This window comes from Phoca vitulina, unplaced genomic scaffold (assembly GCF_004348235.1).
Source record: "Phoca vitulina isolate PV1807 unplaced genomic scaffold, GSC_HSeal_1.0 scaffold7, whole genome shotgun sequence".
NCBI classification, from domain to species: Eukaryota; Metazoa; Chordata; class Mammalia; order Carnivora; family Phocidae; genus Phoca; species Phoca vitulina.
In genome coordinates this window covers 45,790,433-45,857,666 of record NW_022589710.1, presented here as the reverse complement: position 1 = coordinate 45,857,666, position 67,234 = coordinate 45,790,433, and the positions used below count along the sequence as shown (strand labels likewise).

Genomic DNA, 67,234 nt, shown 5'->3' with positions numbered 1-67,234 from the left:
AAATACTGAGTTAGAGGAACGGGTATAAACTCAGATGGAAAACAGCTACCAGACTCACGCAATGACAACGGCTGTGTGTCACCTAATTTTATCTGTTGGCCTGGCCTTGCTCTGTCTGCAGATCAGGTAACCACAATACAAAACTACTGATACAACCTGTTTCCATCCCCCACAGCCACTGTGGCACACGAGCCAGGACTCAGTCTCCCCTCTGTGCGTGGACCCAAGTACCTTCAAGGAGCTTGTTACCCTCTGAATCCCGGACACTCAATCATTTTGGAAGCCGACATATCCTTCCCATGTCCAAGGCTATCCAAAGAAGGTTTCTGGCCAGTGTGTCAAGAGTTCGGGACATCAGAAGGAATCAGTGGGGTCTTGACATCAGGCATTCCCTTTTTTCTCTTTGCTAAAGTTAGTGAGAGGTTGGGAGGAAGCAGGGATGAAAGGTGGCTTGGGGGTGGGGATATCCATTTGCTCATTTATTCATTCAACAAACCATGGTTGAGCCCTGATTACAGGTCCGGCACTGGAGCAAGCACAGGAGATACAACGGTGAACACACTGCAAGTTCCTGAACGTTTGCAAGTTTACAGTCCCAGGGAGAAGATAGCAATGGATAGACAGCTGACAATATCATGAAAGATAGCAAGATGGAGAGTGAGGTGGTGGTCAGGGGAAGCCTCTCCAAGGTGACATTTGAGCTTAAGTGAGGAAACAAGCCACAAGGATATCTAGAGCCAAGGGTGCCCCAGACACAGAAATAGCAAGGAACACACTTGCTATGTTCAAGGTACAGCAGTTGCAGTAAGGAGAGTATGGGGAGAAGAGAAGAGGTCAGACAGGTAGATGGGGCCCAGACCTAGCTGGGTCTTATGGGCTCCGGTGAGGGCTTGAGCTTAGATTGAGATAAGAAGCTCCAAGGTTTTAAGCAGAGGGGTGATGTAGTTGATTTGCATTGTAAAGGGATCACTCTGACTGCAGGGTGGGGAGCAGACAGGGGAGTGAGGCTAGAATCAGGGGACAGTTAGGAGACTTCGGTGGAGGATGAAGGAGAGAAACAGAAGTGTCTGCCCCGGGGTGAGAAGCATGGATGTGCTGACAGGTGGACTGGGCAGGCCATGTTCCCAACTGTGAAAAATGGGGGATCCCTCTGTGGAAATGTTACTCAGCACCAGGACTTCTAGAGGCAGGAAAGTTAGGAAGAGGTAGAGTTATCTCTCCAGTATTTGGACACCTCAAACCAAGAGATGGCTGCTCAGTATCACACTGAGCATGTGCTGTTCCCCCTACCTAAGAACACACTTCTTCACCTCTTCATCTTCTTGACATTATTCACTGCTCAGCGTTCAGTTGAAATCTCACTTCCTTAGGCAGACTTCCCAGACCTCCTCTCCTCCAAGGAATACGTCATGTCCTTGGTGTATGCTTTCCTAGTTCTCTGTGCTTCTCTTCCATAGTACTTATCACCATTGTCGTTCATGAATTAGTATAATTGGTTCTTTGGTCTCTATTTCCGCCACCAGACTATAGGCTCTGTGGAGGTAGGGACGGGTCTGCTTTCTTCACCTCTCCATCCTTAGTCCCTAGCTGTCTGCCTGACATGGGTCCTCAATATATTTTTGTTGAATGAATGGATCATAAGTGAATGAACAGTAGAGCAAGAACCAGAAATACAGCAGGGAGGAGAGCTGGTTCTCAAAGAAGAGATGCAAATAGGAACAGGGCTTGTGTCAAATTAGAAATCAAAGGACTCACAAGCACTTAGTGTGGAAGCATTAAGACTCTGTCTTGGACTTGCAGACAGATCCAGCCTTGTAGACATGCCCACATGTGTGGATAGACACACACACACACACACACACACACACACACACACACACACCAGCAGTAACAACAGTAGCTCCTGTTATAAAGGATAAAGATAGGTTGATAACATAAAATCTCTTCCTGAAGTTGGAGCAGAAACCAGGACTAATATTTTGATGGCCAGATTTGTTTTTGAGGCAAATGATGCAATCGACTCAATTGATTGAGTCTCAATTGAAACCAGATCAATACTGATAGAACTCATGACATGATCAATTTGGTTTCAATGCTTCTAGCTCCACACCTCCTTCCATACCCCTTCTCCCAATCTCTAGCATTCTTATGCCCCCTCTACCCTTCTATGAACCAAAGAAGACCTTCAGAGAAAAGAGTGGGCAAAAATTCTGTCTACTGGGTAAATGGCTGATTTGACAAAGTATTCCTCTTACTAAGAGCATTTGCACTTGGGCTGTAAGAAAAAGTTTGGGGCTCTTATGCTCTTGTGATTTTGTTCCATGGACAGCCATCTGTCACACATGTTCTAATCTTTCTTTCACTGCCCTTGGAAGGCACTGTATGTGGTGGTTTTAGCACAAGAGCATTTTGTCAAAGGGATGTTTTTATATATCATTTTCAAAAAGGTTCCAACCATTGAAAAATCACCAAGTAACGTGTCTAACACACATCCTCATTCCATCCTAATCCCCATCCTTCCTTCTTACCACTAACACCACACTGCGTCAGAGTTGCCCAATTAAAATGGCCTTCGAGTCAAACATTCTGCTTCATGTCAAGTAGGTTTACTTCTTGCAAATATGAAAACCTCCTGGCTCACTAAATTGTGACAACTGATGAGGACTTCTGACTTCCAATTCAATGCCACGGACCACACTCTCTCCTGGCAGCTGTGTTTCTTGAGTTTTGAGTGCATGGTGTGTTGACTGATGAAAGGTTTTAACTTGGGGTTTATGAATGGCTTTCAGGAGCCTATGAATCCCTGAAATCATATCATCCAAATTTGATGAGTCCGTATATATTTCATAAAGGAAACGGGGGATCCATGGTTTTCATCAGATCTTCGGAGTGGTCCGATGACCACCAAATGTAACAAATCACAGGCTTAGATGGGTAATCTAGATATTTCAGGTAAAAACATCTACTTTGGTGTATGTCACTTACTTAGTTTCTGCCCTCATTCGATACATGGTGTTAGGGGCAGAGCTGACTGCTCTGTTATGTTTATTTCATCACTGGGCAACTGGTTTATGTAGCACGTAATCTCAAGTGGATTTCCTGACATAAATGATGCACCTTGGAGACGACCTTTGAGAACTAAACAGAGAAGTTTCTGGATTAACTTTGGGCAGAGTGAAATACATGTTCGGTGAGACCATCCTGCCTTCTAGAAAGTGACCTTTTATTCTCTCTCCATTTGCAACAGGATTCCAAGAACTGGGTCTAAACGTTTTCCTGGTTTCCGTGTTGTAGGTGACCTTAGATTGGGAATGAGACTCAGCAGGACCTGCAGAGCACGGGGAGTGGGGATTGCTTCTGCTTATCCGCCTTGCCAGTGTGTCCTATTATGTGCAGGGGAGGGAGAATTCTTCCTTTACCCTTCAAGATCTTCCAGCTGGACTAAGAATTCAATTGACATGAGACAGATTAATAGGTAGAGAAAACAAAGCTTTATTATGTGTGTCCGGAGACCCAATAATGAAATTGAGACCCAAAGAAATGACCGAGGCCGGCAGTTTTTATATATTTTAGACAAAGAAATGATACATTTGTGAAGTTTACAGAATAAGGAAAACAGGTGTTTGGAAACTTTGGTTAGGAAGGAATTCTAAGTGGAATTTGGGCTGAGGGAGTAGATTAGTACAAAAGTAACAAGGTTTATTTCTGCTGCTTTCTGGACTTGAAAGTCCCTATCTCGGGTGATAAGGATGTCTTTGTACTTCTTAGTAGAGGGAGGGTAGTTTTCATATGGGAGATTTATTTTCTGCTTTTAGGGGGAGAGGGGAAGTTCTGAGTGTCCTTGCCCCAGGTTGTGTCCCAGGTACCTTTGATTCAAAGTCATCAGTGTGCCATTGTGCACGTCGGGGCGGCCTGCTCTGGGCCCCTGCATATGGCTGAGACTAGAATCGCTCCCCAGCCACACGTTTCAGATTGAGGTATAACTCCTCGCTGCCTTAAAGGTCAGGAAAGCCGCTGTGCTGACACAGGCCCTTCTCCCCGTTTGACAGTCTGCCTGCCTCACATCGACTCTTGAGTCATCACATCTGGATGACTAGGCTGACAAAAACAAGTTTTCTTGGGGTGAGTCGAATCGGGCGTCAAGGGGGTGTGGTGGAGCAGGAAGAACCCGGCCCTTGGAGTCTGAGGATCTGGGTTCGAGTCCTGTGAACTTGGGCATGCTGCTTTGATCCCTTGGGGTCTTGGATAAAATTAGATAATGCAAGTCAAACTGCTTAACATGGTATGAGGGACCTAACGGGTGCTCCGTGAAAGGGACCGGGAAGGATCCACACTGAGACAGAAGACTTGGCCCTACCCCAGGATGTGGTCAACAGTGATCTGCACAGCAGTGTTCAGAGGCTGTATGTGGAGACCAGGTTGATCTGCAGATGTGTAGAGATCTGCGCCCCTGGTCATTCATGTATTCCAACAAATGCTTCTTCGGAGCGGTACTCTGGGATACTGCCCAAACACATACTGGTTGGCCAAGGTAGAACTCAAGCTACCGGGGTCTCTCTTAACTGGGAATTTGGGACAGAGCCAGGACTGGGGAAGGAAAGAGGGGGTTTGTCTCCACCGCCTTGTCACTAGGTGGCAGCACCAACTTAGGGCTACTGTCCCCAAGTTCCGGGCAGTAACCTGGGACTTCAGAAATTCCCCTAAGTGCACTCAAGCTTGGTTTACAGCTCCAGTTTTGGAGGCATCAAGGGCGAGTCTGAGTCCCATCTCCACATTTGGCTGTGCGACCTTGGGCAAACCGTTTAGCTTCTTTCTTCTTTTTTAATATTTTATTTTTAAGTAATCTCTACACCCCATGCGGGGCTCAAACTCACAACCCCGAGATCAAGAGTCACATGCACCACCCACTGAGCCAGCGGCACTGCCCCCCCACCATTTAACCTCTTTTGAGTCTGTTTCTTTATCTGTTAAATGGGAATAGTAATAATTCTTGACACAATAGAGTGAACAGAAAACGAGGCAAGTGTACTTGCGCCTGGGTGGCTCAGTCATTAGGCATCTGCCTTCGGCTCAGGTCATGATCCCAGGGTCCTGGGATCGAGCCCCGCATTGGGCTCCCAGCTCAACGGGAAGCCTGCTTCTCCCTCTCCCACTCCCCCTGCTTGTGTTTCCCTCTCTCGCTGTCTCTCTCTGTGTGTCAAATAAATAAATAAAATCTTAAAAAAAAAAGAAAGAAAGAAAGAAAATGAGGTAAATGTTTGATAAATGGCAGCTGATATCATCCCTGCCCCGAAAAGAAGATTAAGCAGCCTGGTCCTCTTACTCTTTCATGCATCACCCTTATTTTGCACCGTTTTTTCCCCCCTCTTTCAAGAGTGCCCCTGATGCTTATTTAAAATAAGCATGCAGATAAACATTTTGAGGTGGGGGAGTGGAGAGGCAGGAGGAAGGTCCGCAGCATGATTTTTCTAGAACAGACCTGACTTTTCCCCTTCCTTTCCTCCTCTACCTCTTCTCTTCCTCTTCATTTTCTTTCTTCTACCTTGGGATTTTGACTTTTCAAAGTAAAAAGTAACCAGCTGCTCTGTGTAAAGCCCTGGGTGAGGCAGGGACAAGTTGGGGGCAAAAGTTGAGGAGAGCAGAATTAGACACACGGGAGAGGTCCGCCCTCAGAGGTGCTCACAGTCCTGTAGGTGCTGAACTGATACCCAGGTGACATGCACCCAAATGCAACTAAAATGATCGTTAAAATATTAAAGTATTTACGTTCTGGCTGGTCAGTGACCCCTGTCCTAATGCCCCTCTGTGCTGTGGGCCAGGCATGCCTTGACCCTGCTCCAGCTCCAGCTCCAGCATCCATTCTGATTGGCCGGTGCCTGGCCTGACTTTTGAATACCGCCCCTGAGCAGGTTGGCTGGGCTCCATACACCATGGACCAGTGGGGATGGGGAGTGTAGTCTGGAGGCTAAGTTAAAACTCCCAGTGATGGTTTTTCAAATTACAGCCTGGGGTGCTTGCCAGAAGCAGGAATGGGTTATATCCAGGTCAGGCATGCCAGAAGCTGGTGCAGTTCTGACTGAATGCCCAGCTTTTGACAGAGCACAAGGCATCCCAGAACCCTCTCGGAAAGCAGTGTACTCCTGCTGGCCTCTGACATTAGGATCCAGTGCCCCCTGCTTCCTGGGAAACCTTGGTATGATTTTTCATTCCTGTGCTTTGGGTATCTTAACAGAAGCTTTGTCTGGGCTGGTTTAAGCAGGAAGTGAATTTGCTGGAAGGATACTGTGTAGCTCACAGAATCCAAAGAAAGGCTGGGGAACAAGGCTCAGAATAAGGCAGGAATTAGGACATTTTCCAGCACAGGAATTCTCTGGCCAGAGCTTCACAGTTGGAGTGGAGGGCTCCCCCCATCTTTTGGGTCTTTCCTTTGCTCTGTTCAAGAGTCAAATTCCCAGGAAAGAGGCTGTTTGGCCCAGCCTGGGTCACATGATTCCACCTCGGTCAGATAAAGCAAGGCACCTGACTGGTAGCTCTACACATTGAAACAGAAATTAGGGTACTTTACCAAAGGAGAAGGAGAAATGACCCCTTTAATCATCTGCATCCTAGTTTCAGGTCACAGTTCAGTAGCACCCTGTCTTCAGCCTCCACGGGTTAGGTCCAGACAGAACTAGATCCTCATCCTAGTATTATAACCTTCCTGGAGGCTACCAGGTTCTGTGAGGGCAGGGATCGCAGACGTTTTGTTCATGTTTGAATTAGCCCGATGTACAGTCGCACAGAACCTGCCACACAGTAGAAACTCAGTAAATATTTGTTAACTGAATGAAAGAAAGAATGGATGAATGGGTGGAGGAATGAATGAAGGACAAAGCCTACCTTCTAGAATGTAGAGTCCAAGACGATTCTTATTCTGACAATGGAATAGGAGTAAAAAAAAAAAACATTTGCTCCACATATAGACAGTAAGCATCAATCAGATGTTTTAACAGCAGGAATCAAGGGAAGGGACTCATTCCCATGGAGATGGTAGAGCTTGGGGCAGGAGTCCATTTGCAGCCAGAGGAGTCTAGGGTAGTGAGATATGTTTCTTGAGTCACACTGTCATCTAGCTTTTGGTCTTGTGTCTAGATGTCACCAGTCAGACAGAGGCAAGGACCAGGGTCAAAGTAAAAGCAAAGTGGAGTTCTGAACAAGGCTCTGGAAAAGGAGATTTGCCTCTCTCCTCTCAGCCTCTGTCCTATTCCTCCAAGTCTGTTTCCTTGATAGTGTATAATAGAAGTTGTCCTGCCAGCTGGCTCTCTGTTCCCTCCCCACTTAAACACACACACACACACACACACATGCTCCATGAACCAGTCCTCTGACCCAGAGAGGAAAAGGACACATCCTATGCAGCCTGTTCAATTGGTGTCTCAAATATGACAGCCATGTTGGTTTCTCCTGAGACCATTGAGAGACAGTGATAAAGGGAAGACATCCATCCATATCATGGCCAAAGCCACCAGTGGTGACTAAGGGTAGTCAGTCAAATGGCTGTCTGAATAGGTCATTTACTAACCCATGAGCAAAGGTAGAGATTGTCTCTGTCTTGATTATATCCCTAGTGCCCAGCACAGCAGACTCTTAATATTTCTTGGTTTGATAAAGAAAGGAAAGAAGGCATGAATGAAATATCTCTGATATTCTCAAGGCCTGTCTACTTCAGGTTAAAGTTACCTATGGCTCCCTCAGAGGTTAGTGTGCCGTGTTTAACCACTCCATTAACCAAATAAATCTGGAATTTCAGTCTGTTAATGTCCATGAAAGAAGGGTACATAGAGCTCTGAAACCATGTGATAGCGGGGATCTGATCTAGCCTGGGAATTGGGTAAAACTTCCCTACACTGATATTTGAAGAAGAGGCAGGAGTTGTCTAGATGGGGGCAGGGGGGAATGCAGGATAAAGAGCAGGTCAGCTGAGACTGAGTGGCATGAGCAGGATTCTGTAGTCCGAGGGAGCACAGAGAACCAGGGGAAGGGCCAGAGGCCAGCACAGGGGAAGTGAGAGTGGCGGAAGGTGAGTTGAGGGGCAGGGGTCGTAAGGTCTCCGGGGTCCCAGCAGGATTTACATCTTCCCCTTAGTAGTCACCTTAAGTAACTCTTAAGTCCCCATCGTGCCATGTGCCAGCAGGCCACTGATAAGCACTTGGGTGAATAATGCTGTCTTCACTTACAGAAGATGTGCTAAGGGGGAGGGTGTGGGGCCTGGTACTGATGTGACTCTCAACCTGACTTCACGGCTCCAGTCCCACAAGCTATAAAGAACCGATCTCCAGGAACGGTGATCTTTGTCTCTGCCTGCTGCAAGATGGTTTGGAAAGTTTAGTGTCAGTTCTTCGAATGCCACAAGATAGGGAAATGAGATATGATGCTTTTCACTTTTCAGAACTGGATGTTCTCTAGAGAAGACAAAAGGGGGAAATTTCAGGGATGCTCCTGGGCTTCCAAACTGTAGTATTTATACCCTATGTTTGCTAGGCTTTAAAAATCTCAATATACGTATCTTTAAACAATAGAAGCCTATAACTGATCTTGGTTTGGGACAACACAGAGGTTTTACTCATATCTCTTAAAAGGGGTAAACCGCTTCTTCCTTGTATTCTATGCACTAGCAACAAGGTAGAAAACAAACCACATATTTACACACTGTGTCCACTACGAAAGTGATGTTTCCTACACGAAGTAGTTTTTAGCATGTTTCTTTATTTTTTTTTTAATTTATTTTTTAGAGAGAGAGAGCTTGTGTGTGAGTTGGGGGGGGGGGGAGGGGGAGGAGGGAGAGGGAGCGAGAGAATCTTAAGCAGGCTCCACGCCCAGTGCAGAGCCCAATGCGGCACTTGATCTCACGATCCTGAGATCATGACCTGAGCTGGAATCAAGAGTCGGAGGCTCAACTGACTGAGCCACCCGGGCGCCCCAAGCATATTTTTCTTTAAATCAATTCGCTTTTTCATGGAAGTAAAATTATCTGTAAATCGGAACATCTATCTCATTATAATAAATGGAAAACCACTAAATTTATTAGGATAAATATATACCGATTTAAAAAATATGTTTTAACCAAGTGTCACCTAAAATCACCAAGAAGGCACTGTGGCAATGGAGGTGGATTTTATTTTATTTTATTTTTTTTTAAAGATTTTATTTATTTATTTGACAGAGACACAGCGAGCGAGGGAACACAAGCAGGAGGAGTGGGAGAGGGAGAAGCAGGCTTCCCAAGGAGCAGGGAGCAGGGAGCCCAAAGCCGGGCTCGATCCCAAGACCCTGGGATCATGACCCGAGCCGAAGGCAGATGCTTAACAACTTAGCCACCCAGGCACCCCGATGGAGGTGGATTTTAAAAAGGGGGTAGAATTTTAAAAAAACAAATGTGGCCTAATAAAGTCATCCATCTCATGCCACTTAGATGAGAATCACCACGGAATCTTATTAAAAATGAAAATTCCTGGGCCTCACCCAGAGAACCACTGAAAAGATGACAGAGCGATTCTAGGCAGTGGAAACAGCACAGAGGAAGAGCAAAGGCTTAGCTGAAGTGCAAAATATGGCCCCGGACATGAACTTTTCGGCCTGGCCCGTTGAGGGGATTTGTTTCCAAGAGAGGAGGGATGGGTGCCAGGACAGGTTAGCAGGCTAAGGGCTAATGGTCTGGAAGCAACCAGGACTAACTTCTGGGTGTCTCAGTCTCAGCACTGCTAACACATGGGGCTGGAGAGTTCTCGGCTGTGCGGTCTGTCCTGTGCAGCGTCGCATGGTTAGCAGCATCCCTGGCCTCTGGTCGTCACCTGTCTCCCGAACCGTAACAACCGAACATGTCTCCAGATGTGGCCAAATGTCCCCCAAGGGACAAAATCAGCCCCACTTGAGAACCACTGAGTTGGGGGAATGGTTTAAATTCCTTGTTTGATGGTTTGTTCTCTTGGCTGCTGCATCAGACAGAATTAGGTAAGTGGCACTTAGTGCTCTTTATAGTGCCTTAACCAAATAAGTTCTTTTCTGTTTTCACTTAGAAAAAAACAAAAAAACCCAGAAGCAGACCTTCTAGAGCTGTATCATCACGTTTCTGCAGTATTACCAGGGACCCCCCAGACTCTCTTCTTCCCTTGTACACAACTGTCTCATAGTCCTGAAATGGTTGCCTTCCTTTGTATATTGCATCTGCCTTCTAGACAGAAAGGAGAGATGCGTGTGCCAACTGAGATGGCCCCACCTTTTTTTTTTTTTTAAGATTTATTTATTTTTATTTGAGAGAGAGAGAGAGAGAGAGCGAGCGAGTGGGGAGAGGGGCAAGTGGGGACAGGGAGACAGAGAATCCTCAAGCAGACTCCCTGCTGAGTGCAGAGCCAGATGAGGGACTCAATCTCACGACCCTGAGATCATGACCTGAGCCGAAGTCAAGAGTCGGATGCTTAACTGACTGAGCCACCCAGGGGCCCCTTGGGATGGCCCCACTTTTTAAAGAGCTTTCCCATAAGCCCAAACAGCAATTTCTGCTTCCATCCTATTGGTCTGTGTCACATGGTCTCATCCCTAGCTGCAAGGGAGTCTGGGAAATGTAATATTTTTAGCTGGGTACATTGCTGTCCTAGACAAAATGAGAATCTGTAATAAGGAAAAAGGGGAGAGTGGCTTTGAGAGGTCAATTTTCAGTTCTTGCCGCTGCTCCTAACCTTGGTTTCTCGGTATAGTGACGAGCTCAGCAGTGTCTCACCAGTACTCTTCCAGAAGGAGCCAGACAGACTCCCAGGCAGCAATCGAATTTGCCTGTGAAAATGTCCCTAATTAATTCCTCTGAGAGCAAACTTCTTATCTCTGCCTGCTGGTAGAGTCTTTAAACCAAGATTGTTTTTATTCTATTTTCCTGGAAGTAGATGAACTCAATGATCTATCGAGCAGTTGGAAAACAAGATTTTTAAGAGGGATGTTCCCTTCTTACCCTCATTTCCTGTTTCCCCGGGACCCCCGAGAGGCCAGTGCAGTACCTGGTCATCCACATGGCAACAATTCCATTAAATATCTGCTCTACACCCTTGTTCCAAAAGCCACCATTAGGCACTCACTCTTTTCTGTCAAGCATCCCTCTTTCTGGGTGTCTCTTAAAAATGCCGGTCCTCTCGGTCCTCTCGGTCCTCTCGGGCAGAGAGAAAAGATGATTTAATCCACCCCCTTAGTGTTGGTCTTAGTTCAGGAGCCCTTTCCCGCCCTTGGAATTCCTGAGCAGCAGGGATTCGGGACACTGAAACCCGTGAGGGGAAGGAGGCTGGGGGAGCAGACAGAGAGAGCACATCTGTCCTGAAAAGAAATGGGGCGCCCAGCCGCCTCATCTCCTTTACTGTAAAGCTGTGGCCACATTGGGACTTTGGTTGGAGGTATTAATAAACACTGCTGGTAAGTTTGGGTCCAGCAGATGGCAACCCCATGACCTTTCAGTTGACTTTGCCTCCCTTTCTCTCCCCACCCACACTTCTCAACCTGAAGACTAAAAATCTGGCTTTCCTGTAATTTGCTTTGACACTAACAGGGAATAACACTGCTACTAAGAGACAGACACAGAGGGTGGCAGGTGGGGAAATAAACCTTCCCCGGGAACCCTCACCTCAAAGTCACAGATAATCACGATGCTGTCATGTGCCCGTTTCTTGCTGCACAGAGCTTTGCCTGAGCCTGGGCTTTCTGGGGAGACATCACTGACCAAGATCAGAGTTACAACTGGCAGATCTCCGAAGTGTCACCTCAGCCCTGGGCGGAAGAGGTCCTTATTGTCTTCCCCCCACATTACGGGAACCGGCGCTGGTCCTCCTCTTAGACCCTGTCCCACGGGGCAAGGAGTCCTTAGATCCAAGGGGTCATGCCTAACCAGGGCTCTCTGTCCCCTTTTATTTTTTAAAGATTTTATTTATTCATTTTAAAGAGAGAGAAAGAAAGCAGGAGGAGGGGCAGAGGGAGGGAGAGAGAGAATCTTTTTTTTTTTTTTTAAGATTATTTATTTATTTATTTGACAGAGAGAGAGAGACAATGAGAGAGGGAACACAAGCAGGCAGAGCAGGAGAGGAAGAAGCAGGCTTCCCACGGAGCAGGGAGCCTGATGAGGGGCTCGATCCCAGGACCCTGGGATCATGACCTGAGCCGAAGGCAGACGTTTACGACTGAGCCACCCAGATGCCCTGAGAGAGAGACTCTCAAGCAGACTCTGTGCTGAGCACGGAGCCTGACGTGGGGCTCGATCTCATGATCCTGAGATCATAACCTGAGCCAAAATCAAGAGTCAGATGCTCAACCGACTGAGCCGCCCAGGTGCCCCCCTCTGTCCCCTTTTAAAGCATGCTCCATATACCCAGGAAATCCCAGAATCCGCCACCTGGGTGACCCTAAGCTGGCTTCCAGGAGCTGTAACCCTCTTCCCTGGATACTTCTTCTTCAGGGTAGACCAGACCGCTGGTATATGCACCCCTGGACCCCAGGGTGGCCAAGGGATAGCTGTCTGTGGGGGAGGGGTGTAGATGGAGCCAAGCCCAGCAGGCTGCTATGTGCGCCAGCAGGAACATGAAGCCGCGGAGGAGGGGCCAGGGGAGGGACAGGGAGAGGACAAGCTGCAGTCTTGGAGCTGTTTGTCCCTGTGCTTCCTCGTGCTAACACAAAATTCTGAAGCGTCTAAGAAGTCTAAATTCAAACCTCACCTTCCAGGTTGTTATGCAGATATATTTGTAGGACAAAAGAGCATATTTTGCTTAACATATTTAATATATTTTGTAAGCTTGATTTATAATGTGCAAATATTTAGACACATAGTACGTGGCCTCTGTTTGCACTCTTGCCCCCGGCCCTGCAAATGCCAGGGGCCAACCTGCTCCACAAACATATTTTGTTTGGTCTGAAGAGTGGTTTGAAAATTGGGAGATTTCACGTATAAATTCTGATTTGGGCTTTTCTTGACACATTGGAAGATACGGCAGCACTGGGCCCGCACTCCCACATGGCAGCATGGGACAGACCTGAGGGGCAGCTGCCTGCTTTAGGCAGATAAGCGCTCACTCCTCAGTTTGCCACACTTCCCACCACTCCCAACTGCCCTACCTCTGGTGAGCTTCAGGTATTTACAGTGGCTGCCTGAGCCATGGAGACATTTAAGTGTGGGTCTGTGGCCCACTGGCCTGAGGGAGCAATCCCTGTCAGGGGTAGGAGGCTGGGACCGAGTGGTGGGGGGGACATCCATGGTCAGAGCTCTGGAAGTTCAAATGTATTCATAGCTGCCCCTCCAATGTTCCTGTGTGGAGATGAAGTGAGCACTAGCACTCACCCTAGGCTCAGCCTGATGCTTTCTCTACCAGACTGACCAGAAAGGAGAAGTGGAACTGCCCAGGGTCATTAGAAAGTAGAGAATGAAAGAGGAAGAGCGGTCCTTGTCGAGAGATGGGAACCATGCACGTGAACCCTGCATTTCTAGCTCGGCCCCGAGTGTCACTCAGTAGATGCCCAGCACAGGTCATGTGCCTTCTGCGGGGGTTTCTGGGGGAAAATCACAGTGCTGGAGAGGGGTGGGGAGGAAAATCTCTGATTGGAAGGAAGCCTGCCCCAACCTCCCATGAGAGGACGGGCCTTCGCGGAGCTGGCTGTAAAGAAAGCAGGGCCTTAAGTTCTGCTTCCTAAGAATGTGAAAGACAAATGAATTCTGTTCAGTGGCCTATAACATCTGGAGCCACCCCTGTCTTCTTTGCTCTGCCCAGGCCCTGAGGAAACTGGTGAGAGGGGTCCTCCTCGCTGCAGCCCCACATCACACACCCCAGTCCACACTGAGCCCATGCAGGAAGAGGAAGCCCGATTTACCAAGTATGTTAGGAGACGGAAGGTTAAAATGTCAGATTCTGCATCAGAAGCGATGCTGATATTTGGGGAAGGTCTTCTGAGCTTTCTCCAGCAGGTTCTGAGTGCAGTGCCCACACTCTGGGCATCCACGAGCATCCGCTTCAGGGTTGAGGGGCCCATTGGTGGCAATGTGCCCTCAGAGGCCCTTGGGTTGGACTCCTCCCATAGACAGGCTACAAGAGGGTCAGGTGGCCACATGCTGGGACACGGTTTTTGCAGACCTCTGCAGAGGTCAGTAGTCACACTAGCCCAACACCGGCATGATCCCAGCGGGGTAGGAGAGACTTGGGCAGGGGAGGCCCGGAGTTGAGACTTTGCATCAAACCAACCACCGCTGTCAGCCCGGCAGGTTGAAGAGGAGTTGGCCCGGGAAACAGAACTGCTCCTCTCTCTCCCTGTAGTCATCACATCCCAAGACGGGTGCCTACGCAGAGACCGTGGACAGGGGCAGTCCCTCTGAAGGACCAAGGGATGAGTTTGAAGTGGCTGTGGAAGGGGCTGAACCAGACACCTCCCTGCCACTTTCGTCCCCAGCTGACTCAGTGAAGGCTGTGGGTGTGGGCAGGCCCCGCCGTGGGGTGACGCCGTGTGTGTTGTGCAGGCCAGTGGGCACTCGGCCTAGGCCCCTGTGAGGAGCAGGTGGCCGTCGGAACAGGGGAACCAGAACACACTGGGTTCACGCTCTGCCAGAGCTAGTGAATCTGAAGACCAGAAGACCAGCCTGTGTTGATGAGGCGCTTCCGCCCTCAAACTGCTCAAAATGGCAGCCTGTGGAGCCCAGTGGAGACAGGCCAAGTCCTGTGTGCGTTGTCACAGCTTCCCAAGGCAGGTCGGGTCTTTAACGGGACATGGAGGCCCATAGGCAGGAAAATCCCCGTGGACCCAAGCCACAGGCTGCCCCGTGAGGGCATGAGTGCCTCCCTCGTGCTGCCGTAGGGTTACTGGGACGCCGCGCACGGGGCCTGGCACGCAGCAGGATCCAGGGCGGGCGGTTCGGGCGGGGCTGAGTGAGAGTAGTTGTACGGGTGGTAGCGTCGACCCGAACGACCCCCCCTCTGAACGGCAGCTCACGCGGGTCCTGCCCCGGTCTGGAGCACGGCCTGCTGACAATCCAGGAAGGATGAGGTGGTGCGGAATAGAAACTGGGAGGTCATGGTGAGGTGACTGGGGGAGGAAACCAAGAAGATGCCTACAGGGAGGATTGAAGACGCTTTGAAAAGACCCGGCTTCCCAAGTAGGTTAACAAACCATGGAAAAGAAGAGATATTAGCAGTCTTCAGAGCTTTAAGGACTCTTGAGACCAAGGACAAAAGAAGGTGCTGACCCAAGAGAACTTAGGGTTTCAAGGAACTGTGTAAAAGAGGAAAACCGTTTGCCAAGCTGGGTTTTTTTAAGAAATTTATTTAGAAAAATAACCCCACCCGGCCCTCCTCCCTCTATACCATGGGACTTGGGCATCATGTTTGGCTGAACTCTGGATTGGGCCACCCATCCACATGGGGGCTCAGCACACGCTGACAGGCGGCCACGCCGCTGGGTGGCCTCGCACACTCCCAGCTGCTCCAGTCTTGTGCTCAATCCTTGGCCAGGCCTCTGCCTCCGGGTCTCCGGATGGAGAGGGGGCCCTGAGGGGCGAGGGCAGCCTGGCCACAGTCTGTGTGCCCCTCCTGAGGCCTGCCAGGGCAGCTGGGGGCAGGGGGCTCCGTCCCCCACCACCCCACCTCTGGAAAGTCAGGGCTGGAAGCGAGGCGAGCTGACGTGAGGCTGGTGGAAGGCGTGGGCGCTGTACGCCATGTCGGGGGGCGAGGGCGCGCTGGCGGCCAGCACCGAACACAGGGGCTCATGGCTGCTCAGCACCGACGTGAAGTACTTCAACTCTTCTGTGAGCTGCTTGATCTCCTTGCGCAGAGCCGCGTTCTGTTTCTCTAGGTCTTCACTCTCCTGTGAGGGGAAAGGCCAGAATCAGACATAAGTGTCAAGGACGGAATGGGATGGGGGGGGCAGGAGGAGACAGATTCGGTTCTCACCAGCACAGCTGTGGGGAGGGGCATCAGTGAATTTTTCTGCACATGTGTGTACATGTATTTGTGTGTGGCATATGTGAGTGTGGGTGCATTTATAATACACATATGTGTGTGCACAGATACAAGGTTGAAGCCATAAAATTGCTGGTATTTGTCTGTTTGACCTATAAGGATGGCAGTTTTGTATGATCCCACCTGATAGAGGTGCACGTGGGAATGCGCGTGCTCCTTTGTGTGCGTGTGTACGTGGGTCTCTGGGAGTGTGTATGTGGGTTGAGAGTGGCAAATGTATGTTAAGGGAAACAGGCTGACAGATGAGAGCCTGAAAAAATGGAAAAGAGTCTGAGAGAACTGTTTATACTAATTTCCTGCTTTTCCACTTGATCTTATACCACGAGTTCTCCAAATGTTCCCAGTGTCTGCGTTTAGTCATATGGAGTCCATGGTTAACTGTCTACTTAACCAGATTCTAGAACACTAGGGTCTTTATAAATATCAAGTGGTCAAAATCCACGACAAGGTTCGATCCCACGCCATTCTGCTCACTCGAGAGCCTGGTTTACAGCACTCTGGGTGTGTTCCACCCATGCATATGTGCTTTTTTCCAGAAACACCTTCCCCCGTTGCTTAGGAGCACCATCAGATACATGCTAATCAGGCAAACTCTGGATCAAAGGGTGCTGATTACTGATCGCATCATTAATTAATCACCAATTCCACTCTGGGAATTAGCGTTTACTGGAAAACAATGCTACCTAGGGGAATTGCATTTCCAATGTGATTTGAAGGTTCACGGTCCTTGAGTCAATCAAATAGATCGACTAATCTAATCACTGGTGCCACAGAGGAAGGGAAAATGGCATTGGAGAGGCAAATAAATTACACTTCAGTTCAAAAAGCAACCTGAGTTGGCATCCAGGCCTTAATTTTTCTAGTTTTGTTTGACTTAGGTCAGCATTTCCCAAACTTGCCATAGCATTAGAATTAGTTGGAGGGCTTATTAGAGTTTCAGGCTGTTCTTGAAATCTAGAGATTTGAACTCAGTGGGTTTGGGATTTGGGGTGAAATCCGGGAATTCACTGAATATTTAACAAGTGCCCCAGGTCATTCTAATGATCAGGCAAGTTTGAAAACACAAGTTAAACACAATATTACATTGGTTTTTAATTAATCAAGCACGTACTAAGTGCCTATTTGTTAAGTGCCTGGCACATAGTATGATCTCAAATGTCTGTTGATTGACTGGCTGATGACACCACTTGCTGGACTAGCAGTTGACTCAAAACCATGGTGGGCAGTGAGCAGACGTAAGATAACTTGCCATTTAAGAGGTGCCTTACATAACCCAGCGGGAGCATGAGCTGTGGCCCAACGAGAGAGCTAGCTAGGTACGCTGACAACTGCCCTAATCCGTGAACCCCAGGGTTCTTTTTTAAGGGGTAGAGGAGCATAGACTGCGGCCTTACCCATCAGGCCAGCTTCCATCCCCTTGTGAAGGACAGATACAAGCACGCTCAGCCCCAGCCTGGCATTTCCTGTATGTGGCTTTGAGCTAGAAAATGTGCCTAGGTCAGTACAAAAGAAACCCCCATTTCTAAAATGGGGTGGGGGTGGGTGGGACCCATGATGGTGGAGTCAGAGGCATGGCTTCTTCTTCTGCAAGGTATGGCTGGCTCCCTTATCTTACCGTTTGGTTGTTTCCAGGCACATCCCAGAGGCAGGGCATCCCCTCTTTACCGAAAGGTAAGAGAAAGCAACCCATGAGACTGGGTGTGTGGGGGGGTGGTTTTAAGACGGGAACTGGGGGCCAGGAGTCCTGGCCCCTTCCTCTAGCCCTTTTCCTCGCCCCCTCTGAGAGTTTCCACTGGTGACAACGTTTACTGTAAATTCTGTGCTCCGAAGAGCCTGGGCAAACCCCGAGGCAGAAGGGAGGGGTGGGGTAGGCGGGCCACAGGGACCAACCGCTCTGACCTTCTCCCCACCTAGAGGCAGGCCCAGCTTTCGGGAAGTGACAGCAGGTTCTTCCTCCCCAAGCAAGCTCTGCTGAGCTCTCTCTAGCTTTCTCTCCCCGCCCGCCCGCCCCCCCCTCCCCGCTTACAGATCCCAGAGCTCTGGGAGGGGGTTCACAACCACTGCTGCCTCTAAACAGAAAACCACCACCTGTGACAAGAAACTCGTCTTTACCTTGGGAAGCAAGACGGCTTCCTGCTAGGGCGCCAGAGAGACCAGCCCTGGTAACCCAGGGACCCTGCAACCAGCCAGACACCGGCAAGAGGAAGAGTTTGACTTCCCTTGCAGGAGGAAGTGGCTGATCTGGGGCCTCCTCCCAACATGTCCCCACCTGCCCCTGCTCAGTCCACTCTGACCCTCCCTGGGGCAGTCATGCCCTAGAAAGGACTCACACAGGGACAACTGGCCAAGGCGGCCACGGGGGCAGCTGCTTACTCAGAGGTATAATGACCACACCCCCTGACTTCCCTTCACTTCCCAGGGGCAGCTGGAAACCTAGGGCTCAGTGAGCGGGGAGGGGAGAGGAATGTTTGGGAAGGGAATTTTGGCCTTTCACAGGCACGTCCTCTGCTACAGTCAGGGAGTTGTAAGCCAGCATTTGGGCTTGTGTGTGACCTGTTTTCCACTTTTTAGAATTCTTTTTGGTCCTTCAGGCTCCTCACGGTAACCCCCGAGATGGACATGGGAGGCCAGCCCTCATCATTATCCCCACTTTTCAGATGAGGCCAACTGAGACCCTGGGACAAACCTACCCCAAATACCCCTCAAAATGATCATAGGCTGGTGGCAGCAGGTGCTGGGAGAGAGGGCTTTGGAATTTGCCTCAAGACATTGATTTTCTCAGAGGTCCAGACACTTTAGTGATTGACCCAAACAAAGCCTCATAACCACATAGGTGCAGAGCAGGGTTTGGTTCGAGGCTTCCCCATCTTCAGCCTCATTCTTCTTCTGGCACACCCAATGCTTCCCCCGAGAGACGGATGACTTAAGTGACCAAACATCTTCAGAGATCACTAAGAAGTCCTCGGCTGCCCTATAAGTATCCCAAGAGAACACTGGGTCTCGATTTTGGTGATCTTTAAACACCACACTGGAACCCTGAGTTGGTCACACTCTTCCAATCACAGAGCTGATCATCTGCCTCCTTCCCAGAGTTGGGAGGACATCTTCTGTCCAGCTACTCTTTTAGAGGGTTCACTCAAGGCCAGGCTTTCCTCCACATGCAGAGTGAGGTCCAGAAACACATGGCAATGGTGGGCTCCATCAGCAGTAACTGGGGACCGGGGTCCTGGCTAGGTGAGCCTCTGTGACTCGCTTTCCCCTCTCTGAGCCCCAGTTCCTGTTAGAACAGGAAGACTGGACCACAACAATGATTCTCAACCTTGGCCACACATTGGAATTAGTGGGATTCCCTGGGGAGCTTTACCAATACTGGTGCCTGATTCTGATTTAAGCAGTCTGGGGTGCAGCCTGGCACTGGGTTGGTAAAGGCTCCCAGGGGATCCTAATGTGCAGTGAACACTGAAAAACATTAGAAGGAACCATTAGCTTAGAAAATCTCCAAGCCCTCTTCAACTCTCGAATATTTCAGATTCCAAACTAAATACTTGAGTGTATTAGCCTTTAACCCGCACTTGTTAGGAAGGGGTGTGCGTGAGTGTCAGGGGGAAGGTTGTTGGGGGCAGAGGGATGTAGACTCAATTTATATAAAAAAAATTAGTAGAAACTAAATTTTTAAAAGAATAGTCTAGCTTGACTTAATAACTAACATTTATTAAATGCTACCATATGCTAATCACTTTTTTAAGTATTTTACAGTTATTTTTATATTTAATCTTTGCAACAACCCCATGTGGTAGATAATATGATTATCCACATTTTACAGATGAGGACAACCTAAAAATACAGGGAAGTTAAGAAACCTGTTCAAGGTCACACATCTTGTAGTGGTGGCACCACAACTTGAATGAGGCAGTCTGGCTTCAGAGTCTGTGCCCACCATATTCTCTTGTCTTTGACATTTGTTTAAATCTTATGATATTTGGGGGGCACCTGGGTGGCTCAGTCGTTTAGTGTCTGCCTTCGGCTCCGGTCATGATCCCAGAGTCCTGGGATCGAGCCCCACATCGGGCTCCCTGCTCCGCAGGAAGCCTGCTTCTCCCTCTCCCACTCCCCCTGCTTGTGTTCCCTCTCTCGCTGTGTCTCTCTCTGTCAAATAAATAAATAAAATCTTAAAAAAAAAAAAAAATCTGATGATATTTGGTAATTATCTCCTGGGAGGCCTCAGCCCTGTTGGCTTTCCAATTTCATCTTCCCTCTTTTCCCACCTCTTGCAAATCCAGATGGTAATGTTCACAATTCACCCTCACCTCTGAAGTGACTTGATGCCAACTCTATCATGAACAACACGCAGCTTGGGGGTGGTTAAGGAAGAGGCTTCATGGGGGTGTGGGAACATTCTGGGAAATTCCCTACTGGAGGGGCTGAAAGGGGGTCACTCAAAGAGCTCTTGAATGATGGGGAATCCCCAGACAGTTCCCTTACCCACAGGGAAGCCAGTTAGGACCAAGGCCAAGGACAGGTTCTGGCCCAAGGCTCTAGCAGGGACTCTCCGGGCATTCTGAGCAGGGCTTTGGTCCTCCTTCTTGCCAGGTCTGGTTTAGTGCCTTGACCTTCTCCTTGAATGTTCTAATCATGGTTTCCAGAAGAGTGAAAATAGTCCCCGTGTGTTCCTTCTCAACAGAACACGTAGTCATTTACTGATTGGGTGACCTTTTAGCTCTCACCTACACTTAAACATGAGAGTAGTGAGTGAAGCTTCTCTCTCACACCTAGCTATGTTCAATCTCCAGCAGTTACCAATCCACAAAATGCAGATACAGGGTGGAGCCCACCATTGCTAGAGGGGTCTGTGAACTGACATAGGACATTTCCCAAGCCCTGGTAGGATCTATGCCTATCCCTTCCACCAATCCTGGGGAAATTGGCCCCAACTCCTGCTCCTTACCCAATGAGGAGAGAAGAGGAATCATTAAACCACAGGTCTTTGCACTGAATAACGAACAAGTCTGATTTTGGAGAAATCTTTACTTTCTCCCTATCCTAACCTCCTTCTCCTTGCTGCCCTCTAGAGAGCTAGAAAAAGAATTTAATCAAATGCTCAGCTTCTCTTGCAGCTAGGCAAGACCATGTGACAGTTTCTGCCCAATAAGATGTAAGCTGAAGTACCTGGGGGTGGAGCTTCCCTTTCCAATTAAAAAGGCAAACCTCACCAGGACAAAAGCCATCCTCCCTCAACACAGATTGATGGCTGGAGGTCCAGCACCTATCTTGCAGCCTTGAGGATGAAAGCCACATACTGAGGATACCTGCACACACAGAGAAGTAGCCTGGTTCTTTGATGACATTCTTGCAGTAGCCCTGGTCTGTCCACTTCTGAATTCCTTGTGATAGGAGAAAGACAAACTGTGACTTACTGATGGCTGTTTGATAGTCCTTCTATTACTTGTACCTGAATGCAATCCTGACTGATATCTCAAGTTAGAAAGGTTATCACTAGCAAGCCCAATTCCAAAAAACAAACAACTAGTAATTGCTATGAACACAAAGGTTTGAATCAAGTTGTTGTTGGTTTTTTTTTTAAGCCTGCCAGGCCTCTGGGGACAGTCTGGGTACATATACCCTCAACCCTCATAGATGTCCCAAACTCATTCTACATATTCTACGACATGCACATGGCTGCACACTGAAGTCACCTGAAGAGCTTCAAATCATCTTAATTCCTGAACTTCACTCCTGTGAGAGGTTCCAATTTGATTGTCCTGGAGTGGGTCTCAGGCATCAAGACTTTCGCAGGTGAGCTTAATGAATCATGTTCATAGCTGATTCCTCTTAAAAATATATATGTCCGTTGACAGATGAATGGATAAAGAAGATGTGGTGTATATATATACAATGGAATATTACTCAGCCATCAAAAAGAATGAAATCTTGCCATTTGCAATGATGTAGATGAAACTAGAGGGTATTATGCTAAGTGAAATAAGTCAGTCAGAGAAAGACAAATACCATATGATTTCACTCATATGGGGAATTTAAGAAACAAAACAGATTACCATAGAGGAAAGGAAAGAAAAATAAAATAAGATGAAAACAGAGAAGGGGACAAACCATAAGAGACTCTTAACTATAGGTAACAAACTGAGGGTTGCTGGAGGGGAGGTGGGTGGGGGGATGGAGTAACTGGGTGATGGGCATTAAGGAGGGCATTTGACATAATGAGCACTGGGTGTTTTCTGCAACTGATGAATCAGTAAATTCTACCCCAAAACTAATAATACAGTATATGTTAATTAATTGAATTTAAATAAAAAATTAATATATATAAGGATATATAGGCAATGTTTAATATTATTAAATTTGTATATTTATATTGTTTTATTAAATATTTTTAATTTTATAATATATAGGATAAATAAAATAAATAGAATACAAATAACTTTAGAGAAGTGGGAGAATGCTTTTAAGTCAAAATAATCTTCTGAAGTAAATGCCTGTTTAAGGGAAAGTGCCTCACTATCACCCTGCTATTATATTTGGTGAAAACAATTTTAAGGAGCCTAGAACAAGTCATTTTTATGATGGAAAAGCAGGAGGTAGGGTATCTACTAGAATCTCACGAATGATAACTTTATCAAACTAGTTACCCTTTAGATTGTTGAGCTCTGTGAGGGTCTATCACTGTCTTCACTGTTTCATCATCATTCACTAGGGCAGTGCCCGGCGCATAGTAAGTGTCCAATAAGATCAATTTGCTTGACTGCCAACTAGGACTCTATAATAATTTACCAAACCCTGCATATGAAGAGTCTTCTAAATAAATTTGTGATGTCCATGAACCTTCCAACGGAGTGTTTAACCAAGCCTTTAAAGCTTTTATAGCTTCTACTTGATATAGTTACAAATGAGTGTAAGAGATTCCCTGTTTTAAAAAGGCCCAGGTCAGATCCCTACTTAGCAATACTTCTGTTCCCCAAACTGAAGCTATGGGTGGGAGTAGCAGAATTAACAGCACTTTAAGAACTCTGCATATAGTTTCCTGAGCTGGAACTGGACTTTCCCCATCTATACCAAATGAAGGAGACTTGCCCGGCGGTGGTGAAAAGCCAGGCCAATGAAACAGTTAGTGTTCATGAAGTTTTTATAAACAACCAGAAAAAAGGGCATATGTTTTCATATATAATAATACATCTGATACCTACATCTGATTGATTTATAGGAAAATGCCAAGCGCTTTGCATTGAAATGAATGAATAAATACAATCTTCCCCTCAATGCAAAACAAAACAAAAAAATGCAATATTGCTTTGGTTTTATATTTGCTCTGTCATTTAACTCCCGAACAGCCCAGTGAGGTGCTATTGCTTCCCATTTTGTAGATCAGAGTTTAGGTTCAGATATATTCCCCAGCAGAGCTGAATTAGTTTTGTTGACCCAGCCCCAGCCCCACCCCACTCCCATCTGGTTCCTGCTCCCTGCAGCTCCATCACCCCTGTTCCTGAGCTCCTCCTCATGCTCTCAGAGGCCCCGTCCCACAAGGCATCTTTCCGACCCTTGACTGGCCACACATAGTTTGGCCTCAAGGCTCTGCTGAGCGCACCCTTTCCCCAGATCTTCCCAGTCTCCTTCTCTCACCACTATTTGACCTCAAATGTCAGGGTCTCAAACAGACCTCCCTTGATCACCATCCCCACCCCGTCCCTTAACCATATTCAACATTGCACTATTTGATTTTATTTGAAGTACTCTTCACTTGGTGTGATTAGCCTGTTCGTTTATTTGCCTGTTTTCCAGTGTGACTTCCAGTTGAATGTAAGGTGCATGAATTCAGGGACTCTGTCTTGTCCCTCCTGTATTCTCAGTGCCTGGAATAAACCATACCTGGCACATAGGAGCTAATATATACTTGTTGAGTGGATGAATCATCCCTGCTAACATTGGATCTAGTACTGGGGAAATGGCCTTTGTTTTTAGAATTTTCTGGACTGCCCCACCTCTAACCAAAATGTTTTCTGGGTACTTGTATCAGCCGAGTACCCAGAAAACATTTTGGTTAGAGGATCCTCAGTTGCAGGAAATTGCATTTTGGCCCTAGGAATCCAGTCCACTCTGCTTGGCTCTGAACTTTATTCTACTTTTGAATAAATATCCTGCTTTATAAGAGCTCCAGGTCACCCTCCTTGGTTTCCCTAAACCGAGGGTGATGAAATGTGTACTGGGACAGTCCCAGTCCATACCTATTGTCCTGGTGTCATTCTTACCAGTGCTCTTTTCACTTCCAAATGTGTTCCTGTTTGGAGGATAAATGGTAAGATTTACTAGAACCTGACCCCTAAATTCTAGCTCAATATGATCTCTGCCCTTGTCTTCAGTGTCCTCCTGAGTTCACTCAGATCTCTAGCTGACCATTTTCTTGTTTTTAAATAAAAAATATACAGTATAACTACATTTAAGATATTTTTTAAAGAAATCATACCCACCCACGATCCTAGTACTTTTAACACAACTGTTTTCATTTGCACCTGTTGCCATCTTTTCAAGAAACACATACTTATTTTTACAAAATTTCAATCACTGTAAATACAATTTGTATTTTGTTTTGTCATAAATTTGTCACATCTACAGAATCACCGTAATTATCATTTTTAATGGCTGTGTCATCAAATGGAAGATCCACAATTTACCCCAAATGGTTTTTTAATGTTGGACATTTTGGTTGCTATCAAAACATTGGCATTATAAGCAATGCTGCAATGAACATTTTGGTCCATACTGGGTTTTGTTCAATTATTTCCTAGGATAAATCTGTAGGAGTGAGATTAGTGGGGCAAAGGGCACAACCGGTCTTCCAGCTCATGGCTGTACCGCTGTAAAAGGGTTAGCTGAGATACACAGTGTCACCAGCAGTGAACACATAAGTTTACTACAACCCCATTGACATTTAGGCACTATAATTTTAAATAATTTATTTTGCCAATTAGACTTTTGAGGGTTTCTTAGTTTCTTTTTTTTAAGATTTTATTTAATTTTATTTTATTTGAGAGAGAGAGCACAAGCAGGGTGAGTGGCAGGCAGAGGGAGAAGGAGAGGGAGAAGCAGACTCCCTGCTGAGCAGGGAGCCCGATGTGGGGCTCGATCCCAGGACCCCGGGACCATGACCTGAGCTGAAGACAGACGATTAACCGGCTGAGCCACCCAGGCGCCCCAGGCTTCTTAATTTCATTGTAATATTACAAGTTATTGATTACCAAGGAGGAAGAATTTTCTCTGTGTCTGTTCCCTAGTACAGCATTCTCAACCAGGGACAATTTTGCCCCCCAGGGAACATTTGACAAGGTCTGGAAATATTTTTCATCATCACAATTGTGGGGTGAGCTGCTGCTACTGGCATCTAGGAAGTAGATTTTATATTTTTCAGTGCACACGACAAGCCCTCTCCCCCAACAAAGAATGATGCGACTCAAAATATCAATAGCGCCGAGGTTGAGAAACTCTTAGTGTGTATCATTTTCACAATCAGAATAGAAAATTGGGTTATTTTCATTTTGGTAGGAAAAACGTTACATAAGCTTTCTGTTCATAGCTTTTGCCCACTTACCTATTGGAGTCTTGATGTTTTTCTTAAAAGGATGTTCTTTCTATGGTATAAATATGAAATCTGCATTTATTTAATTCGATGCCAATATTTTCCCCGATGTATTATTATCCCTTTAATTTTGGATTACCACTTACGACCTTTTTAAAATAAAGGAACATTTAAACTTTAGCCCCTCTCAACCTTGGACTCTCTTTCTCATCTCTTGCTGTATATGCTTGGGTTATATTACTAAAGACTGTCTAGGTCATTCAGACCTTCTGGTTAATGGCTTACTTCTTGGCTTACCCTTTGCAAAAGACATGTAAGAGCAACACCGTCTGCATAGCAAAGTCCTGTTCAACAAAGTGGTACAAAACAAAAGCAAATGGTGGGCAGGCAAGAGGTTTGGGTTCTTAGGTGTCCTGAGAAAGACCTTGGTGTCACCATTGGTTACATGGCAGGTTAGTCTACAGCATCCCTGAGTTTTCTTTTAATTCTGTGATCTTATAAACAAGGGAATATGACCATAATTATTGTTAGCCCCTCTCCCCTAAGCTACCATGTGCACCCATAATGAGACTCTCTACAAATATCCCACAATCTGAAGGGGACTTTGTCCTCTGGAACCAATCTATGCCCCCTAGGAAGCAAGGTGTCAGACTGAGTCCCACAGAGGAAACTAAGAAAATCCCCAAGCAGCTTGGAAAAGGACTTTTTGGTGAGACTCCCATTCTTTTCAGGAGAAAGACCTTTGGATGCTGCTGATGGCAGCTTTGTGAAGACTCCTGCTTGAATGGGCACCATCAATTTGTGACCCGGGACCTGTAATCTCATTTGAACAGAAATTCCTTATAAACGTCAGGACTGGTGTGGAGCTGACCTCCTTTCAAATATTCCTCCCAAACTTAAACCACACTGACTCATCATCAGTGGTACAAGCATTTAGGGGTGGTGGATTGCCTTGACATGTTTCTTTCCCAAATGAAAATAGTCTACTATTTTGTTGTTCTGATTTTTAATCATCACAATAAAAAAATATATAGAAAAATACTAGAGGAAGGCAAGCTACTCAGAACTCAATCACTCAGAAAGAACCACTATTAGCATTTTGGAGAATATCTTTCCAGATATTTCTTTATGCATGCAAACATGCCCCAAACCCACAAATTTTACATTAACGGGATTATCCTCTGCATACTCTTTGTAGCTTGCTGTTTTTCCCTCAGGGCTATGTCATTGACATCTTTCAGTGATACAGATCTACATAGTCATTTTTAGTGGCAGCATAAAATTCTAGTGTCTGAATGTATCATAATATGCTTAATCACCTATTGTTGGGCATCTGTCCAATTTTATAGTATTGATAAAGTGTTTACTGTTCATGAGGAATTGAGCATCTTTGTGCATCATTTTTTTCTTCAAACTCTTATAAGTGGAATTGCTGTGCCAAAGAGTGTTCTCATATGAGATGTTAATATTTACTGCTACACAGCTTTCTTTAAAAGGGGTTTCAATGGATATATTGATACATTGCGTAGAGACTTTAATTTCTTGACTAGGCCTAATGATGGAGAAGGAACAAGTGTGAATTTTGGAGGATGTTGCTTAAAGAACAAAAAAGCAAAGTCAGGAAGAGACTCAAGGAAGGTATCAGGGAAGATGAATACATCTTCATGAGAGTCCAAAGGAAGAGGCAGTATGGTAGAGTGGTTAGGGACATGGGCTTCAAAGTCTGTCAGACCTAGTTACAAGCTGTGTGACCTTGGACAAGTTACTTAACCTAATACAAAAATTATAAAACAAGGTTTTTGTGCAGATTAAATGAGCACTTAATGCACAGCACCGGGTACACAGTCATGTATTAAATTAATATGTTTTTAATAAAAAGAAATTCATAGCAACAGAGGCCCAAGACAAATGCCTCTTTTCCACAGATGGTTCACTGATTTTCACTGAATTTTTTAAGGGTGGAACTGGCCAGAACATTCCTTCTGTGTTTTTTGTTTTTGACCTGGGCCTTCTCTATGCCGGTACACTTATGGTATGGTCTCCCAGAGAGAAAGAAAAGAACTCCAGGAGTGAAAAAGGACCACAAACAGCTTTCTCTTCCAGCTTTCCCCAGAAGACCAAGAACAATAGTGTCATTCTAAGGAGGCCCAGGGGATTGACATCTTTGTTGAGCTGTTTTTCCTCTGTTACTCAATTTTCCTCCGATTGTAAATACCGTATTTCTCACAGCAACAGCTTTAAGCTTCATTTCATGCATAATTTATACTCGTGACATGTAATATATGGCATTAAAATATATCCTGGAACCTGTAAATGTTTCTCTACTTTTAGACTAGTATGAGACTCCTTCAGGAGCCAGCCCCAGGAAAGCACCTTTCCCACCCCCAGCTAAGGGAGTACCCAAGTTCCAGCTTTCAGATTTGGCCCTGTTACTCCTCCTTGCTTCCAGTTCCATTCTTGAGGCCAGATCTGACTTGTCAAAGGCATAGCTCCGGGCTAATATTACTGTCAGCCCACCATCTCTCCTACGTTTATCCTTTTCATGAACAAAGCTTCTCAGTTGATCTCAACTCTCTTTCCCACTGACTTTAGACACTGACTCCAAATCCTTCGAGCCACTGCAATCAACCAGGATGGCCACACAAGTGACACTGATTTGCCATCCCTTATAGTGGCTTTATCTAGTCCTGTAGACTTTAGGGTCACTCCTTAACAAACCTCAAGTGACAGCTGGTTCTCCCAAAGGACTGAGATATTTATGTAGGATGATCTAGAGGTAAAATGTTACAGAGGAAGACTATTCAATGTTTGAAATCAAAATTAGAAATCATCCTGATGCATATGAGGTAATGACTGATGTTGGGAATGTAAATATCTACATTATAAAAATAAAAGCACATGATAAAAACATCCAAACTATATAAAAAAGGAAAAAAATACAAAGTATCTATCTCCTGATTTAGACCTTTCATCCTACTTTTCAGAAATAAATATTAACCTTGGGAGAAAGCTATCCGAAAAATTTTAAGTTCATACACATATGCACATATGTTTTTCTTTTTATTAAAAACATACATGGGAGCAATCTATGTACCATAGTCACACCTTTTCCACTTAAGAGTATAGAAGCTTGATAATCTTTTCATATTAACACATCCAGATGTAACTTATTTTAACAACTCCATAGTATTCCACTGACTGGACAAACTATAGTTTATTTAATTAGTTCCTTATCCATGGGTATTTAGCTTGTTTCCAGTCTTTACTATAACAAACAATACAGCAATGATTATCTTCATATCATGTACATAATTGTGTGATCTGTGGGTACATTTGTAAATAGACTTCTAAATGTAAAATTGCCAAGTTACAGGGTATGTGCACTTATAATTTTGATGGACATGGCTAAATTGCCTCCTAATGGAGTTGTACCAACATAGTCCTACTAGTAGTGTTTGGTGGTGCCTGCTTCTCCGTTGTCTTGGCAACATCACATATTAGCAACATTTTTTGTCTTTGCCAGTCTGGCAGGGAAGCTCACTGTTGCTTTAATTGTCATTTCCCTAAGTGAGGTCTAGAAACTTTTCCATATTTATTTGCTATTTATTTCTCTCTTTCTATAAATTGCCCATTCATAATCATTGCTAGTTTTTCTTTTGGGTTGTTAATCATTTTCTCATTCATAAGAGCTTTCATATATAAAGTAAATATGCCCTTTTTTGGTCATATGTGTCACAGATATTTTCCCCAATCTGTCATTTGCCTTTGACTTTGCATATAGTATTTTGAGATATATAGAAATTTTCACTTTTTATGTATAAAGGTAATATATGTCAGTTTTTTTCCTTTATGGTTTCAGGGCTTCGTACGTTATCTGGGAAAGTCTTCATTCCAAAATAATTTTTCAGTGCTCTTTTTTTCCCCCCAAATTTCTTTAGTGTTCTTTTTTACATTTAATCTGTGTGCATGTTGTATGAGAAATAAAGACTTTAGTTTCTTCCTCCCAAAATGGCTAGCCAGTTGTCCCAATTCCATTTATTGAATAATTTAGCTTTCCCTCACTGGTTTGAAATGCCATCATCATCATTTTGCATTTGTTCTTGTGTCTTGTTCTTAGGAATTGACATGTGTACTTGGGTCTTAAATTTCAGTTTGCTTTGGAGTCTCTTTCTGTATTCTGTTCTGCCAAATGCTCTGTCTTTTCCATATTGTTTTGATTTCAATACTTATAATTCACTTTAATATATCTTGTTCAGCTAATCTTCCTAGTTACCCTTCTCTAAAATTTTCCTGGAAATTCTCACATGGTTGTTCTTCACTAAGAACTTAGAATAACTAATCTAAGTCTCCCCTAACTTCCTGAAAGTTGCATTGGGTTTTTATTGGGGTTACATTAAGTTAAATTTATAGATTATGGAAAATTTTTATTATTTTTACATATTTTTACATAAGGTATATCTTTCCACTTATTTGAGTGTTTTTGAAAGCACTTAGAATAATTTTAAAGTTTTTAAAAATTAAGCCCTGCATATTTTTTGTTAAATGTATTCCACTTGCCAGTGTTGGTATTACAAATGGAATCTTTCCTCCCATTAAATTTTCTAATTGGTTATGGTTTACATATAGGAAAGTTATTACTTTTTGTGTTAACTTCGAAAGCTGACAGGGTTCCCTTATTATTTTTAATAGTTTTTCAGCTGATTATCTTGGATCCACTTATTAGCTGCTGATGTCTTTTGGAGATGAAATGGTCCACTATGTTAACTGGAATTTAAATAAAAACTTAAAAAAATAAAATTTTAATAAAAAATTATATGCCTGTCTCCTTTTTAATCAGTGCATTTAGTGTGCCTGAAAGATTTTATAGTTGTCTGTGGGAGGAAAGGAAATAAGTGTAGTAGGGGCTTGTGTGAAACACCCAGCAAAAGAGAATTAAAACAGAATGTGGACTCTGTGGATATCACAATTATGAAAAGCAGCACCTGATCCAGTTTATGTGAGGGCTAGTCAATGCCAAGGCTGTTATAAAGTTGGCATAAGATTAGACAGTTGTGGAAAGCGGCTCCTTCCCTACTCTGCTTTTTAAAAGCAATCCGTGTACAGTGTTTTGTTGTAAACCATTTATAGGATAGATACTGAAAATGTTAAATAGTAAGTAGCCCACACTCTCACTGGAGAGATGAAGTAATGCTTTTGTTATTTTAAGAGAGATAATAGTGGCAAAGCTGAAACCGAGAAAACAACATTACCCCAGCATATGAAGCTAGCACAGTAATACAAACGTGGTCCTTATTTGATACAGTTGGTCTTTAAAATATTGGTGGATGGGTCCTATGGCTATTTCCAAGGGCCAGAGAATGGTTCCAGAACCTCAACCTGTGGAGCCAAGCATGGAGTGAAGGGTAAACCAAGCAATCAACCCTAAGCATGTTAGTGGTAAACCAGAAGATTTTCTACCTGAATCACAAACATAATTAAGAGGATAATGGATGGAGAAGATGGTTGATTACGTCTGAGAGGAAATGAACATTTCAGACCACAGCCAAACCCTCTGTTTGATGGTGGCAGATTTGTATGTTGCTGCCAAAAGCTTTTACCCGAAGTCAAGAAACAAGTTGCATTGGCTGCAACCCCCAGGCTAGCTGTGTCAACCAATGTGACCTACTCACCGGACAAAAAGTGAAAATGAATGCTGTGGTGCTCAAAAGAAAAGAGTGGGGAGGAGTTTGTGTCCAGGTGTGGGGAAGATGGGAACATTCTAGAGCCTGAGGCTGGAGGTGTGGGTGTGGACGTGGTGACTGCATGACTGGAGGCTCCATGCTCTCCAAGCCCCAGAGATCATCTCAATCTAGTCATGACTAGAATAATCAAGATGGGCCAAATCTTCTGGTTCTAACTCTCGTCTTACAGAGAGAGAGAGAGACAGCTGAATCTATTGAAAAGCTTGCCACAGCAAAGAAACATACATGTTCCCCTCATTGATATGTCCCCCTGGGCTTGAACAAAGACCAGTGGGTTGAATTTACAGGGAAATAGTGGTATAGCTCAAGATAAGGATGATTCCTCTGCTCATATCAGGAGGAAAAGAGCTCTCTGTCATTAGAAGTGAGCAGGCATACACTGGGGACCATTTCGTTGGTGGAGGTTGGGGGGAGAGTGTATAGAGGAATCTCAAGCATCGAAAGTGTGTCTGAACTTTCCAGCCTTTAAAAAATCTCTCAGCCCTGAGATTTTGATATATATATATATATAATTTTAGTTGTAATTTTTTTTAAAGATTTATTTATTTATTTTGAGAGAGAGAGAGAGGGTGCACACACACAAGCAGAGGGAGGGGCTGACTTGAGCTGAAATTGAGAGTCTGATGCTTAATGGACTGAGCCACCCAAGTGTCCCAGTTGTGATTTATCTTGCTTCTATAATAACCACTATTATTAAAATTACTATTATACTTAAATTTTTTTGAAGATTTTATTTATTTATTTGACAGAGAGAGAGACAGCGAGAGAGGGAACACAAGCAGGGGGAGTGGGAGAGGGAGAAGCAGGCCCCCCACGGAGCAGGGAGCCCAATGAGGGGCTCAATCCCAGGACCCTGGGATCACGACCTGAGCCGAAGGCAGACGCTTAACGACCGAGCCACCCAGGCACCCCTATACTTAAATTTTTTGAGTATTATATGGCAGGCACTGTGTTGAGCTTTTTATATGCGCTATCTCTATGAGGTAGTTACTGTCATTTCCCAATCTATAGATAGGGAAACTGGACTCTAAGGGAGGTCGAATGTCTCTAAGATCTGTCACACAGATAGCAAGTGGCGGAGCTAGGATTCAAACCCTGTACTTCTGACTGTAGAGCTGCTGAGCTACCCTTAATTTTTACCATTTTTTTTTTAATAGTACAAACTTAAAAAGCTCATAGATTTACAGTCTCAGGACATTTGTCCACTTATACAAAAAGGAAGGTTTTATCCTTTCCAATTCTTATTTATTTGTTTGTTTGCTCTAAAGAATATTGAATGAGAATCAGACTCTGACAGAGATGAGTGAGTGATCATAGATTTTCAAGCTTCAAATAGTAAACGGCAGGGAGTGTGTTAAGGCCCTAAATCATACTGACATCACAGAGAACATGTAGGTAGCAGCGTCACCGACAACTTCACATTTAGGCAGCTGGTCATAATTATCAAAAAGAAGAAAGAATTTGGTGTTCATTCATTCCTTTTTTTTCAGTTCAACAAATATTTATGAACTGAAAACTATGTTGGAACGCAATGGAAGATATGCTGAATACGTTCTAATAAAACACAAGCATCCAGTCAGAGATGTTGGTGCAGACCGTTCTCGGCTTCCTTACAAAGCTAAAAGAAGCATCTCTTTTTCCCCCTAAAACTACATCTTACTCTTTCTTGATAAAATTAAAACAACTATTCTAACTGGCTGATTGCCATGGTAATCTTTTTCAAATAAACACAAACATACTTATTTTGGGTACCAATTGCCCTTTACCATTGAAGTGAAGGACTAGGCTGCGAGAGGTTCAGGAATGGTTCAGGAGGAAGGACAGGAAGGCGGGGTTGCTAGAGGAAGGGGCGAGGAGATGGAAGAGGATGGAGCCAGTGAAGTAAGAGTTGGTTGACCGAGGACCAAATGAAGGCGCGGAATGAAGAGGGCTAAGGTGGTAAGGTATGGGAGACAAGGAGGAAGCACCACTCTGTGAAGCATGCAGCCAGAATTCAGAAGCATTGACCAGGGCCTTGGTCCTCCAGTGGACTTGCAGTTCAGCATTACCCAAGGCTCCCACTCAAGCCAGGGGTCAAGGCCTTCTCTAGAAAGTTTGAGACTGGAGGCAACTCAACCAGAATAGGGACCATCCCAGATAAGTGCACTTGAAACCGCATCTTTCACAGACCCCTTGGGGTATCATGAAAAATATTTCAAAATAAAACCTTAATGATGTTCTGGAAAGAGGAGTAACATGCATCACCCTATGGACCTCCTTGTCCCAAATGTAGGGACCAGGGTGGCTGCCAACTGGCCTCCTAGGGGGTGGGACCATAGGCGATCCTAACACCGGGATCCTGGGCTCCCCCAAAGTGCTTAACATCTTCTAAATTCTTCCCAAAGACAAGCCTGCCTTCTGCTCTCCAGGCTCGAGAGGGATAGAGCTCTCTCTGGCTACCCCATCTCTGATTAGGTGGTTCTGCTTCCACCTAGCCTCCCTCCTTGATACGATCAACTCATTTACACCTCATGCCCTCTCAGGGGGTCAGGAAGAAGGGCTCCTTTCTTTTTCAGCTCCCTGGCTCATTCCTTGCTACTAAATCTTCTCAATACACCCAGAGGAGAGCCTCTCCTCCGCACTGCACCCCGTAGCCCAACCCCTCCGCTTACCCCCCCCACCCCGACAGCCCCATGCAGGCAGACTCAAAGCTGCGCTCCAAGCATCCATGGTGGTGGGGAGCAAAGCCTCAGGCTCAAGAGGATGAAGAAAGGTCTGAACACTCACCAAGTGCAAGGTGTCGGCCTTCTGTGTCTGCCTCTGTCGGCTCTTCTGGGCAGCAATGCGATTTTTCTCCCTTCTCTGAACTTTTCTCACATCATCGGATGGGTCCTGGGAAGCAGAGGTGAGGGGAATCAGGTGAGTAGGCTGCTGTCTTCTGAGTGAAAGCAGGTTCTCGTGCTGTTTGGTATCCAGCTGCCCATCCTTGCATTTCTTCACGTCTTTTCATTTGCCCCTTCACCCCCGGCTTACCAAAAGGCTGAGCCCAAAAGAGGACTCTTCCCCACACTGTTACGCTCTCTTAGGTCCCTATAGCTATTTTGGCCAAAGCTACAGGAAGAGGAAAAAGACCCTGGGGCCTTGATAGGGCTGTATTTGAAAAAAAAAAAAAAATGGTTAAGGCGATGAAGTGTGTTTTATCACCTCTCCTCTCTTCAGGGCTGCTCCACCCTTACTCTCTCACTTTTTGGCCTAGAATTTTCTTGCTATTTTCCCCCCCAAAACTTTGCTGAGCACCTACTATGTGCCAACTTCCATGCAAGTGCTTTTTCAGAGGTGCTCTTGTTTAATTCCTCAATTCTGTGCAGTTAATATTATTGTTTCTATCTTATATGTGAGGAGACTGAGGCTCAAAAGGCTTGCCCAGGAGCCTACAGTAAGCCAGGGCCTTCCATCTTCTGAGGCTAAGTCTGATGCCTTTCCAAGCCACTTCCCGCCCCTCACTGGTTTGTACCCACGTGTCTTCTGCCACATCCCTGGGCTGAGGTCCCCGTCCCAGATCTGCGTCTTCTTCTCCTGCATTCCCTTCATTATGCTCAGTGACCTTGACATTCCCCGTGGCCCTGAGCACAATGCCTGATACAAACTAGAGGCCAAGAACAGCTTTAATGGCAGAGATTACCTGGCTGCGGCAGGTAGTGGTTGGGTGCTTAGGACAAGAGGACCTCTGGGCGTCCTCTAAGTATATTCCACAGATGGACACGTCCTCACTTGGGCAGAGAGGTTAGCTCCAGCTCTCTCCCCAGATACTGCAGGGTAAGTATAGGAGTCTGAGTCAAACCCTGCCCTGGTCCCTCTCACGTCCACACAGGATCCAGGGGCACTGTTCCTGGGGCAAGATTCTGTGCTCAGCCAGCCTAAGTCTCACCAGTGTGCCCAAGACTTCCAGGCCATTGCAGTAGGAGGGCATCGGGTTAGATGGGAAGGAAGTGCTTTTCTCTAAGGGGCATGGGGAACCAGGTTACCATGGAATCCATGAGTAATTTCCTTCCTAAGAAGAGTACAGACTTCCAGGCAGCGTGAGCCACCGTGATGCCATCTGGAGCAGAGGACTGGACTGTTTGCCCACTAGAGGTCTCCACTATGACTCCTCCCACCCTGCTGCCCTTCTGGGCGACGTTCATGACAGATGCTGTATTATCTGTTTATATACTTTTATTTCGGCTGCAGCATCTTGCAAGCCCTCTTGGATATCTGTGCTAAGGAAAGAATGTGGTTTTTAAACCACAAAGCTGGAGAAGCAATGTTAATCCCTTGATGTATCGGGTGAGAATGAAGAAGCCTTTCTCTGGAGAGGGATGTCAAGGAATGCGGTGAAGAGAAAGCTCCAGAAGCTTTGGGGGCAGGCAGGGTGTCCCGTTTTGGGGGCAGGCCTCAAGCTGAAAACTTTTGACTTGGAAGTCACAATCTCGATTCCAAACACTCCCACACTCTCTACCTCAGTCGCTCTGGTTGCCCCAGAGCTGAGCTGGGAGTGTCTCCAGCCCAGAAGCCACAGGGTTGAAAGAGGCTTTGGTGGCAGCTTCCTGCATCCCTCTCTGCCGGCCAGCGCCCCAATAGATCCGAGAGATTCTTCTGGGCTTGCCTGGCTTCCTCCTCTAGCTAGCTATTTTTTTTTTCCTTCTTTGCTTTTTCCTGCAGCTTCCCTCTCTTGCCCTGATGGCTGCCTCCCGCGAAACCACCCGCGCGGGCTGGGCAGGCCAGCAGCCTCCGGAGCGCCGTGCCTCGCGCGTCCCCACCGCCCTGGAGAAAGGTGGACCCTTCCCCGTGAGAGCCCAGGGCTCTCGGCCGCGCGTTCCGCTCCCCGCTTCCTAGAAAGCTTCGTGCGGCGGGGGCCCGGCGGGCGGCGGGGGCCCGGCGGGCGGCGGGGGCAGGGGGCCCGGCTGCGAGCGGCGCGGCTGCGGGAGGGGGTTCTCCGTCCGCCGACGGGCTGCGAACACCCGGTCGTCGTAAGTGTGTCGGGGTGCTCCCGCCGCCAGCCGCTTCCTGGCTCCTCGGCTCCCGGGGCAGGCGGCCGTCGCCCTCCGACTGCCCCCCTCCGCGGGGAAAGAGAAGGCGGGCTGCAGGGAGAGGGGGCGCTTCTACCTGTTTGCCCGGGGGAGGCGAGCGGCTGAAGCTGGAGTCGCTGCTGTCCGAGCTGTGAGGCATGGCTGCAGTCTTCCGGGCTCTCCACACGGCCCCAGGCGCCTCGGGGCTCTCTGGTCACCAGCCGGCCTCCCTTCCCGACGGCTGCCAGGCCACCAGCTCGGCCCCCTGCGCGGGTCCCTCCTCTGCCCGCCCCGCGGCCGCCTCTGACCCCTGCGTCCTCCTCACTCGGGGGTGCAGACGCACTGCTCCCCACAGGGACATGTCGCTCGCTTCGGGGCTCGTGCGCGCGCGCTCTCTCTCTTGTGGTTTCTGGTAACTCACACTGGAAGTCACATGGGCGGAAACTTAAACAAGTTAGAAGTTAATTTGAGAGAAAATACATATCTGGGAAAAGACCCACAGAACGATATGAAAGGAAGAAAAAAAATACACAAAACCCCAGATACCTTCCGACTGTTTGAAAGGCAGAGCAGCTCTCTTCCATTGATGAAGATAAAAGAGAAAAACAGCCCAGGCAGGGAAAAACCCCACCCCGAATTAGCAAGTCCGTCTCCTGTCAACACGGCCCGAAAGGAGAGGGCAGCAGGGAAAGAGTTTCCATTGTCAGCCGACTCGATTCTTAAACCCAAATAAAGCAGCGAGACTGGGATTTCTTTCTGGTTTTTACCCGAAGGCAGCTGCCCATCCTGCCCTGTGGCAGGCCGTCCTCGCCTGAGTACCGCACAGGAGAGGCCCGGGGACATCTGAAAGCCACCGGCAGGCCCTGCCGTGGATGTTCCAGATGCCTGTTCAGCACCCACGCCTCTCGGCGGCCCGCTGCCTTTGGGGAAGAGAAGCCTCCTGTGTTGAGGGTCTTCCAGGAGCTCAAGATTGGCTTCGAATCTTAATGATTCAAGAAGGTCACCGGGTCAAAGCCCAGGTTGGAGGAACAGTAAGAAATAGTGAAATGAGCACTGTACTTGGAGTCACACCAACTGGGATTTGCATTCTGACTTTACCAGAACGCCTGCGGCCTTGCATAGCTCAGCTGAGCTCAATGCCCCTCTAGCTCCATCTGTAAATGGAGAGTGATAAAATCTGCGCTGCCTGCCTCTCAGGGCTGTTTCCAGAAGCGAATGATAGCACGGATCAGAATGCCCCTAGCAGACAGTAAAAACACGCTCTGAAGACAGGTGTTACTTGTAGCGTTTAGTCTTGTGTGAGCACATTCGTAGAGTTCTCAGTAAGCAGTGCAACACTCACCTGGGCAATGTGGCTTTTTAAAAAAGCCCTTGCTTTATTCCCGGGACGACTCGAAGCCAAACGCTTGCGTTGATAGTCTTAGGATTGATAGGAAGCATGGCCCCTAAAGGATTTTAGATCCACTGGCGGGATTTCTGTCTGAAGGCAATATTGTCCTAAGGGTATACTGAGCAAAACAAAATTCCTTCCCTCCTGGAAGATACATTCGAGTGCAGGAGGCAGACGGCAAACAAAAGTTAATATATAATACACCAGCTGTTGACAAGTGCTGTGGAGAAAAAGGGAAAGGAGGTTACGGAATTCTGGGGGTCAGTGGGTTGCTATTTCTACAGAGTGGTCAGGAAGACCTTACTGAAAGGGGGGCATCTGAGCAGCGACTCGAAGGAAGGGAAGGAAGGGAGGGAGCATTCTGGCAAGGACCTAAGGTGTGTTTGGTGTGTTAGAGGACTAGCAGAAGATGAACTTGGCAGGTATCAGAGCCGGGTGGGGTAGGGTCTTGGAGGCCATGATAAAGGCTTTTATCCTGAAAGACATGGGGAGCCTCAGGAATACCACCTTCCCACTTTCACTCCGTGGTCCTCTACCCCAGCCACTATTTGTGTCCTTCATAGCACTTACAAATTTTGTCATTTTACTGGTTTATTTAGTTTTTTCCCCCGTTTCCCTCATTACACTGCTAACTCCATTTATGAATTTAATTCGACAAATGTTTATTGAGCACCTACCATGCACCAGGCAATGTTCTGCATACGGGAGATATAGTTAGTGCTTTGACTTTTTCCCAGAATGAGATGGTGAATCAGTTTGCTTTTGCCGCCTAGCAAACCACAAAAAAAAATTCAATGGCTTAAAACAACCATTTATTTAGCTCATGAGTCTGTGGGTCATCTGGAAGGTTCTTCTGGGAAAGGCTGGGGCTAGGCTGGGCTCTTGTCTGTGTCCTCAGACAGCCGGTAAGTTGGCTGATAATTCTATGGCCTTGCCTAGGTCAGTTCTGCACCACGTGCGACCCCCCCCCCCCCCCCCCGCAACAGGCTTGTTTATCTAGCAGCTGCAGGATTCCAAGAGTTAGCACAGAGGGGTTCAAAACCTCCCAAGGCCTGGGCTCAGAATTGGCACATTCTTCTGGACAAAGAAAATCCCAAGGCTGGCCCAGACTCAGGGGGTTGAGAACTAGACTTCACCTCTTGATAAGAGATTTAAGGACCTGTAGCCATTTCTGCAAATCCCTTGCAGGTGAGGAGCATTGAAGGTTTTTAGAGCAGAGGAGTGACGAGCTCTAACTTGGGTTTAATGAGATCTTTCTGGATGCAGTTGAGATTTTACTGTAGAGGAACACAGTGGAAGTAGGGAGACTAGTCAGGATTATGACATTGGGTTATTATTATTATTATTGTAATAAACCAAGTAAAAGATGTTGCTGGCATGGACCAGTAAGGTAGTGATGAAGGTGGTAAGAAGTGAGCGATGTAAAAACCGATGACTGCGTCTCTCTTGTTGATGATTGCATGCCCAGGGCCTAGTAGGTGCCTAATAAATAGCTGTCAAGTGAATAAATGTATGAATGAATTCCCACAGAACTTTGCTCAGACTTAGGGCACTTATCATGACCTGCATTATCCTAGATCTTGTCTCACCCTTAGTGTATGGAAAGCTCTGTAAGGATAAAAACTGTCATATTTATGTTTTATTCAATTTAATTTAACATTTATTAATACTTACTATGTAGCAGAAATCATACGTAGGAATAAGACAGAGCCCCTCATAGAAAGAAGGGGAAGTAGTCAAATAACCAAGGTTATTATCAGTGTTATAATGTTCAGAGGAAGTTCTTTGCTCTTTGAGCATTCTATCATTCAGTGGTAAATACTTGTTGAATGAATGATTGCGTGAGTCTGTGTTTCCAAATCAATATTTGGATTTAATATTTCACAGAGACTAAAGAAGATAAAAATGAAGAACTATCTCTTACACAGAAAGATGGTCTCTTTCATTAGTACTGATTATGAATTATTTTTATATAATTAAGATTAAAGAATAGACACTTGTGTATCCACCTTTAAACTCAAGAAATAAATTATGAATGGAGCTGAAGACCTCTGTACTGTACATCCCTTCCTAACCTCATTCCCTCCCCACCCCAAGGGTAACCATTTTTCGGAATATGGTCTTAATATTCCCACACATTTCTCTATAGTTGAACCATATCTATACATATACCTGAAGCAATACATGGTGTTGCCATGCATGATTTTAAGCTTTTTACATTTTCAATATTTTTACATTTAATTTTTATTTTTTATCTGTGTCTGAAAGGTCGTAGCAAGGCTTGAGATACTGGCATCCTCCTGAGGTGATTCTGGAGAACTCCACAAAGCCACCAAGTAACGGTTGTACTTGTCAGTAGACATCAGCCCAAAGCCTCAGGATAATGCTAAGGTAGCATTTACCAGACACTTAAATCCCTTATGCTGACCAGGAACACCTGTCAGGACAGTTGTTGGCTCCTGCGTGGCCCTGGTACAATTTAGAAAACAGTGCCACCTCTTGGTAGGCAATCTCAGGCCAAAGGACACGGACTGGCGAGGCCCTATTTGACTTCTAAGGCTGGGGCTCTTCAACAGTGAACAGTTTGTACAACTGTGCCCAGCATCCTTGCTAAAGATCACTTACTATGTGCCAGACACATAAATTGATTCATTCAATTCTCACAACAGTCCTAGGAGGTAATATTCCCCCCATTTCATGGATGTGAAATCCTGAGGCACAGAGAAGTTAAGTAAATTTCTCAAGGTCACACATGGCAGCTGACTTCCCCAGAACAATCAATCAGAGAGAGAGAGAGAGAGAGAGAGGAGGATGTGGCTGTACCTTTTATAACCTAATCTCCCAACGCTTCTGCTTTATTATATTCGGTAGAAGTGAGACTCTAAGTCCAGCCCACACAGGAGGGGAGGCAAAGGAGGCTCCATCTCTTGAAGGGAGGAATATCCAAGAACTTGTGTGGACATTTCTTAAAACCACCACACTTTCCAAACGGATTTCTGAGGGGACGTTTAGCTGGATGCAAGCAATCTGCTGTGAGACCAGGAGGGAGTCAAGGGGCAGCATTTTGCTCCGGGCTCTGCACCCAATCACTTTGTGACCTTAGGAAGATCCCTTTCCCTCTCCCCGGGTATAAACTTGGTGGAAGGGAATGCAAGAGAGGAAGAAATGCTGGAGTCTACTTTGTGAATCTAAGTTTGGCAAAGGGAAAAAGTCCCAACTCATTAGCTCATGACTGTCTTTTCTCGGGTTGAGAGCAGCAGACTCTGCGGCCAGATTGGTCTACAAGCCCAGCTCTCCACTTATTAGCTGGTGACCTTGAGGCTAAGTTGCTTAACCTGTCTGCATGGGCCCCCTTTTTATATGCAGATTTGGGGGGATTCAGTATAGCACTGTAAATGTATTTTCTCTTCCTTACAATCTTTTAAACGACATTTTCTTTTCTCTAGCTTACTTTTTTGTAAGAATACAGAGTGTATAATATATGTCACATACAAAATGGATGTTAAGAGACTTTATTGGTAAGGCTGCTGGTCAACCACAGGCTTATTAGTAGTTAAGTTTTGCGGGAGTCAGAAGTTATATGTGGATTTTCAACTGGACAGGGAGTCAGCACCCCTAGCCCCAAAGTTATTCAAGGGTTGACTCAACTCAACTCAGTCCAATGCCTGCTGAAACTCAGCTCATTTCCAAGACTTTGGGATCTAATTGACCTGTGTCTTACAAGAGCAAGAATGCTGTGTCCAAGTCGTGAAGGAAATGGGCTGAACCAACAGGGGAACCAAGCAGAGCAGAAACCTCCTCAGTGTCCATGGTGTGCCTCCCCCTTGTGGGGTGGGGGGCTGCCTAGAGAGCTAGGTACTTTTCCTTCAGGAGAGTCATTTCAGAAGTCAAGCTTCCCTCCCTGGAAGGAGGTGCAAAATCTCCCAAGGCCAAAAAGAAGGAAGGAAATACTCGCTTGGGACCTACCCTCAGCTAAGCCGATCTAATTGGTCTGAGCAAGGGTATTTTTAAAAAGCTCCCCAAGGTGGTTCTAACAGGCAGCCTTTTGAGTAGGGGAAATCTTGAAGCACATTTCTCCAGGAGGGGGCAGTTTGTGGCCTCCCAGTCCAGGTAGGCTTCCTGGCCCAGGAGGAAGAGACACCACCGACCCAGCTCTCTCGCCTCTCTGTTCACTCTCTCAGGTGCCTGGGGCACACACACACCAACCAGATTCCAGCGCCCTGAAGTTAACTGGCTCCAAATCTGTTCTCATCCTCTGCTTTGAGCTGGTACTTGACCCGTTTAAGTTCACCCCAGAGTCTAGGCCACCAAAGCATGCCACGCAAGACTGGGGGCCCTGAGGGGGACTGAGGGTCAGGAAGTGTTGCTGGCCCTCCCCTGTCCTGCCAGGTGCTCAGTGTTGTCAGCCACGGGGCCACCAGCTGCATTTCAGTCCCTGTGCCTTTTCCACTGAGAGGCAGTTCGCTTGCGAACTCAACTTCAGTCCAATGCATTCATTCCCGAAGAGCCCACTCTCTAGTTAGTAAAGACTAGACTTTCCCCAAGGGCCCCGCACTGAGGTGGTTGGCAGCTGGGGGAGAAGTGGGCGACCTTTCCCTCAGCTGCTGCCCACACCCCTCAGGCTCCCCCCCACCCCCGCCGGAGGTGATAATTCCCGGCTCCCAGTCTAGAACATGAATTCATGAATACTAACCCCACTCTTCCCGCCCCCAGTTCCATCTGAGTGCCATTTTGAGGGCCAGCTGGTGGATGTGCTACCTTTGACGTCTGAGGGGTCAACTGCTGCTTTTATTTATTTAACTTAAATAATAAAAATCCCCTAGCTGTCTTAATTTTTTTTTTTTCACTATACGGTACCTCTTCACTGCTTACAAGGGGGCTAAAGGGGATTTTTCTTGAAGTTTCCCAAACATGTAGGGAAAACATTTACCTGAGGGCAGAGCTCTCCAGCAAAGGGCCCAGAGGGGGTGGCCAGGTGAAGGCAGGGAAATTCCCCGAGGGCATGGCCTGTAGTCCAAACCTCTCTGGCTTTAAGCCCAGATGAGAATTTGTAGAAGCTTCTTAGAAGGGCGTGGCAGCCCTGCTCCCAGTGGGCCCCCAAGGGTTAAAGCAGGGTTTCTCAACTGAGGCACTTTGACGTTTTAGGTAGATGACTCCTTGATGTGGGGGCTGTCCTGAGTATTGTAGGATGTTGAGGAACATCTCTGGTCTCTACCCACTAGATGCCAGTCACCCCCTCCCCACACTTGTGAAACTCAAAAATGTTTCCAGACCTGGCCTGATGCCAACATGGCCCCAGGTGAGAACCACTGAGTTAAAGAACAAGCACCCAATAGCAACATTTTCCTGGTCCATCTGGACCTGGTAGCTTCCTCACAGATCCCCTCAAAGCCTCTATGTGTGGTTTGCTGGCAGCTCCCAGAGTGGGCATCAGCATGGCTGCTTCTGGCACATTCCCTTCTTCCTTGCTTCCTTCAGAGGGGAGGGAGCAAGGCCTCTCAGAGGTCGAGAAGGGCCACTCCAGTTTTTAGTTTTCCACCAGATTAAAAACCAAGATCTGTGAAGATGAGGTAACAAAAATTAGGGTATATTTTAAAAACAATGTACTTGTGCTAGAACCAGGTAATCATGAGATTTATACAAGTATCAATTCATGACTCATGGGAGGTGGTACTGTCAGACAGGCAGAAAGAATCCCCCCTTCTCTCAGGCCCAGCTGAGAGTCTCTGACGGGATATATGACCTCATGTGGAGATAAGGGGCACTGGGAGTGTGAGGCCTGAACCAAATCACTTTGAGGCACCTCTCCCTCACCCCCTCACCCACCCAACTCTGAGAGGGTATGAAGGGAGCTATGGCCAGGGCAGAAGGTCAGAAAAAAGGAAATGGCTTATCAACTTGAAGTTTGAATATGAAATCGAATGTTCTGGCTCTGCCACTTAGTAACGTGATCTTGGGCAGAGCACTTAAAACTCTGTGCCTCAGTTTATGTCACAGGGATGACAGTGCCCACATCATGGCATGGGACATATTTAAAGTGTTCAGTACTTGTGCCTCGTAAGCATCAGGGCCCATCCCAGTCCTGTGTCTCGCCCAAAAGAAACACTGGGAAGAGGGAATCACATCACGTACCAACATTCTAAAAATCCTCTTTACACATTTTTTTCCCAAAGTCACCCTCCTCGTGGTTACTGCGCCAGTCTAGCCTTTCTCTGTTCCTGCTTCCTAGGCCTCACAGCCCCATCTGTGACCTTCACTCCTCTCCTGCTGGACAACCCTCGTCTCTACCTCCCAACCAGGTGTTCTCTGCTCCTCAGCTGGGCATCTCCAGGCCAGGTTAGAATTGCTTACCTTGTGTTTCCATTGGGTGCCTCTCAACCCTCTCCAGCAAAGTTTCCGTAGCTACAGGGCCGGAACAAAGAGGCCTCCTCCAAAGGCAACTTGTTAGCTATTCACCTACTGGCGGACGTTTGAGCTGTCCTCAGGTTTTGACGATTATCAATAAAGTGGTTATGCATATTCACGTATAAGTCTTTTTGGGGACATACACTTTCATTTCTCTTGGGCGAATACCTAGAAGAAAATACCAGCAACCTTGCTATAGTCATTTATGAGTTCGAGTAGCTTTTATGTGGATTCCTCAGGATTTTCTCAGATGCTTACATTGTCTGTGGGTGAAGATGGTTTTACTCTTTCCCTTCCAACACCTTTGACTTTTCTCCTTGCTTTATTGCATTTGTCTTTTGTACAGTGCAATGTGGAATAAAGGGGTTGAGAGTAAACATCCTCGCCTTCTGATCTTAAGAGATAAGCACTCAGTTTTCTATCATTAAGTCTAATGTGAGCTACAGGTTTATTTTTATAGGTTCTGTTTTATCAGGTTGAGGAAATTCCCTTCTATTTCTAGATTGCTGATAGCCTTCATCTTGAATGTATGTTGAATTTTGTCAAATGCCTTTTCTGAATTTATTGATACAGTTTCATGGTTTCCCTGCTTTATTCCATTATTGAGATGAATTACATCGAACAATTCTCTCTCTCTCTCTCTTTCTCATTTTACATTTATTTATTTATTTATTTGAGAGAGAAAGAGTGCATGCATGAGCAAAGGGAGGGGCAGAGGGAGAGGGAGAGAAATCTTCAAGCAGACTCCCTGCTGAGCTCTGAGCCCCACGAGGGGCTCCACCTCATGATCCCAAGATCATGACCTGAGCTGAAATCAAGAGTTGGATGCTTAACTGACTGAGCCACCCAGGGGCCCCACATCAATTGCTTCTTGAATGTTAAACCAACCTTGCATTCCTAGGATACACTCTACTTGCTCATATTCCTTAGTGTATTTTTAAATTGAGATACAATTCACCTACCATGAAATTTACCCTTTTAAAATGCACAATCCAGTGGTTTTTAGTATATTCACAGAGCTGTGCAACTACCATCTAATTTCAGAACGTTTTTATCACCCCCAAAAGAAACTCTGTACCTGCTACCAGTTACGATCTAGTCCCTTCTCCCTCCAGCCCCTGAACATTTCGTATACAGGAATTATACAACATGTGGCCTTTTGTGACTGGCTTCTTTCACTTGACATAATGTTTTCTATATTGTAGCATGTGTCAGAACTTCATTCCTTTCAATGGCCCAAAAATAATCAATTGTATAGACATACCATATTTTGTTTGTCCGTTTACCAATTGATGGACATATGGGTGGTTCCTTCATTCTGGCAATTATGAATAATGCTGCTACAAACATCTGTGTACAAGTTTTTGCATGGACATATATTTTCAATTCTCTTGGGCGTACAGGTAGGAAAGGCATTACTGGGTCATATGTCACTCTATGTTTAGCTCTTGAGAAACTACCAGACGGGTTTCCACAGCAGCTGCCCCATTTTACATTCCCTAGCCATCTATGAAGATTTCCAGTTCTCCACATCTTCATCAACATTTGTTAACCATATTTTTGATTACAGTTATCCTACTGGGTGTGAAGTGGCATCTCATTGTGGTTTTGACTTGCATTTGCCGATAACTAATGATGTTGAACATCTTTTCATATGCTTATTGGCCATTTATACATCTTCTTTGAAGAAATATCTATTCTAATCCTTTGTTCATTTAAAAAATGGCCTTTTTTATTGTTGAGTTGTGAGAGTTCTTTGTATATTCTGGATACTAAATCTTTATTAGATATACTATTTACAAATATTTTCTGTGGGTTGCCTTTAACTTTATTTTTTCATTTTTAAAGATTTATTTATTTATTTATTTGAGAGAGAGCGGGAGGAGGGACAGAGCAAGAGGGAAAGAGAGAATCTCAAGCAGACTCCCCACTGAGTGAGGAGCCTGATGTGGGGCTCCTTCTCATGACCCTGAGATCGTGACCTGAGTTGGACACTCAACCGACTAAGCCACCCAGGCATCCCTACCTTTCTTTTTAGTTAAGATTTTATTTATTTATTTGAGAGAGAGAGAGTGAGAAAGCATAAGTGGGGAGTGGGGAGAGAAGGAGAAGCAGACTCCCCACTGAGCAGGGGGCCCCACACGGGGCTCAATCCCAGGACCCCAGGATCAAGACCTGATCCGAAGGCAGATGCTTAACCAACTGAGCCACCCAGGTGCACCGACCTACTTTCCTTTTTTTTAAAAAAAATTATGCTACAGTGTGTTACAAATTTTGGGTATAAAGGATTTTACCTGATTGATATACTATATCTACACTGGCTTTTTAGTGAGGTTCTGGGGATTGTTGAACACAGTGTAATCATTTTATGATAGTTGGGACAAGACTTTGGAATAATTTGGAGTGAATGATTTTAATCACAAATCTGTAGGGAGATGAATTGAACTCTTCTTCAAATTTTAATTATAACTACTGTTATACTCTTGCTGAAATAGTTAAACCTGAGTTTGATGACTTACTTTTTTTGTTGAAATAATGTCTTTCACTTTCTTGATAGTATTCTTTTTTTTTTTTTTTAAAGATTTTATTTATTTATTTGACAGAGAGAGAGACAGTGAGAGAGGGAACACAAGCAGGGGGAGTGGGAGAGGGAGAAGCAGGCTTCCCGCGTAGCAGGGAGCCCGATGCGGGGCTCGATCCCAGGACCCTGGGATCATGACCTGAGCCGAAGGCAGACGCTTAACGACTGAGCCACCCAGGCACCCCCTTGATAGTATTCTTTTAAACACAAACATTTTTAATTATAATGAAGTTCACATTATGTATTTTTTTTCCTCTGGTTGCTTGTGCTTTTGGTGTCATATCTAAGAAACTATTGCTAAACCCAAAGTCACAAAGATTTACACCTACATTTTCTTCTCAGAGTTTTGTAGCCTTAAATCTTATATTTAGGTTTTTGATCCATTTTGAGTTAATTTTGGTATGGTATGTGATAGGGATCCAAACATTCTTTTGCATGTGAATATCCAATTGTTCCAGCACCATTTTTTGAAAAGACTGTTCTTTCTTCTTTGAGTGGTTTTGGCACCTTTGTCAAAAATCAATTAATATAAATATAAGGGTTTGTTTCTGGACTCTAAAATCTCTTCTATTGATTTATATGTCTATCTTTATGCCAGTACCATCCTGTCCTGTATGAAGTTTTGAAACTGAGAAATGTGAGTCTCCAACTTTATTCTTTTTTTCAAGATTTTTTAAGGATATTGTGGAACCCTTGTAATACCATATAAATTTTAGGACTAGCTTGTCAATTTCTGCAAAAAGTGCAGCTGGGAAATGATATGGATTGCATCTGATCTGCAGATCAGTTTGGAAAGCATTGCCCTCTTAACAATATTAAGTCTTCCAAACCATGAACATGGCACATCTTTCCACTTATCTGGGTCTTCTTTCATTTCTTTCAGTGATATTTTATAGTTTTTAATATATAAGGTTTACACTTCTTTGGTTAACTTTATTATTTTTTTTAAAGATTTTTTTATTTCTTTATTTGACAGAGAGAGAGACAGCGAGAGCAGGAACACAAGCAGGGGTAGTGGGAGAGGGAGAAGCCGGCTTCCCGCGGAGCAGGGAGCCCTTTGTGGGACTCGATCCCAGAACCCTGGGATCATGACCCGAGCCGAAGGCAGACGGTTAATGACTGAGCCACCCAAGAGCCCCTTGGTTAACTTTAGTTCTAAGTATTTTACTCTTTTTGGTGCTGCTACAAAAAGGATTGTTTTCTCCATTTCATCTTTGACCATTCATTGCTAGTGTATAGCAATATAATTGATTTTTCTATACTGATTTTGTATTCTGCAACCTTGTTGAACTTCTTTATTAGCTCTAACAATTGTGTGTGTGTGTATTCCTGATTCCTTAGGATTTTCTCTATAAAAGGTCATGTCATCTGTAGCTAGAGATACTTTTACTTTTTACTTTCCATTCTGGATGTTTTTATTTCTTTTTCTTGCCTAATTTCCCTAGCTAAAAATTCCAATACAATGTTGAATAGAAGTGCTGAGAGTGGATATCCTTTTTTTCTTCCTGATCTTAGTGGGAAAACTTTCAGTCACACTTTCACTATTAAGCATAATGTTAGCTATGGGTTTTTCCTGGACATTTTTTATTATGTTGGGGAAGTTCTCTTTTAGTTCAGGTTTGTGGAAGTTATCATGAAAAACTGTTGGATTTGTCAAAGACTTTTTCTCCACCTATTGAGATGATTATGTGGGGTTTGTTCTTTATTCTATTAATATGGTGTATTACATTGATTAGTTTTTGTATGTTGAAACAATTTTGCATTTCTGAGATAAGTTCCACCTGGTCATGGCATACAATCCTTTTTATATGTTGTCAGATTCAATTTGCTAGTATTTTGTTGAGGATTTTTGCATCTATATTCCTATGGGATAGTGGTCTGTAGTGTTCTTTTCTTAGGATTTATTTCTCTAGCTTAGGTGTCAGGGTAATACTAGCCTCATAGAATGAGCTGAGAAGTATTCTCTCCTCTTCTAATTTTCCTCTTTTTCTAATTTTTGTTAATTATTCTTTAAAAATTCGGTAGAATTCACCAGTGAAGCCATTTGGTCCTAGGCTTTTCTTTGTGGCAAGTGCTTGACTACTAATTCAGTTCCTTTATTTGTTTTCAGTCTATTTAGATTTTCCATTTCTTCTTGACTAAGTTTCGGTAGTTTGTATCTTTATAGGAATTTTTCCATTTTATCTAGGTTATCCAATTTGTTGCATACAATTGTTGATAGTATTCTCTTATAATCCTAACCTTTTTATTTCTGTAAGAGCAAAAAATATCCTTTTCTCATTCTTGACTTTAGTAATTTGAGTCTTCTATTTCTCTTTTTTTTCCCCTCAGTCAAGCTAAAGGTTTTTCAACTATGTTGATCTTTTTCAAAGAACCAGCTTTCGGTTTCATTGAGTTTTTCTATTTTTCTCTATTTTCTATTTCATTTACATCTGCTTTAATTATTTTTATTGCCTTTCTTCTGCTTCCTTCAGGTAAGTTTGCCCTTCTTTTTCTAGTTTATTAAGGTGGAGATTTAGGTTACTGATTCAAGGTCTTTCTTCTTTTCTAATATAGGCATGTACAGTTATAAATTTCCCTCTAAGTATGGTTTTAGATGCATCATATACATTTTGGGTTGTTATGTTTTTGTTTTCATTCATCTGGAAGTATTTTCTAATTTCCCTCATGACTTCTTATTTGATACATTGGTAATTTAGGAGTGTATTATTTAGTATCCACATATTTGTGAATTTCCCAACTTTTCTCTGTTACTGATTTCTACTTTCATTCCATTGTGGTTGGAGAACACACTTTGTATAATTTCTATCTTTATAACTTTACTGAGACTTGTTTTATAGCTCAACAAATGGTCTATTTTGGGGGCGCCTGGGTGACTCAGTTGGTTAAGCATCCAACTCCTGATTTCAGCTCAGCTCATGATCTCAGAGTCATGAGATCAAGCTCTGCTCAGCAGGGAGTCTGCTTCAGAGTCTCTCCCTCTCCTGCCCCTCCCCCCATTCTCTCTCAAATAAATAAATAAATCTTTAAAAAAAAAAAAGGCAAAAACAACCCAAATTGTCTATTCTGGAAAAGATTCCATGGTGCACTAGAGAAGAATGTGTGTTCTGCAAAATTTTGTTGGGTGGAATATTCTATTGATGTCTGGTTTAGTTGACCTAGAGTGTTGTTTGAGTTTTCTATTTTTTTTCCTTAATCTTATGTCTAGTTTGTTCTATTTGAAAGTAGATTACTGGAGTCTTCAATTATTATTTTTGAATTGCCTATTTCTCCCTTCAATTTTGTCAGTTTTTGCTGCCTGTATTATATTTTATTTATTTATTTTTAAAAATAGGCTCCACACCCAGCATGGAGCCCAACATGGGGCTTGAACTCATGACCCTGAGATCAAGACCCAAGCTGAGATCAAAAGTCAGATGCTCACCCCTGCTTCCTATATTTTAAGGACTTTGCTGTTAGATGCGTACATGTTTATAATTATGTCTTCTTGATGGATTGACTCTTTTATTATCATAAAATGTACTTTGCCACGGTAGTGATAGTTATCTTCAAGTCTATTTTGTCTGATATTAGTGTAGCCATCCATCTTTTTTTTGCCTACTGTTTGTATAGTATATGTTTTCTGATTCTATTATATTCACCCTATTTCTGTATCTGAATCTAGTGTGTTTCTTATAGATAACATGTGATTGATTCTATATGTTTTAAATCCATTTTGCCAATCACTGCCTTTTTTTTTTTTTTTAAGATTTTTTTTTTTTTATTTATTTGCGAGAAAGAGAATGAGAGACAGAGAGCATGAGAGGGAGGAGGGTCAGAGGGAGAAGCAGACTCCCTGCTGAGCAGGGAGCCCGATGTGGGACTCGATCCTGGGACTCCAGGATCATGACCTGAGCCGAAGGCAGTCGCTTAACCAACTGAGCCACCCAGGCGCCCCTCAATCACTGCCTTTTGATTGGAGCGTTTAATGCATTCAAATTTCATGTAATTGCCAATAAGGTAAGATTGATGTCTGCCATTTTGCTTCTTGTTTTCTAAGTGCCTTATGCCTTTTTTGTGCCTCTATTTCTTCATTACTTCCTGCTTTTGTGTTAAGTAGATATTTTCTAGTGCACAATTTTAATGTCCTTATTTTCTTTTTACAATACCTTTTGAGTTATTTTCTTAGTGGCTCCCCTGGGGATTACAATTAACATCTTATAGCAATCTAGTTTGGGTTAATACAGATTTAATTGCAATAATATACAAATAAAAATTCTCCTATAAACTCCATTCCTCCTTACTTTGTGCTAATATTGTCATACAAATTACTACTTTATACATTCTATGCTTATCAACCCAGATTTATAATTATTGTTTTATGCAGTTATCTTTTAAATAAGATAGGAGACAGAAGTGTTATAAACAAAATATACATTTATATTGTCTTTTAATCACTATAGTTATCATTGCCAGTGCTCTTTATTTCTTCATACAGATTCAAGTTGCTGTCTATCATTCTTTCATTTCAACCTGAAGAACTCCCTTTAGTATTTCTTGTGGGGTAGGTCTGCTCGTAATAAATTTTCCCAGTTTTTGTTTACCTGGAAATATATTAAATTCCCCTTAATTTTTTAACAGCTTTTTAAGAAAAAAGTCAATGTCTCTTGTAGGTATGTAGTATGTAATAGTTTGGGTTCTCCAGAGAAACAGAATCAATAGATGTGTGTGTGTGTGTGTGTGTGTGTGTGTGTGTGTGTGTGTGTGTGTGGAGAGAGAGTGTGTGTTTGGTGAGAGAGGGAGAAAGAGGGGGAAATTTATTATAAAGAATTGGCTCAACAAGTTCCAAGATCTGCAGTCAGCTAGCTGGAGACCTAGGAGAGCTGATGTGTAGATCCAACCTAAGTTGGAAGGTCTGAGAAACAGGAGCAACAATAGTGTCATTCCAGTCCAAAGGCCAGTAGGCTTGAGATCCAGGAAGAATTGATATTTCAATTTGAGTCTGAAGGCAGGAAAAAACAATGTCCTAGCTTCTAGGTAGGAGGAATTCCCTCACATCTGGAGAGACTATTGGCCTTTTTGTTTTATTCAGGACTCCAACCGATTAGATGAAGCCTACCATATTAAGGAGGTGTTAGGACTTTGTAAAATTAACCTTTGTTAACTGAAACTTGGGGTTTGGAATGGTGAGCCTTAGTTCAACAAAAGGCCATAAGAGAAATTGAGAGGGAAACGTTTATTATTCACAGGTCCTGGAGGAAATACACAGTACACCTCAAGGAGTCACATTGGGAAGTCAAGGCACGGTATAAGCCGAGAGAGTGATAGGGCCTGTGGCATAGGCCTTTATTAGAGTCTGTGGGTAAAGTGCTTTGGGGTTCCCAGGAAGAAGCCAGATAGGTCAATTTAAACCAAGAAGGGCCGGGTTTTGGTAAGATCCATGGGGTTTTATCTAAGGGGTGCACAAGCGGAAGACCCTGGGAAGTAATTACGGGCCATTGTTGATCACAGCACTGTTGGGGGAGTCACATCAGGCTCTTACATTTGCTTGTGACTCTGTGGGCTGTCATCTAGGGCATGTGCTTGCATGAGGGGCTAGTGTTGGCTTTAAATCCCTACAGGCCACTTGGCCAAACAAAATGGATGCCAAGGCAGCAATACCATGAAGTAATTTAACTAAACTGTCAACGGGAGGGAATCTGCTTTATTAAATCTATCAATTTAAATGTTAAACTCATCCAGAAACACCCTCACAAAAACCCTCAGAATAATGTTTGACCAAATATCTGGGCTGCTCATGGCCTAATCAAGTTGATACACAAAATTAACCATCATAGCAACATGCAATAGAATAGTAAATAACTGAATAAAAAGACTATTCAAAGAGGCAAGGCCGCTGAGATTGAACTGCTGTCTGGCTGGGAGAACCACCAAATATCCCCGTCTTCCCCAGTCCCTATTGAAATGACAGCAAAGAAGTACAGTAAGGAGTAGACTCAGAGCAAAACCGATCATGGAAGGAGAGGACATTGGAGACCAGAGGCTCTGTTGTATTTCTAGAAGACTGAAAAAAATGTTGGAAATGTGCATTCTTTAGCAGATAAGCAAAAATCCAATTTAGCACATGAAAGGAGACTGACCAGAGAGACAATGTGTGTAAGACAGAACGCTGTGCCCCCGTGACAAATAATGTTACAGAAGAATATTTAATAAAAAAATTAATGATATACAAAGATGTTCAACATATTAAAATAAAAAGTGGGTTAAAAAAACACTATCTTTAACATGGTCCTGTTTTTCTTAAGAAAATACATTTATATATTTAATCAGGAGACTATACACTATCTGTTTACAATGTTAACAATGACCATCTCACTATTTTCTCTAGCAAACACATATCCCGTGATGATAATAAAAGTGACTTTCAACTATTACATACCTCCAAGAGACTGAAATTTTAGAACATCTCCATACATTTCTAAGACTGTGGCTGTTGTGGGAGCAAAGGTAATATATAGACAGGTGGGTGGTTTGTATAGTTCAATAAAATAGATGAACTCACACCCGATTGGCCACCCTCCTCTTTGTGAGTCTCGGGTATGCAGGTGTCAGGTTTCCCAATTCGTGTCACACAAAACTCTGTTGTCTCTCTGGTTCCTCAGCAACCAAAGTGGGGTTTGTCTTAACTTACAGAGTCTCCATGTTTGGATATACATGTTCCCATATTGCCCATGTTCCCTGTGATCTTCCAACTTTCTTTTAATCTAGTCTCTCCCACGGTAGAGGTAATCATCCTCAGAAACCTAGGTGACAAGACTAATGGCTAGGCCCATGTAACTTCTTACTAAGTGCCACATAGGGAAGGAAGGACTCGTTTTCCCTGCAAGCCATTCTTTTAAGTAGAGAGGAATTCACATAAATGAGAAAACTCTCATGAATTTATTGTAAAGAAAATCTGAATTAACTGTGGAATTAATTTAGGAGATATTTGATTTATATTACTTCTCTGGAAGTAGGTGGGATAGAGTATATAACAGCCCCTGATTGCCCATTATCACCCTTAAGGTATGTCTAAGAAGATACAAAATTCTTATTCCTCTCTTTCTACTGGTCAGTGTAGCTTCCTTGGATCCATGAAGACATATGGTAAGATTAGGGTTAAGGGCTAGAAAACAGATGTACCAGTGGGTTTTCTAATTTTGTTATTATCTGAAGATTACTATTAAACTTTTTTTTTTTCTGGAGAGAGAGAGTGTGAGCAGGGGTGGGAGGAGCAGAGGGGGAGGGAGAGAATCTTAAGCAGACTCCATACTGAGGACAGAGCCCAACGCAGGGCTCAGTCTCAGAACCCTGAGATCATGACCTGAGCTGAAATCAAGAGTTGGACACTTAACCCACTGAGCCACCCAGGCGCCCTAAGATTACTTTTATTTTATTTTATTTAAGATTTTATTTATTTATTTGAGAGAGAGAGAGAGAGACAGCATGAGCAGAGGGAGGTGCAGAAGGAGAGGGAGAAGCAGGCTCCCCGCCCAGCTTAAACAACCGAGCCACCCGTCAAGATTACTTTTAAAACTACATCAGACCTCTGGGTCAGGATGGACTGAGCCCACGTGCCTGACAGGAAAACCCATTGAGATGACTTGCAAATGACTTACACAGTGTGAGCAAGAGATACAGTGAAAAGGACTCTGCAGAAGGTGACAGACCAAGAAATACAGATTTCAGTAAAATGTCCAAAGTGATAAAGACTACTACTAATAGACCCAAAATTAAAATACAAGTAAAAACCTGGAGGTTGGGGGGGGCACCTGGGTGGCTCAGTCAGTTGGGCGTCTACCTTCAGCTCAGGTCATGATCCTGGGGTCCTGGGATCGAGTCCGCATCAGGCTGTCCGCTCAGCAGAGAGCCTGCTTCTCCCTCTGCCTGCCGCTCCCCCTGCTTGTGCGCTCTCTCTGTCAAATGAATGAATAAAATCTTTAAAAATAAAATTGGGAGGTGGGGAAAATGAGGTGAAATACAACCGAATTAAATTCCTCAGTATTCAGAGTAGGAGGGGGGGGTCTTTAAATAATACCTAAAGGGGATAAGTTGGGGAAGAGAAGTACAAACGTATTTTAGAATTCTGGATATAACCACCAGAAGCACAAAACCCAAATACGATTTTAAACATTGACTTCCAGAGAGTAGGTCTAGGAGTAAAGGCCTGGAGATGCAGAAAACTTTCACATTTTCTTTATCTTTTTTATAATTGTTTGAAATGTTATTACCACATCCATGAGTCATTTTTATAGTAGTTCAAACCAATAGCAACAGCAACAAGACTCCACTCTAGTAATCTTGTGGACAAAGTTTCTCCTTTTACCTCCATGCAACAGACGAACCAATCCTATGGCTTCTCCCCGTTCATTCCTGGTTGGAACGCACGCCAGGGAAGCACACCGTGACCAGGCTTACAAGGTGCCCTACGGTTTCATTTGTTAAAAATCTTAGATTTAACTTTTTTTATTTATTTAAGCAGAAAAGAGAATGGTGGTTGACAGGGAGTGGGAGGAGGGGAAAGAGGAGCCGGTTGTTCAGTGGGTATAAAGTTAACGGTTGTACAAGATGAATAAGTTCTAGAGATATGTTGTACCACATAGTGCCTATAATTAACGATATGGTGTTGTGCACTTAAAAACCTGTTGAGGAGTGGCTGGCTGGCTCAGTCAGTGGAGCGTGCGACTCTTGATCTCAGGGGTTGTGGGTTCGAGCCTCACACTGGATGTAGAGATTACTTAAAAATAAAATCTTAGGGTGCCTGGGTGGCTCAGATGGTTAAGCGTCTGCCTTCGGTTCAGGTCATGATCTCAGGGTCCTGGGATCGAGTCCCGCATCGGGTTCCCTGCTCAGTGCAGAGCCTGCTTCTCCCTCTCCCTCTGCCACTCCCTCTGCTTGTGCTCTTCTATCTCTCTGTCAAATAAATAAATAAAATCTTTAAAAAAATAAAATAAAATAAAATCTTAAAAAAAAAAAGTTGTTGAGAGGCTATAGCTCCTGTTAACTGTTCTTAACACACACACACACACACACACACACACAGAGCAAAAGGACACAAGGAGTCCTTTGGAGGTGCTAGATTTGTTTATTACCTTGATCGTGGTGATGATATCACGGGTAAATACATATGTGCAAACTCATCCAAATGTATACGTGAATTATGTGCATTTTTGTGTATCAATTATACCTCAACAAAGCAATGATTTTTAAAATTTTTTACCATTTAAAATATTTATTTATGTAACCATTTTATGCCCTACAGTTCTGAGTAAATACCATCAGGCCACCCTCTTTTCACTTGACTTGCTTTAGTCCTGGCTTGGTGAGCAGAACCTAAGAGGATAGCAGCTTGCAAAGGCACGGTGACAGAAGTTGGGGATCCAAAGTCCAGTCTTTGGAGCTATCTACTGTGGGGAGAGCTGCTGGGGCCTGGGATTGGGAATCCTGACTATCGGGGGTCTGCACTGCCGTGGCTCCTAAGTGAGTAAGGCTCTCCCAGGCTCATTTCCTGTCTGGGGAGTGGGGATCCTCAGAGCAACACACCCCGCCCCCGTTGGGTTGCTGGGGGAGTTAGAGGAGAAAAGGACTATAAAGAATTTAGCACAGTGAGCCATTCCACCCATGTTGGTTGTGTTGGTGTCATTGTGCCATTGTTTAAAGCTCGGGGGTTGTCCTCTGCGAGCCCTCGTTAAGCATTTCATCTGGGAGGAGCTCAGCCCCAAGGACAAGAGGAGGCTCCAGTGCCTCAGAAAGTCCTGACTCGGGGCGCCTGGGTGGCTCAGTCATTAAGCGTCTTCCTTCAGCTCAGGTCATGATCCCAGAGTCCTGGGATCGAACCCCGCGTCGGCTCCTTCCTCAGTGGGGAGCCTGCTTCTCCCTCTCCCTCTGCCTGCCGCTCCCCCTGCTTGTGCTCTCTCTGTGTCAAATCAATCAATCAATCAATCAATCAATCAATCTTAAAAAAAAAAAAAGGAAAGAAAGTCCTGACTCTCAGGCCAGAGGCAAAGAAAAGGGAAGGTCGACAGGAAGAGAGCAGGCTTGGTGAATTCTACACTTTTCTGTTGACCGCCCTCAAGCCAAATTTCAGTTACCTTCTCAGAAAAAGAAAAAGCCCTGTCACAGGGGTATGCACATCCAGGAATTCAGACTGGGAATCACCAGGCACAGGGGTTTCTAGAAGTCTAGGCTGTTGCTCCTGATCTGAATCACCCAGCCCAGGGCCTATCAGCTGTTGCTGTGACTCAGGCCACAGCTACACATCTGGCTGATTCTGAGGAGGAGATGGTGGCCCAGACTCTGCGGGGGCTCGGATCTCGTCTGCGGAGCAGTTCTCCACAGGGCACTGGGGGGCGGGGAGAATATTTTAGAATTTCTGTGTGTATTTTTATAAAAAAAAAGATAAGAAGGAAATGAAGAAGCTACAATCATATTTAACATATTAGTATAAGAACTAATATCTATTTTGTAAATAAATATACACATACTGCTTCGTAAACGTGTATGTTGCATATCTATGTTATAAATATACATAGACAATTTTTGCATGCTCAGGAAAATTGGATAGAGCGCACAAAGTGTTTGGAGACTCAGCTCTGCAGGTCTTCTGTCTGGCAAGCTTTCTGGCCAAAGCCTGGAGATGTCACGCTTCAGCAGCTTCGGTCACTCGTCCTTCTCGGAAGCCACCATTGGGTTTCTCGACACTGCTCTTCTATACTCACTGTTTCCTCTGGATTGTCCCTTACCCTCTCTGGTCTGGCCAACTCCTGCCTACCCCTTAGGCCTCCGCTCAGTCGTCATCCCCGCTAGGAAAGTGTCTGACCTACCAGGTTGGATGTGCTTCAGGGACCACCCTTACTTGTGCATTGCTTTATTGTGGCCTTTACATCTCATGGCTATGGAATTGTATCCCCATGTCCGTCTCGCTCACTGACTGGGAGCCAGGAAGGTCTTACTTCATCTTTGTTCTCCAGTACGTAACACAACAGCTCAAGTGACCACTGGGGCCCCTCCTCTCCCATTCATGGGGCTGTGAAGACCACTGACTAAAAATCTTTGCCAAAAAAAAAAAAGGATTAACATCTTCTCTGAAGTCCCATTCCTTCTGGAGTCTGGGTCAAATTGCCATCACCAGGCCTAGGGCTCCCTTTCAGAAAGAGCAGAAAGTTCCCCCTCAACAACATGTCCCGTTTCCGGACTGTGGTTCCTCTAGCACAAAGTACAACCAAGGACTTCCCCTCGTGGCTCTGTCAAAGACCTGGCTGAGTGAGCTCCTTCTGCAGAAACTCGATAACATCAGACTATGGTAAGGGTTCCAGGCAACAGACTGTCCTTCTTGTGTGGCTGGAGGGGGTGCCTCCAAAAGAGGTAAAGGCCTCCTCTGGGCAGGGGCCTCTCCAGGGACAGGGCAGTTGGCTTCTCGGGGTTCCTCTCTGGGGTCTTGGGGTTTCTCCTTGCTACTTCCCCCTCCGCATCTGTTTCACCTCCCTCCTCTGCCCCGGCCTCCTCCATATGCCTGAAGATGGGTGGTTCCCTGTACCTGAAAGAACCCCACCTCAAGTCATCAGAAATGGCTAAGGAGTCCCTCAAGTCACAGTTCCAAATTGAGAGAGGGGCTCTCATGGGTCCAGTCTGAGTCAGGAGCCCACTCCTGGGCCACTCAGCCACTCATGGCGGGTCTGGGATTGGTCTTACAAGCATGGCTGCCAGCAGCTAGATCATTCCAGAGACTGTGGCTAGGCATACACTCTCAAAAGTACCAGCCACGGGAAGTAAAGAAGGAAGCAGAAAGGAAATAGGCTGATTTTCTGTTCGGTGCCAAGTGCGTCAGCAAATATCTTAAAACAAGGAGTCAGATCTGAGAGGCTGTGAGGAATCGAGTCTCGTCCAGTTCCCCAACTGTCCCTTTGTGCAAGCCCCATACCAGGAACTCTGAAATGGAGCAGAAAGTGGATTGTCCATTGAGGAGTTAATCACAAAGAAGCCTAAACTGGCCTCAGGAAGCCCGGCCCCCCTTCTAAGGCCACTCACAGCACCTCCATCCCTTCAGGCTCTGGTGACATTCCTCCTCCTCAGGGAGGCCTTCCCTCACCACACCCGCTTGGGTAACGTGGTCTGGCAGAGAGAGCCAAGAACTTTGAATCAGTCACCAGGGACCTGGTTCTGCCTCTGCCTGCCACCGACCACCTCTGTGACCTTGAGGGCACCATTCGTCCAGCCTCAGTTGCTTCATCTACGGGCTGAGGAAGCTTGAGTAAAATATAAAGTCTGTGCGACACAGTTGTTTCTCCCATTGTCTCGTTGTGAATTGTTTCAAGCTGAAAAATGTAATATGTACGTTGGTTAAGAGCATGGGCTCTGAGGCTGCAACTTGTCCATGCTCTGAGGTCTCTTCCCATTGCAGAATGATCTAGAATGGACTGACTGGCTGTTTCCTGTGGCATCACAGGCTTTGCAAAAGGAGAAGGCCTCCCACCCCCAGGGCTTTCCCACACCTGGGAACATATCAGCTCTGGATGATCCAAGTGACGTCTGTGTTTCCGAGCTACGCCTGGACCTCGACTGGCATTATAGCGCAAGCCCCTACAGTTCTGGAAAACGTAAGCCAGCACCCTCTACCAGGATGGTTGCCAAACTCGGAATTATAATGCTAAATAAATCCCATCAATGATATCGCATGTCTGTTTGGACCATAGTGGGACTGGAAATCTGCCAACTTCCATTACTTTAATGTATGAAGAAAGATGAGAACAGAGGCCCTAAGTATTTTCCAATGTCTTGATACTTCATACAAGAAGAGAAAGAGGAGGAATAGGGGAAGAGGTAAGTGAAGGAGAAGGGGAAGAGGCAGGAGAAGGAGGAGATGAAACAGGCGAACAGGGAGATGGGGGCAGGTAACAAAGAAGAAAATGGCGTTGAAATGAGAGACAAAGAAGGAAAGCAATCACTAACGCCCCGGGCCGGGGCAGTGACTCTAATCCAGCCCCAAGACAACCTCCTGCACCTGGGTCTGTGAATACTGATGATGCCACTGCTTTCTGTGCCCCTAGATAAAATCTCAAGGTGTCAAATGTCACATGTCAACAAACTGGAGGAGCCTTGAAAGTCTACTCAGAGGGGTACCACGAAAGGAAACCCTGCTACCTTGAGAGTTGAGCTATCTCATGTCCATCTATGCACAGACTTAATTTGAAATTGTGTTAAATGAAATCAAGAAAGTTTTACTATAACCCCCCCCAAAAAAAAGTTTGTGGGGGAGGATCTAGAGTCAGACGACTGAATGGAATCACAGCTGCACCACCTGCCAGCTCCGTGACTTGGCGCCAACGAGTTCATGCTTCAGCACCTTTGTCGTCCTCACCTGAAACATAAGGAGATTCCCAGTGGAGACATCAGGCAGCCGTTGGGAGGGTTCTGTGAGATTTTGCGTTCGGTGCACGCGGGGGACAGCTGCTACTGCCATCGTGAATACGACCACAGGCAGCATCCTGTCTCTCCTCTGGAGTTGACTGTGTGGCCCCAAGGGCAGGGCCCCATCATGGTCACTGAGGCGTTCAGGACACTGCCCAGGGCAGCCAGGCACAGAGCACCCATCCGGTGAACTGCACTGATGTGGCCCTGGAGGGGCCAAACTGCCCGCCCCTCGGAGGGCCTTCGCTGTAGAGTCCGAGGGGGTGAAGAGCTGTTACGACGTGGGACCAGTCCCAGGAGCACATGTCCAGTGAGCTCCCAGTTCCCTCCCCAGAGCCAAGAATAATTTACCTCCACGACTGGTCAGTTTTGCAGGCTGCATGGCACGGATGAGAGACAGGAGACCGGCTTTGTCTGGGTTGATCATCTTGAGCCTTAAATGCTATATCTATATGTGGTTTCCTTTTTTTCCATCAGCCTCCTGGATATGCCTATTACCCTATTCGCCTAGATAGCCGGGAAATGCAGCACAAACTCCCGGTGAGATTCTGGCTCACCAAAGCCACACTTGAAATCAGAAAGAGCCTCCAGCAGCCCGTGTTCCAACTGAGCCTCCCACCTACGCAGAGATGCACCCACTAGCACTTTCCCAACACCGTTCTCTGCAGTGTCAGAGGCAAGGCCCAGCCCTTGGATTTCCCTGCACCAACGACTAAAGATCACTTCTCCAAGAGCGCATAGGGACTGGGCAGCTGCCCTCAGATTCCCAGGAGCCTTTAATTGTCATTCCCAGATTATCCCAGGAACATGGAGAGGGGGTGGTAGAATCTGCATCTGAAGAAAGACAACCTCAGCATGCCCTGCTACCATCCACTCATCCCCTCGGGCCGAAAAGGACTCAGTATAATGAGGCTCCCCCACCCCCAGCAAAATCTTCTCAGGTCAAAATGAGCATGAGCGCCCACTGGGTCCCCCAGGTGCAGAAGAGTGGGTACATGTCAATCTTTAAAGGCTAATCATAAAAGATATTTCACTGTGACCAGACTTCTTTGAAAATAAGTAGTTCCAATTTTCTTTATCACATACATATAAAAAGTTGAAAAATTCTAATAGTGCAGAAGTACTAGTATTAGTATTAGTATAATGAAGACGAAAGAGATGCTTCCAGAAATAATAATCTCAGCTACCGTTTGCTGAGCACGTACTATGTGCCATGCACTTTACGGTCGTGATCTCCTTCCAGGCTCACACCCGTCTGTGTGGTGGGGGCTCTGAGAATCCTGTTGCACAGGTGAGGAAATTGGAGCTTGCCCAACATCACACAATGGTGAAGGAAGAAAAAGACAGTTAAGATCGTAAGTGCAGGAGAGCCGTGATCAAACACGAAGACTGGGATGGAAGAAGCCCAGAAAAAATGAAAACCGTTGATTTGATGGGATGATAAGGTCACGGGGATTTTTTCTCTCCTTGGCCGACATCTCTGTTGTTTTCGTGCAGTGCCGTGCCATACCAGGGATGGAGAAGTCAATGTCAGCCGTCTCAGGGGTGACACAGGGAAGCCTGTGGGACGGGGTCGTGGACTGTCAGCCTGACGATGAAGGCCCCGGCTGCCCGTTCCCCCCAGGCCACCTCCCCACACTTTCTCAGCATCTTTGTCGATAGCTGAGTGTGTGGAGGGACAGTTTAGGGGAAACCCCTTCTCCAGCTCAGATTGGCTTTGGTTCTTTTTTTAAACTTACTGCAAATTTGTTCCCTTGGAACCTGGAACCTAGGGGGGGTTTTCCCTTCCCTTTTATGAATCAGCACAGAATTGGCCTATGTGGGCCGGAGAAGCTTCTGGAATACAAATCTTGCTGAGGTCCTAGTGCTCCTCGGCCTACAGACTCTCCCTCTTGCCTTAGATTCACTGGCTGGGCTTCAGCCCAGGCTCCCAGCTGCCTCCTGTCCCCAGAATCCTGGGCCCAGAGACAAACTCCCAGTCCCCTGATCCCAGAAGCGACCTGTAGGGTCCCTGTAATCCACATGCCTTCTGAAGGGAGAAGGCCGCAGGGAAACTGTGGTCCCCCTCTCCCCAAAACTCAGCTTTCCCTGTGGTATCGTGAGACATACCCTGGCCTTCCCTCCAAGAAGAGCCCTGAGCCACACGACACCAAAATCCACCCCCTTCCCCCCCGCTCCCCCAGGCTCCGGGTTCCCCCCCACCAGTTGGTGCTGAGAGCAGTAGCCTGATCCACTTGGCCTTGTCCACGTGTCTGATATAGCACGTTGTCCCTCTGAGGGCACTTTGTGTCATCGAACTCTCATACCCACCCGGGGTATCTGCTTTCAATGATCCCATTTCATAGATGAGCTGATGGAGGCTCAGAACCATAAAGTAACTTGTCAAGGCCACCAGCCAGAGGTGCCAGGCCGGGGTTCTTGCCCCATCACCGTGCTGGACCATCCCCCTCTGTCTTGTTAACTTGGGTTTTTTATATAAGGGCAGTTCTTTTTTTTTTTTTTTTTTTTAAGATTTTATTTATATGACAGAGAGAGACACAGCGAGAGAGGGAACACAAGCAGCGGGAGTGGAGGAGGGAGAAGCAAGCTTCCCCCGGAGCAGGGAGCCGGATGCAGGGCTCGATCCCAGGACCCTGGGATCATGACCTAAGCCGAAGGCAGACGCTTAACCATCTGAGCCACCTAGGCACCCCTATATAAGGGCAGTTCTACTGGGACTGTGGTTTTTGTTCATGGATATTACCTTCTTTTTTTTTTAAGATTTTATTTATCTATTTGAGAGAGAGAGTGAGCATGAGCAGGGGGATGTGGGGGAGGGCCAGAGAGAGAGGGAGAAGCAGGCTCCTCACTGAGCAGGGAGCCGATGGGGACTCGATCCCAGGACCCCGGAGGCTTAACCCACTGAGCCACCCAGGTGCCCCGAAACTAACCTTCTTCTTAACATCAGGCTGTGGAAGGGGATTTGTAGCACAGGAAGATGAGCAGGGATGAGCCTGAGGCGTTGGAGCCGAAAAGGGTCTTGGAACCCCGGAAAGAGGGGCCATGAGTTAATCACAGTCCCTCCTCAATCCCAACCTCAGCTACGGGCCAGATGCCCAGGGACAGTGAGGGGGGAAAAGACACACACAAAAAAAGACCAATGTAAAAAAACACTAAATATTGTCCCAAAATAAAGACTCGGCTTATAAGGAAAAAAACCCTTATCTTGTTATTTCCAGAGTCACCTGATTTTCAGGGATCTATTATCACCTGGACTGGTTTTTCTCTATGATTCAAGTTTCTCTCTATGTATTCATTGTGTAAGCTACTGTGAAGTTTCTGGGGAAGTGGATAGGATATAAATCGTAAACAAATAAATGTGATGTATCATTTTTATTGTGATGGCCGTGGTTTGTTTCCTAAGTTCAAAACCAGGCCCCGTAGGGTACATGTACAAGAACCAACTGAGGGAAGAGACGTCTGTGCGGGGCCGTCCTCAGGGGCAGGTGCAGAGACACAGACAACCTGTGACCACACGCGGTGTCTCGGTTCCACTCTTAAAGAACAGACGCCCCAACCTCAACCTCAGAGGGCTTTCCAGCCCTGTTCCCATCCATGGTTCTGAAACTTACTGGTGACCACTCCCACCCACATCCTCTGCCTCCTCAGCCACTTGCCCCAGACGTCATCCATTCAACAACTATTGAGCGCCGGCTTTGTGCGAGGCTCCGTGTAAATGCTGGGAATTCAGCTCTGGCGGAGGCTGGCCTAACCCCTGCCCTAATGCAGCCCCCAGAAGAACGGAAGGATAGACGAGTAAATACTTAATAATTCCATGCAGTGAATGCCACAAGAAAGGAAGTCCAGAGGAGGGGCACCCAATCCGGATCTGAGGGGTCAAGATTTCTTACAAGAGGAATTCAAATTTAAATGCAGGTCTCAAGGCTGTTTGACATAAGTCAGGCGTGGCAGAGGCTGGCCGGCAGGTCCGGGTTCCGTTGCCTTTAGACGCAGTCAGGCTGCATTTCCCAGCCTCCCCTGTGACCGAGCTTTATGTTGATGGACTACAGATGGGGTCGATTAGAACCACTCTAAGGCGGGTTCCATGTTCTTCGCTCACTCACCAGCTGAATGCAGAGGACTCCAAAGCCCTCGAGGGAAGAACAGGACCACTAGACAGGAGGAGCCTGGGTCTCTGAGTCACCATGTGGAGGGCCTTCCCACCAAATGGGAATGCCTTCATGAGAGTTACTGCACACATGAGAAATAAAGTTCTATTGTGTAAAGCCATGGGCTTTGGGGTTTGTGTGACAGCAACTGGTACCACCCTAACTTATAATCAAGTAGGAGTGGGGGATAAAGTGTCCTAGAAAAAAATATTAATAGAAACAACCTACCCTTAGGAGGTCGCAGTCAACCAAACAGGAAAGAACAGAGAGGCTCCAGAGCCAAACCAATGGGATCAAACTCATGTTCTGTATTTCCTAGCTGTGTGATCTTGGGTGAATTACTTAACCTCTTTGAACATCAACTTCCTCGATTGTAAAATGAAGATAACACCTTCCTTGAAGGATTGCAGTGAAGATTAAATAGTACCTAGAATGGTTCCTAATACATGAAAGGCTTCCCAAATAATAAATCCCTTCCTCCTAACTATATGCATTCTTAGAATGACATTGAATTAATAATATGCTTTGGTAACTGGTAATGGTAATAATAATAATAAAACATTTATTGAGAACTAATTATGTTCCAGGAACTCATCTAATCACTCCCACATGTTAATTAATTCCACCCTCACAGCCCTGTGAATTAGGCACTACTTTCCCCCAATTTTACAAATGAGGAAACTGAGGCACAGAGATGTTAAGTAACGTGTTCAAGGTTAACAGCTGCGAAGTGGTAGAGCCTGGTAAATCCAGGCAGGCGTGGTTACAATTCCCATGACACAGCCGAACGAACCGTGCGGTGACACAATTTGCTTAAAGCCACAGGATCTCAAAACGTCCCAGGTTGGGGGCCCTAACTACTTGTGATTCTGGCGGAGAACAGAGCCGCCTCCTCAGACCGTGAGAAGCACCATCCCTTTGCAGGCATGCGGGTGGCTTCGGGAGTAATGATGCTGACCAAAACCAAAGGCTACTTTCGGCAACCCTGAGAACGTCGCAGGTGAGCGCGCTCCGGGGCTGTCCAATGATGGCACTCAAGCCCTCTGGCTGTGAAATAAAGGCCCAGCGGCTTTGGGTTTTACAAAAATGACATTTCTACAAGAGCTTTAAAGCTTACGCAGGAGCAAACCTCACTGACTTTAAAAGGATGTTCAACCTTAGGGGGGAAAAACAGTTCTAAGAAATGGAACTTCAGGGGCGCCTGGGTGGCTCAGTCATTGAGCATCTGCCTTCAGCTCAGGTCATGGTCCCAGGGTCCTGGGATCAAGCTCCGCATCGGGCTCCCTGCTCCGCGGGAAGCCTGCTTCTGCCTCTCCACTCCCCCTGCTTGTGTTCCCTCTCTCGCTGTGTCTCTCTCTGTCAAATAAATAAATACTATTAAAAAAAAAAAAAGAAAGAAATGGAACTTCAGAGGGCAAATCTGGAAGTAGAAGTAACGGCCCACCAAGGGTGAGGTGGTGGTAGGGTAGGCGTTGGACTTGCTGAGGTCCCAAATGACCACCAGAGGGCAGCAAAGGTATTGGTCAGAGAAAGCAGAGGCTCGCTTGAGGTTCTTCCGACCATGGAAGGGTGGAAGGTGAACAGGAAAAATGAGAAATGTCCTCCTCCATCACTCAAGGAGCACTTCCTAGGCTCAGGATCCTAGCCATCTAAGAGAGAATTGGCTTTGAACTTGCTATTCAGATCATTTTAATTAATGAATGGTAATTGTAGAAAAATTGGAAAATGCAGAAATAATGTCAAGCAAATCACTGTAATGCCACCACCCAGAGAAAACCGCTGTTAGTTAACATTGTTTAATCTTTTTTAAAATTTAAATTCAATTAATTAACATATAATGTATTATTGGTTTCAGAGGTAGAGGTCAGTGATTCATCAGTCTTATATAATACCCAGTGCTCATTATAACACATACCCTCCCCAGTGTCCATCACCCAGTTACCCCATCCTTCCATGCCCCTCCCCTCCAGCAATGCTCAGTTTGTTTCCTATGATTAAGAGTCTCTTATGGTTTGTCTCCCTCTCTGATTTAGCCTTGTTTTATTTTTTTCCTCTCTTCCCCTATGCTCCTCTGTTTTGTTTCTTAAATTCCACGTATGACTTAGATCATAGGATAATTGTCTTTCTCTGATTGACTTATTTCGCTTAGCATAATACGCTCTAGTTCCATCTACGTTGTTGTTTTAATGAATATCCTTCTGGATAGATGTAGAAATCGATATAGATTTAGATGCAGAAACACATAGAGATTTACATATTTTTTTGGCTTCATGAAGTTGATATCAGTCAGTATATACACATTGGTTGTCCTTTTCTAAAAATTCAACAGCAGCAACAAAAATGTGCATAGCTATATATATATATATATATATATGTATGTATATGGCATTCTCTTGCCCAAGTGTCTCTCACTTGCTCACCTGTGAGCCCCTGGAAAGCCAGTCCCCCTGTATCCAGACAGGGGTCGGGGCACAGGCAGGTGAGGGCTGGCTGGGCAGGCGCAGTGTCCTCTGAGGTCTACTGGCCCCTCTGCTGGGTCTAAGCTCCTGCAATCTTGGGGGAGGGGGGTTGTGGAGTTTTCTAGCTAAAAAAGACTCCACTTAGTGAGCAGGTGCTCAGAGTTCGTTGAATTTCAACAAAATGAGTCACACTGAAGGTGTGAAGGACTGAGAAGTTTTAAGGAGTTACCACTTCCTGCTTCTACACAAGCCCTTCGTCCTTTACCCCAGCCAGAAGCCCCGTAGTGCCAGGAGTCCAGGCAGCGGCCACGGGCATGCCTGTTCTTTCCAGATGCAAAGCCTCCTCGCCATTTCTTCATCTTCAGGTGTGACATCTCTCCCCAAAGAAAATCATCGCATCCTGATTCTGCCACCACCTTGATCATTATTAAATGAGCTTCAAACCTGAAAAACCCACTGAAAGTGTAGCAG

At 45.4% G+C, this 67,234-nt stretch overlaps 1 protein-coding gene across 1 annotated transcript; it reads right to left on the bottom strand.

The window, feature by feature from the left end:
- Positions 1-15,329: 15,329 nt before the first annotated feature.
- On the bottom strand, positions 15,330-36,730 carry BATF (basic leucine zipper ATF-like transcription factor). Its single transcript, XM_032404624.1, has 3 exons — positions 36,453-36,730; positions 34,095-34,199; positions 15,330-15,849 (listed from the first exon to the last, which is right to left on the bottom strand). Exons 1-3 carry the CDS (start codon positions 36,513-36,515, stop codon positions 15,640-15,642), a joined length of 378 nt encoding a protein of 125 aa, XP_032260515.1. The 5' UTR covers positions 36,516-36,730; the 3' UTR covers positions 15,330-15,639.
- Between the last annotated feature and the right edge of the window lie 30,504 nt (positions 36,731-67,234).

What these genes read in the sequence shown, in the direction of transcription:
- BATF (XM_032404624.1), bottom strand. Translation starts at nt 36,515, where the DNA reads ATGCCTCACAGCTCGGACAGCAGCGACTCCAGCTTCAGCCGCTCGCCT. An exon ending in CGCCTCCCCCGGGCAAACAG is followed by an intron (nt 34,200 to 36,452) that starts GTAGAAGCGCCC and finishes TCTGCTTCCCAG; the next exon opens with GACCCATCCGATGATGTGAG. An exon ending in AGGCCGACACCTTGCACTTG is followed by an intron (nt 15,850 to 34,094) that starts GTGAGTGTTCAG and finishes TTCCCCTCACAG; the next exon opens with GAGAGTGAAGACCTAGAGAA.